Raw genomic sequence first — 72,089 nt, 5'->3', positions numbered from 1 at the left:
TGATCGGAAAATATTAAGTAAAGAATACTAGTACTGAAGTGGCATATACAGATGTTCAATTTGGCTTTAGACAGGGTTTTGGGACTGTAAATTTGACTTTTTGATTGCATCAATCAACCTTATGAAAATAATTTGGTAATAGTTTTCTTACTATGAATGCTGATACATGTAACATTTATTTTTGTCATAACTGCATAAGCCTTGCAACAAAGTAAATGCTTTAAAATTCTTTGCACATGTTCAGCAAAAACGGATTCAATATTTATATACATGTTCAATAAAAAAAACTTAAATAATAACGGTTGATAGAAATGAGGGAAAAAAGAAGAAGCACAACGATACTTGTACTACAAGGGGAGTTATTATTAGTCATTATCAAATCATTATTGGTTTGATATTCATACCAGAGTGCTCTCTCTTGGACAGATATGTGAATCTAATACTAATTTATATACATCCAAAGTATGGGGTTTAAACAAAGAAAATGATAAAGAAAAAGTTCATGATATTGTTTTGTAAAAAAAAAAGTTGTAAAGTAAGCATATTTACTTTGCATAAGACAAACTGTTTTGTCATAAAATTGTGGAGGATAAAAATTTAGAAAAATTGAGCAAAACTAAAAGGTTACTCCACCAACGAAAATTAAACTCTTAATACATGGTATGGAAAAAATTAGTACAGAAAAATATCAATTTAATGGTAAATGTTAAAACGACTGCATTTATTAGTTTTAACTTTTTTTATGCACACATACATGTGCCTATTGAAAATCAAAGTAGTCAGAAGTACAGAGAGCCGGGCTCTTTTGCAGAGTAGAATGAGTTTCTTACTTGAATCACGTTTATATTCTGATGAAAACATCATTTTAAAACTATTAATTTAAAGGATAAGACACTGACAGCGAGTTTTTCAATCCTAATACCACAGTCCGATTTTGTCAGTTAGAATTAATCTGGTACCGCAGCTGAATGTAAACAAACAGGCCAGTCTGGTTCCCTCTCCTGCTTTACATCGTATGTGTAAAGAACTACGATAAACCTGATTATCAAAAATCCTTACGCTATAATGAACTATGTTCTTTGACTTAGGACTGAAGTTTTCAAAGTCATTACTACTAATGTTTATTTATAGAGATAAAACTTCGTTTTATTTTTGTTGCTTTATTTAGCATTTGTATTATCTCAAAAGCGGTTACGAGTAAGAACTATATTTTTGCACGTAACTTTAAAATGGCGACATGGGGTTGACTTCCTGCCTTGAACAGGATGACATAAGCCGGCAATTGCTCTTTGAGCAATAAGCCCGGCTAAAATAATGTGCTTTTAAACAATTTCAAATAAAGCATGAAAATATGTGAATGTATTTTCACATTTAAATTAAAATTGAGAGCAGAAAATGACATACTAGTACATGCTTAAAGCTAAATTGGGCAAAAACTCTTTTAAATACACTTTGTCTTCAATACAATCTCAACAAACCTTTAAATAACTTCAAAATAAAGATGATCTGATAACAACCTCAGTTAAGTTGTATAGAAAGAGCTGCGGATAAGAGATGCCCGGTACCCTTCATTGTTATAGAGAGAATGGCAATGCCAACGTTTTGCTTTTGGAAACCAAAAAAAAAAGTGTCCGATCAAAAAGTAAAATAGGACATCTCAATGGCACTATGCAACAAGGATAACCTCATCATGAAAGTCTCAGTAAATTTAACTCAGTAGTATGAGATTAAATGTTAAAAAAGGATGGGTTCTCCAAACTGTAACCGATGGACGGACGTAAAGGCAGACGGACGGACAATCTAGCCATTTTACTGTATATCCTTCCAGTTTCCATTTATCTTTTATTCAATGTAGTCGCCCGTGTGGCGCAGTGGAAAGAGCGTTTGCTCTACAATCGCGAAATAAGGAGCTGATCCTTACGTCGTGGGCTCGAATCCCACTGTGGGGCGTGAAGACCGGTCGTTATGATGAGACTGTATATGACCGGTCCTTCGGCTGAGACTTGGTATAGGACAGAATTTGTAGCTCTGCACCGGCAAGTGGTGGCGTCTCCATAGTCTCCTTGGTGGGGGTTATAACATGAGCTCTATATTAATTAAAAATCAGTGTTTGATTAAATGAATGTTTGTATTTGCTTTATTAACCACAAGATATAAATCGATGAATGCAAACAAAACTGTTGATAACTCAACTTGTATGTCAATAGCTTGCCTCATTTAAAAAAAAATAGTTCGAAAAGCATTCTCTTGCGTATCGAATCATTTGATTATGGAGAAGCATATCAATAGACGTATTCACAATTAAACTTGATAGTTTTCTTTAATCTGAGGAAAGATGTTTATTAACTGCTTGTTTTAATCTATATAATATGTTTAGTCATAAAAAGCGATTTTACCATGTTTTTGATTCACACTGTTTAATAGAACATGTATAATGTATTATGATTTTTTTTACATTCGATATACAAGAACAGTCAATTTATTAAAATAGGCAGCCATTGAAAAACAGACAGTTGAATGAAGAATATCAACAGTTTCATTAAAAGTCATTATTTTAAGGTCTACATAATAGAAATGTCATAAAATACATCCTATCACATAAAATACAGCCTATCAGTATGTCACTCGTGAACGTTGTAAAATCAAGGATTTTTTGAGAAGTATAATTCAGATAAGCACTCATATAGTGCGACTCAAAATCGCAGGAAAAAATAGGGGGTCAGTGTGCATCTCACTGATCTACGGTACAATTAAGTTGACCTTTTTGCACTTAAATTTAGACTCATTGGTAAATTACTTTAACCTTTATAATATTTTATCAGATGTAATTATGGCAATAAATACAATTTTATTTTACATAAAATAGTATGAATAATATTTATCATTGAACAAAACTTGCAAATTTATGCGCGTAAATAAATTATTGTGTGACCTTTTTGCACCAAAAAAGTAACAGATTTGGGGTATTAAAAAACTAAATAGGCATTATAGCATTTTCTTAAATCAAGCTTTTTACGACTTTAGAGCTGATCAGTCACAAGTATCGAGTACTTTAAAATAACGAAAGAAAAAGTTTGGGTCAGTGGTGTTAACTTTGAAATATTGGTCAAAATATGTGATTTTCAGGCGAAAAATGATTTAAATTTTATCTTGATTTATTTGACATATCTTCATTTTTTGGCAAAGTTTGTTGAAGGAAGGTGTAAAACTTGTTCTACAAATATAAATTAAGACCTATAGTAACCATTCCTAGCAATATCATAACGAAAAATTTTCTCCGAGTAAAAGTACGTGAGGGTTAAGTTCCGAGTAAAAGTACGTGAGGGTTAAGTTCCAGGATATTCAATTTAATGAATGTGCAGATTTGCAGAATTTTCTGCTAAATATCCTTCCACCACAGCAAGAAATAGTCCTTCATAAATATTGCTTCTTTGTAACTTTTTGAGTAGTTTTTTCGTTGAATGTTAAAACATTAACATTGGTGAATTAGAATAATATTATGTTATTAAAATTGCAATTTAACTAATAGTTTTGAAGTAAAGGGTTCTGCGTGAACTTTTCTAAAAAGCTGACGAGTGACATACCTTAAGCCATTTTTCATACTAGTATACTAAATCATCTAAAGATTTTTTCCGCTTTACTCGATCATAAGAGTGCACGGTGAATGTGACTCTCCTCCTCCATGACACCTTATCCCACCTCTAATGTTTTTAATTACCGTGTTTGCTCTTCTCCTGATTTCTATTGTTTAAAATAGACTAAAGTATTCGGTATCTCATATTTCACATAACTTATACAACTGTTTAAAAGTAAAATTGTACAAAAAAAATCCTTGAAAAAACCATAATTATATAATACCAAGATGAATAAGTAAATGCGTTAGCGTATACATTTGGCTAACAAATACATGTACAATTAAACTCTTACAACTTTATTTGTAGAATACATTGAAAACTTTGAGACAATTAAATAAAAATTTCTTTAATCTATTCTGAACAATATGCAATTTTTCTGCTTTTGACAACTCTCAACCAACTACACCTTGCGTACATGGCAGATCTCCAATTTTATGAAACTGGTCCTGATTTGTGTTAAATGTTTTCTGATAATTATCTGGATCCACGTAACTGGCCAGAATCCAATGTGTCTTGATATTACCGTGAGTTGCATAGTATACCCCAGTCCAACTTGCAACGGATCTAGCATTTCGGTATTGGTTTTTGTAAGCAACAGACCATCCTACGATGTATTCTGTGCTATTCACCTGCACGTATCGTCCTATAAGATCGTATTCTTTTTCAGCATTTCCAACGGCGCTGTAATAGTGGCCCGAGAGGGTTCCATTCTGGCATGTAAGTGTCATCTCCGAAAGAAGTTGATTTCTCCAAATACCAGCTATTGCGCATTGATTCTGTGTGTTATGGGAATTGCAAGACGTAGCTCCTATAAGAAATTCTTAATTTTCAGAACTTAGATTGGCATAAACAATATTGCACAGATTGATTAACTTCAAAATTGAAATGTAACATGCTATCTGATTAAAGATCATTGATTACTAAATTAAGGTTTTACCATTTCATTGTCTAGTCAGTTAAAGAATGTGTGTATAATTCCAAACTTACTAGCACTCCTAGGCAAGGGTTCAACGGGGACCGCACCTAAGACCAGAACCAGAATGCAAATTCCTAAATGCATCCTCATTCTGTAATGAAAATCATAGGAATTTAATGGTGATAAAAGAAATACTGTAAAATCACAAATTTTCATTCGTCAAATTTTCGTGATTTGAGGAAAAACTCTTGGTTCGTTGAGCTTTCATTTCGTGGATGAAGAAATGTTGATAGAAAAGTTATGTATGTGACATTTAACATTTTGTGGTGGAAACGTATGCATTGGTCTTCCCATAGGTAGCTCGAAAACACCGAAAATTAAACCTAACGGTTTTGTGATTTCACAATAAATAAAAATCTATGCAAGCATAAATATATAATATTTTATGATGAAATATTTGTAGAAATGAAAATGTTTTTTCATTTGAAGACTACTAGTATTTTGTTCACGATCAGATCATTGAAGATTTTATTAAAGGATTAAATTGCAAACATGACATATTTCGGTAAGTGCTCGTTTTTTGTTTACATTTCCAATATATCAACTAACCTTCAAAAGCTCAGAAAATTCATTTTGAATAACTAAGAATACTTAAATGAAAGTAAATCATGGCGACAACAGTTACTACATAGTCAATGTACAATCGTACATCATTTCAAAAGGATTGAAAAAATTCAGTCACGCGATGAGCTATGAGCTAATAATAAGTAAAATCTCACTTTATCTAGAAGAAGAAAAATATTTTCAAGATGATATCCCTTAGATTTAAAACAAAAAGTTTGTGTCGAATTTACCTTAATTATAAGGTTTCTTCCTTGTTTGAATGTTGCTAAACGCACTGATCTTCAATTTATTTACCCGTGTTTTATGTACAACGATCACGTGAACGAAGAACGAAGAACAAGGTACGATTTCACCGAATTGGAGGTCTTTTAAAAAAAGTAATCTTGAAATAAAATTCATTTGTATAATCATTATTTTTTGCTACATCTAACGGAACGGGGAGCTGAATAGAACAGAAATTTCTTTGAATATAACAATGTAATTCAAAATAAAAAAATATTAACATTTCAAAATACATGACTGTGATTAAATTCAATTGTTTTTAAGACGGTGCACAATGTGGTTCTCTTACAAAATCAGGAATGGATAAAAGAGAAATTACAATGATCTTTTATACTTTAAAAGAACATTTAACAATTTTATCTTAATTATAATTTTTATAGTATGAAAACTGAAAACTCTACTTGTGATATACATTGTACCACTGTTTATTACAGTTTTACGAAGTTTGATGAAATCATACAGAGATGAATCTTGAATTTTTGCAAGAGGAGCGGAATTATTCCCACATGCCACTCCTTTTTTTAACAAATATTGATCCCCAGATGTCAAAAGGCTTGTCTGGAAAATGTATTATTGTGTCGGCAAACACACTTTCTGATTTTGAAATATAAATTTCAATGACTTTTCTTTCTGCCTTAAGGGAGCCGACTATAGTTTCCATTGCGCAATATTTCGAGCATCATAGTAAAATGAAGCGTATTTACCGTTTTAATGCAACTTTTTCCGCCTAATTATTAAAGTTAAACAAAATTAAGACATTTTAGGTATAAAAATGTAATTACAATTTGATATAACTGATTTTTTAACCGATTTTGCAACTGATAGGTAGGGTGACGTCGTTGCAGTGTGTTTTTTGACGTTTGATAATCTGTAGCTCTTAAAGAAAGGGGTAATAAAAATATTACTAAAGAAATGTAATAAACCTACGCTCTTGAAAATTAAAACGTAGAAATTTGAGTATATATCCAATATTTTTATTATGTTCTCATGTGAATCCATTGTGTACGTCATATTTTGTAATACTCTATAAAAATAGTAAAATTTGCTAATTTTTTGCATTTTGAGAGGCCCCCTCTGGTAGCAAGACGGTAGAATTTTGTGTTTCTTACATATATTGTATAATATAGTATTACTCATCAAATATTACAGTTTGAACAAAATGTCTATTGTAGTATTTGTATAATATGCTTTAAAGTGCTAAAAATTGGCATTTTCCTATATAATCCTATAGTAAATGTACCTGTATTTTGAGACGGTCCCTCAAAAATACCTGGACGGTAGATTTCCCCCAAACTTTGCATGTACACTGAAGTTAATGTAAGTTATATATGGTATAAAAAATGAAGAGTTTCGCTATTGTAGTATTCACACAATAAAACTATAGTCGGCCCCCTTAATAGAGAAACACCAACATCTTACGAACGAACGTAACTCGCCCTAACTTCCCGTATCTTGATAGTTTTCTCGGGACCAGTGATTGTACCCATATAAAGTTTAAAATCGGAAGAAATAAGTATATATGTGTAAAATAGGACGGATAGTGTTTTAACCACTTTGTAATTGAAAATTGCTCAAGTCAAATAAATTGTAATCACTTACTATGTTTTAAAAAAGACAAATAGAAGAAAATACACCATAATACCTTAGACGGATTAGGAAACACGATTGTCATGCGTCAGTGATTAAACGTATACAAACTACTCGTAGTGTGCGCCTTGTTCATATGGGGAAAGGCTACTTTTCACAGGTTGAAGAAAAATAAATCCGTGCAATCAAGTAAATAATTAGTGCGCTTTATAAAGTGTCTTGTATTGAGATCTAAAGAGAGAGAGATTCTTTTTTAAATTTATTAAAATACAGGCACGTAGCATCGTTTTTGAAAGTGGGGGGGCCAACCTGAGAAAATTTTTTTTTTTACTTACCTAAAAAAGTTGACAAGCAAAAAAAAAAAATAAAAATAAAAATAAAAAACAACTTGCCCAAACTCGAAAATTCTATTTCGTGGGGGGGGGGGGGGGGGGGTAGTGGCCAACTTTTTCAAAGCCAAATATCACAACCATCCCATCAATGAACATTTACTATAGTAAAGGTTATGTTGGGGAAAAAAGTGGGGGGGCCAGGCCCCCCCTGGCCCCCCCCCGGATGCTACGTCCCTGAAATATCGCTTCAAAGAAATAAACGAGCATTCATGGTAGACAGTATCTTCTTAGATGATTTATTAAATGGCGATAATCACTAAATCATCTTGAGCTGCTTTTATTTGAAATATGTAACAGGCATGAAGCAAGCAATACCAGTTGGGGAGGGGGGGGGGGGGTAGGGCACAACCAAACTTTTTTTAGTTTAGACTCACTACCAAACAATTCCTTGGGAAGCCAAAATGAAAGTTTTTTTTATTGAGGGGGCACAGGTATACAGTAGCTAAATTTTCTATAATATTACATTAATCGTCAAAATATAAAATTAGAAGATACACTTTACACTTTTAACCACACAGACAGAGTTATTTTGACCGAAGGTCCATATTTACACTTAAAAACTATAACCGAAATTATAACTTGCTTCATTTGTAAGGAAAAACATATATTTACCGTCCTGTTGTAACAGAAAAAAATGATTCCAGAATACCGTCAAAAAGAATTTTTTAAAAGTGTGAATAATATGAAAACGTAGTTGCCACTTAGTTGTCATGGCATCCTTCAAAAATATGTGCACACATGTTTATCACAAGTACTTGTAGACCAAACAACTTCCCCACCCAATGCCCAATATACATACCGGGTCGCAAGATATTCATATTTGTCTTCTTTCATAAATTAATCGTCTAATACATATTTAAATTGTATAATGTATTTCATATGAAAAATCCAAAAAGTACATAGAATTCACTTTTTATCTAAAAAAAAATCATACCCGTAGTATCTTAAATCACCTCTGACTTTTTAACTGCAGGTATCAATTTCGTATGTTGTAAATTGTAAATGCTATAAATGAAAGAAAGCCAAAAAATGTCTTTGGACCCGGATTTATATATATTCCAGGGGTTGGGTGAGGGGGTGGGGTGGGCATAGGTCCTATGATGGCATGCTAATATTGAACTAGCTTGCTCTTATATATATCTTAAATTATGTCAAAAACACAATTCACTAAACTTCCATTTTTGTGCCCCCCCCCCCCCCCCCCCCCCCCCCCCCCCCCCCGAAAGTTGGGGATATTAATTTCGGTCTGCTCGTTCGTCTTATAATTCTGTTTAGTTAGTCTGTTACACTTTTGTTTCGAGCAATATCTCGAGAAGCTTTGGGTCTGTGACGTTAAGGGGGGGGGGGGGGGAGGGGGGGTTCCAGTCCACTAGCACCCGTGAGAATTATATGAAGATTTTTAAGATACATGTTTGTAAGAAGAAGCTTTATCAACCGACAAATTACGAACGGGCATCCTGGATTTATGACATGGCTATAATACCTGTGTATTAAAGTCATATTAATCTTATTTTCGCAGCATATAGTATTTTGAACAAGTATTTCTTTTAAGTTTTTGGGTTCTTGCAATTTAATTTTAGACCACTTTAGACTCCTTTTTGTCCCTACCGCCCTTTGTAAAGTACCCCCCCCCTTTCGACCCAAACTAGAGCCGAACATACTATTATTTCTTATATCATGCCACAGAATGACATTTTTAAAATTTTTCTTTCATTTCCCTTCTCGAACCTCTTTGCTCGTTTAGAAATGTCCATTGAAATGTATTGTAGAGTCACGATGGCGACTTATGTTCTAATTCGTTTCACTCAAACGAACATAAATTATTTACAATCAAAACAAGAACACTTGTCTATATAGGAAATGGAAGCGCTTGCTTGCCAATATTTATTAGACGTATACATTTACAAAAACAAGTCTTTAATGGTACCGATTCTCTACCTTCCTTCTACAATATATCAAAATTATTATTAATCACACATAACAGTACAAAATGCATTTTAACACAATGCTTTTATATGTCCTCACTTCACTGATTAAAAACGTAATATAATGTATGTATGAACACAATTATGCTTCCCTCGCCGCCCAGGAAAAACCATAGATAAAAAACAACATCGATTTATGTTGAAAAAACTATGGAAACCTGTAAGTCCGCAGCAATTGCGAGGTAAACAAAATGAATGGCGAACTCATTCTCACAAACTTACGAACGTATCATATATAATAATGTACAATTAATCGACTAGTTTAAGTAAAACCTATGCAAAATGAATGTAAGTTAGAACTATCTGTAAACACATTTCGACTATATGTAGCTAATATGTACCCTTACACAACAATCTTACATTTATATCAAATTTTACATTAAATTATCGAGAGCGACTAAGCAAATTGTTTCCCATCTTTGACAATTAATCTGTTGTGTACAAAACTTTTAATTTTCTTGTAATGAAAACAATTACTTTCTTTATTAAACAAAATACTAGTAAAAGGTTGAAGTAAGTAAGAGGGTGGGTGGGTGGGTGTGAATGTCGCAAAGCAAAGCCTTCGAATGAGTTAAAATCGTGATTAAACTGAATACCTGTTCACCCGTTCTACAGGTATCGACCTTTAAATACTGACCAATAGCTACTGTCGCTATTATTAGCGCACATAATAAACAAAAGCACGTGTTCCTAGTACACATGATAAATTAATTACGACAAGACATGGATTTGAGGTATCTTGAGGGGATTTTTTCTATCGAAATCCCAATAAGATTGAAGAATTCAGTAATCCAACCGTGATTACAATAGACTACAATGACTGATCCCCGTTTTTGGTTACGTTCGTTCGTAAGATGTCGGTGTTTCTCTAATAAGAATCTGTTTTGGTCACTTTTACGCAGAAATTAAAATACACTGATAATTCTAGGGGGATGCGAGGTTAGGGTCACATTTTTGAGTGAAATTGAATAAAATTCTCATTTTCGTTTTCCCCCTCCCTTGCACTCTTAAGGATGGGGCTCAAGGTTTTTTTGTTTTTTTTTTTAAAATACTACCCCTATGTATGAGGCAAAGATAAGGATGATCTAGGCTTCTCCAAAACTTGCTAATATTTTCCCAAGATTGGGATACTTCAAGTTGTAGTGTTCAGATGAGAGATTTGATCCCCTGGCCTGTTTTTTTCCCCGATATTTGTAGTATTGAAGCATTAGGCTCATTGAACAAGATGTTTTATTTGATTTTCATATAGTTGTACATCAAAATTTAGTTGAAAATGTGGTATGTCGTCTTTTCTTTATGAGAGTTTCAGTTGAAAATATGATTGGTTTACTAATTTTGTTTAACGCCGATAACGGTGATATTTCGCTGTTTAGAAGATAAGATTCAGCTTTAATTCTATTTTCTGGTTTCTGTGGTGATCCTCAGTGAGCCTGCTCTTGAACATATAACAGCAGGAATTAAAAATGGAAAAAATATTATGGCAGATTTTTTGGAAGTAAAAGCTTATTCTCAAATCCTAATTTTAGTTTGTTTTTTTTTTTAATGAAAATTCTAGTTCCACTTGTTCTTTAGCAGGAAAACATTTGAGAAATACATTGGGATCAATTTTCAAACGATTTTCAATATTATGTATTGAAATGGTATTGATTCTTAATTCTCTTTCGTTACCTCACTCAAACGTTTGCCATTTAAATCTTGCTAATGCGAATTAGGGGTAAACTGTAAGCATCTAAATCCCATTCATTTTAGTCCTGCCAACTGTACATATTCCATTGAATTTCGAGAGGTTGTATCACTCAGGTGCCTAGGAGGAGTGAACACTTTCTGTCCATCGGTCAAACCCACTGCACGCCCTCTGTATTAAACAGGAAGATGTAACATTCCGTAATCAAATTCGAATACTTTAATATCGACGATCGACGTGAAACAAACCAGCGAAGACACGATCCATTTATTAGTTACATTCAACAAATTAAAAAAAAAAAAAAACTTTTAAAAAAATATTTGAAAAAAAGCAAATAATCAATTCATCTTTGAAAATGCAAAAAAAAGTATAGTTTTGTTATTTAGTTAAATTTATTTTTCTACCATTTTTATTCCTGAACGACATATTCACCTTTGGGGCTAATCATTATTAAGCATGGACTAATTTTTTCACAATAGTGACTATAAAAGAACCCTTTCAAACTGGCAAATACAGTGTAAATTGGCATTTGTAAAACCCTGTTTCCTTTTAAGCTGTATGTAAAGTCTTTCTCTCTATCTAATCCCTTAGTTATCAAAAAATTAAAATGTTTTATTTTATCAACTTCTTTTATGCTAATATCATTTTCTTGCTAAAGAGGTGTTTTGTCTATTTTTCTTTATTTTTTTTCTTTATTTGTGTTGCATTTTATTTGCATCATGCAGCATTCAGGAAGTAATTTCTATTTTGTATCGTGACATAGTTTTGACTGATAAGAGTTTATCTAAAGTCCATTTATTGAATCTTAATTAAACTTGACAAATATTATCTTTTTGGGCTTGGTATCTACGATTAGCTTTTAAAAAAAATATGCAGTTTGAAGAAAGAGTTGATTGATGAAAATGTAAACTAAAGTGCAGTAGAAAAAACCCTGAAAATAAAGTGATTATTTCTTCCTTTTCTTTCATCATATTTGTTTCTATACGAAGATGTCTTGGAATTTATTTACTTTGTGGGAGAAATAGTTTCCAGAGTGATTGCTTCATATAAATTATATTTTTGCATAGTTTAATTGTGAAGCTTATGGATGTTGCAGAGAAGGAAATGTTGGAAATTTCTTTAAGACTAATGTGGGTTAATGACTGTTATTTCGAGAGTTTGCTGAATCACCAGATTTAACTTGCAATGTGCTGACAGAGCAACGTTAGGAAAAAAGGATGGTAGGGAAGATAAATAGATAGATGACTAAATGGGCATTATTTAGAATTGAGTCCAAGACAATGCTAAATTTCTTAACAACTAAATTGAGGTGTCTTAAAAAAGAACAGTTACATTAATAAAAATATAGCACTTTTTATAAAATTGAGATACAAATAAGGATATAGTTATCACCAGTAATGGACAAGGATAAATAATCTTCCCGAAGTTTTATGACGGTTTATACATGATTGTTTAAAGATTGTATTTGAAAATACATAAAATATCAAAGAATCATGGAAAATAAAATTATATCAATTTATAACGAATACTAATGCTGTGATACCTTGAAGAAGAACAATAAAAAACCTAGATGAAAGATTTGAAAATGTTATTGATGATGCTTAAAAACATATTTTGACGACTATTTTATAATCCGGACGCAAACGAACAATTAATAATTTACAAAATCACACAACTATTAAACAACTTGAAATCGGTATACGGTGTTTCGATATTATGCTTCAGTTCCTAATTACTATTATTGAAAAGTAGGTGTGACATTGTGACGTGTATTCTTGTGATAACCACTGACACAAGAAATGTCGCATTTACTATTTTTGTAATCGAGAACTCATCAAATTACAAGATAACGAACAATAATGAAGACAAAAATTTCATTAGAGAAAATTCTTATCTGAAATCTTAAATGTCAAAAACAGGATCAGACGCCATGGAGGAGTAAGCATTCCCCGTAGGCATTTCGAATCTGCGATGTTTTCTTTGTTGTAACGGTCAAAAGTGAAAACACTACAAGCAATTAGAATAGAATTCTAAATTGCTAAATTGTTGATTGAAAAAAAAAAAGGACGTTCTGTAAAAGACCAAAACTACTTCAGTTAAAATGAAGAATTATATGGAAATAACGAACAAGCTCAAAAGACGATACAACATTGGAGCAGAGCAAACATGGACCTCCAAAACATCAGAGGTTGGATCAGACGCCATGGAAGAGCATCCACTGCTGACCGGTCACAACCACCTTGTCTTAAAAACAATATACAACAAACACTCTGAGAGTATTGCATCAGCAATATATGTCCCCTACTAGGATCCCCTATTTTCTTTAGGATATAAGCTCATTGAAATATTAATTTACAGGAGGTACATTAGTTACGAACCCGATCGTTATCTGAATTTTAAAAGATAAAAATACCACAGTTCCGTCAAAATGACGCGGAACGAAAACCAAAATTAATCTGTAACTCATAAAGATATACTCACATACCAAAAATTTGCTCAATATCTGCAAGCGTTAAGAAAAAGTGAGCGGGACAGACTGACAGACATAGGGACAGTATAACTGTAACTCTCTCATGTAATAAAAATATAAAACTTGTAATGCATTCACTTGATCTTGCATAAACATACTGATTATATACTTTTGATTTTTACAGGAAAGTTAAGTCAATATGATAATTCTAGCATTTTTACCTTTAATTTTTTTTATTTCATTTTACAAATCTGTTTCGAAATATGTATTCACTTATATGAACGATATCTTTGAACTCATCTTTTATCTGATCAGGATGGAAGCTAGTTATTTGAATATAGCATGAAACTGAACAAGTTTTGACCAATTTAAAAAGTTCTTTCGATTTTTCAGAAAAGAAATTGTTGATGGAAAATGTCCATAAGATACTCTGGTATTTGACATTTTGTTTTTAAAAAATATCGTACTCGGTATTTAGCTTTGCAATACATCTATTCTTATTCTTTGATAAAAAAAAAAAAAGACATTAGTATTATACATGTATATGAATTTAAATTTTTAGAATGCTATCTGTATTTAAGGGAAGAATTCTAATTTATTTTGAGTTTAGATATCATTGAATGGCATTTGCATGTTTTGGATAAAACATGCTTAATAATACAACTTGTAACTCTTCCTTGGAAGGTTTTTTAAGTTCTCATTGTCTTATGGAACAAATTTTTTATTACTTGAATTTTGAAAAGTGATTAATTTTACGGAATTCTTTGCGAGGGCTAAATTTGACTTAATTAGTCGATTTGGTGTTGCAGCCAGCTAAAATTATTATCAACAAATTTGCACCCTTATTTACAAAAAAAACAAGAACAGTTACTGAGTATTTTCATCAGTCTGTTATTGAACATTATACCCTTTTTAATTCTTGTGAAGATCGGTATTTAAGCTTTTAGAATGTTCATTTAAGGATATATCAGGTAGCTTGGGTACCCAAAACAACCAAATAAGCATGTAAGCAGAACCAACAGTTCCGCCAAAAATTATTGTCATATACCTTTTAACATGCAAAACGTCAAAATTTACACCCGTTAAGGACAGACGATACGTTCACAAATTACATTTTTTTAAAAAAGATTTTATGATTGAAGTAACGCTCCTTTTTCAAGTTAACACAAAAAATTAGAAATTAGGTACCATCCCAGGCATTTGTGCAAGATACGAGAGGATGATGTTGCCTCTATAACCTTTTTGGAAATACCTTAATTTGCCAAAATCAAACATTTTAGCGTTGTTAATTTTTAAAGACAATTAGAAACCAGTTTAGAGATCACAAGGTAATAAAAATTCATCACTGACCGTAAGGAAACCTGTTGCACCGTTTATTTAAGTTACAGATGAGAAGAAAATTTTATTGAGCTAAGCACATTCATGGCAAGTTAGTTTAGATAGGTTTCTGGTAATGATATTCTTGTTCAAGAAAAAGAAATCTCTGTTCGCCCGCCCAAATTACAAATTAAGGTTCATACAGTGAGAAAGCATGAAGTCTTTTTCAGGTGGCTGGCAATTTGAGAATTAAAAGCTGCACTGCATTACTCTATTTTCAGTTTATCTCGGACAAAGAGATTTTAAAATGTAAATACTCATGAACACAACTCCTTTAATCTCTTTTTATGCAAGTACATTAATATAATCTAAATTTAGAAGTATAAATTCAGTTCATGCGAACAAATGGTATAAATACAAAAACATCTATACATGTATATTGTTTTTATAATTTTTATTGCTTAAAACAAACACTTTTATAAAACATTTCGTTTATTTTTTGGATCATTTTAATTATAGGCACACAAGCTTTAAGCAATGTCATTTTTATAATAGATCAGGATGACATTCAGCCAGCAGAATTTGGCAAGCAGGGATCGCTACTTATTCTGCTAAAGGTATCTTGATTTGTGGAAAAGGTTCTCCAATAGTCTTTTGGCTGTACGTATTTGGCGTGGACCCAATGGGTCTTTATATTTCCATGTGCAGCGTAAAATACCCCGCTCCAGCTCTTGACAGACATGTCATCATGGAATTCGTTTTTGAAGGCCACCGACCATCCAGTGATGTATTCTGTGTTGTTCACTGGGATATATTTTCCCACCAGAAGGTAGGTCTGGGTAGGATCTCCGGCGATATCAGTGTATTGACCGGTGATAGTTGCATTTTGACAGAAGATAGTCATTTGTGATTTATACTCATTTCTCCATTTCCCAGCCAAGGAACATTGGTTTCCGTGTGTACCATGGGACTTGCAAGGGTCATTTTCTATATGAAAGCAAAGCATGTACATGTATCTACAGAAAAATCCTTTACATACTAGTACATATCTTCAAGTATTACTTGACCTCTAATTACTAAAAATGCTTTTTAGTATATATATATGGTAACAATGTTTTTATAAGTTTAATCTAAATACCAAATGCAACCTAAAAGGTTAAAGATTTAACATGGTAGTAAAAATGTATTCAGTTACAAATAATATCGACAGTTATGAAAAACATGAGGTTATGTATAATAGAACTTACGAGCAACGCCGTTCGTTGAGTGCACAAGCAGTACCCAACAAATCAAGAAAGTTGTGGAATAACAAATCATCTGCATACTGCAATTGAATGTAAATTTCAGTGAGCATCATAAAAAAAGATTTTTAATCAAAAAATTTAAATGTTTTATATAAAATATTTTTAATGTTTTTTTTAAATTTTGTTTGAAGTTAGCTAAAGGAGATTTGGAAAAATATAAATTTTGATGCAATTAGAAAAAAAATTAACAGAAATAATTGCATAAAAATAAATGGTGAAGATGGAGTGAAAATTCTTTAAAAAAGCAAATGGCAATAAATTGTCTGAAATAAAAAATTTACCGGAAGAGGTACAGAAAGAGACATTTTTAAAAGTTTGGGTGATTGGAAATTCATGTAACACAGAAATTAAAAATGCAACATTAAAAAATAAAAAGATCATTTAGAATTTTAGAAACAAAGCTCAGAATCCTAAGCACATGTATGAAATTTCAACAATGACTGTTTTTAGAAGAGTAATCGCGACTGAACGAAAATAAAAAAAAATCTTCCATTTTGTCATGAAAAGTAAACATTATTAAAATGAAATGATTACAACATCGTTCGAGTAGACATATAACATAACAAATATATTACAAAAGAATCTGTTGCAAACCTGCCGACGAATTACCTGAGAGGTTTTTACTCTTCTAACGTGAGTCAGGTTGATAATGTGCTTCATACACCTGTATTTATAGGAATATTCAATCACGTGCACAAAACACCGGGATGTCGTATTATACACTTGAAAATTAGGAATTTGAATGTTCTCCTTTTTATTCACTCTGAGTATAAATGCATGAATACTGAAATATTTTCGTCCAATACATATCAATAACACAAGAATTAATCTTTTTAATCCTACTTTAAATGATTATTTATACTAATATAAATATAAACAATAAAATGCCTTTCTTTGGTTGTAAGTACGGGAATTAACATTGCAGCTATTGCAGAAAAAAAATCATATCTATGATACACAGCATCTATTTTTACCGGGAGATTGTATGTACTTGAACTACGTATAAAGATAGGGAAATTTTCCTACGCTTTGTGCAAACCAACATGATAGTTGATCTTCACGGATCCGTTGTGCATTTTTTTAAGATTTAAAATATTTTATAGAATTTAACCTTTTTACTCCTTGAATTGTCTAAGGACATCACGACGTAAAGATCCAATTGTTTTGACGATTTTGACAACGACAAATAATTTTAGCTCATTTGAGTTCTTTTGAATATTTCCGATTACCAACAGCGTTGTTTTAATCTATAAATATGTATGTGCTTGAAAATGATGCACATGTACATTGAAAGCCATAGGACTATTGCATACAAAAGATAAAGGACCTCATTTTTAGATATTTACATTCGCTGTGTTTTTCTACAAACCAACAAATTAATTTGAATACCATTTGAGTGTATACTCATTCGTAGAAATGTACACGGAGAAACGTGTGTTAACGTGACGTCACAATGCGGTTGCAGCAACGTTAGTAAAAATTCAACAATATAGGACAGCGAGAAATTCAAATATTGAGTTGTAGGAAATTAGGCTGGGCTGAGGACATCGGCCTGGATAGCTCAGTGGTTAGACCACCTGACAAGAAATACAAGGGTCCTGGGTTCAATTCCCGGCCCAGCCATATGTTTTCAATATATATGTATTTATGAATTTTCAATGTATGTTTACTCATTCCTCCTTTCCATACTACAGATGGTGCCGTGGCCTACCTTGTTAAGGCAATGTATAATTACTAATGTTAAGTCCTGACAAGGTGAACTTGAGTTGTGTCTTCGGGGTCGAAGACTATTTAAGGAAGGGGGAGTTAGGAAATTACAGGCTGGCTGAGTAGAAAAACATAGCGAATGGATAGCTCAGTGGTTAGAGCACCTGACTAGAAATACAGGGGTCCCGGGTTCGATTCCCGGTCCAGCCATATGTTTTCAATATATATGTATTTATGAATTTTCAATGTATGTTTACTCATTCCTCCTTTCCATACTACAGAGTATATTTAAGATGCTTTCAAACATGTGAATCACACAGACATGTCAAGTAGGTATATTTCATGGAGCGCGCTAGCCCAGTTGAATGCAACAAGATACAATATTACAGAATGTCGAAAGTATGGAATAAATGTTTCTAACAATGTATGAAAATGCTTAAAAGCTAGAATTATTATTTAAATTGTCTAGACACAACAAATTTCAGGACGTGTTTTATTGATACATGTTTGCACTTTCAAAAATAGCAAATATTTATATCCTTAATACATATAAAAATATATTTTTGTTGTGTATGTATGAAATATATGCAACGTATAATCCAGAAAATTCAAAGTAGAAATGTCTGAAAGTAAAATTCAATCTTCTTGTCTTCAGTACTATCAGTCCGTGCTCAGTGATGTATGAAAATTATAACATATTGAATACAACCGGGGAAACGTAACCGTTTATAGTAACAGTGTCCAGTCCTGTATACAAACACAGTTTACGTTTCACGGGTGTGTTAAATTTGTTTAACTCTTCACAACACGGATTGTTTAAAATACGGGTGAGGTGATTTTGCTTTTTCACATTTTGTCCTTTTATTTTCTAGATTGTACTTGAATATTTTTCATTAATACACAACCGAATTTCTACTTTTCGGTTTTGATAGGATAAAGTTTACTTTGTGAAGGTGCAAAGATGTATCAATTAAACACGTTCCAAAATTCGTAGTTTCAATAATTTCCAGTTAAGTTTTTATTATATGTGCATGTGAAATGTCATAGAAAAATATTGGTCACAATATTAAACCGAAAATTTGATAAAATATCAACTTCAAATCTAAGTTCAAGCACCTTGAAGTCTAAACTTAACTAACGTTAACAAATATTGTCACTCAGAATAATAAACGGATTTTCCCCGCGCTCATGTCACGGTCGTCAGGGTATATTCTTCATCACTGCCCTGATCACACCTCTGAACTTTTAGGGGTATTTTTTAATGAGCTTGCTTTAAATTGCTTTCATGATAATAACAATCTTTGAAATGATTTTCTAAAATAAAAAATCATGATGACTAACGCAAGAGTTAATTTTTTTTATGTATATATAAAAATAGAATTAGATTCAAATACATGTGCTAGTATAAAAATAAAATTACATTCAAATACATGTGCTAGTCAAAATTGCCAAAGCACCATCAATAAGAACTAATTTTTTTTCATACTTTATAAAATTTGAGCATGAAGCATTTGCTGCATAGTTCAACTGAGACATTTATAAATGCCTTTACCGGTACATAAATACAATATCAAGCATGATATGACGACTTATAAATATATTTTAAACAACTCAACTAAATTGACAATACTCTTTTCAGTCAATTTAAGAATGACTTAAGTTGCCAAACAAACGAACGTTTTAGCTCTATAAACAATTCAGATGTAGAACGTCCGTTATCATTTAGTAAGAAATTATGGCCAATATGATTTTATTTAACTTTTTTTTCTTTGTTATACAACTCACAGGAATTCATTTATTAGGGCAGACTTACAAATGAATATATATATCAACAAGCAACTCCTAATGCATATGATAAGAATTATAGGAAATTGTAATTGTAAGTTTTCTCTACTTTTTTTCTAACATCATCTTAATATTGAACAGATGTATATATCAGACGCTGTACATTTTATATTTTTTTTAGTTTAAGGTAGGATTCTTCTCTGGTTTCTGACTAGATGAAACATTCAAAGTATATTAGCTTATTTGTCTTATATATTGAGGTGTAAGGGATTTAAAAGACCATATTTTTCTTTTCTCATCAAAATTGTACAACTTTAATTAGAAATGGTAAACTGCGTTTGAAAACTAGCAGGGACTATATTTTTGGCGGAATGGTGGCGTATGAAAATATCTTTTTTCTGCCTCTCAAAATTATAATAGAACAATGAATTTTGTTATAATTTTTACACAATTGAAGACTTGGAGAAATTTTTCAAATTTAAGTTAAATAAATAATGAGAGACTAGACTTTTAAAATATATCAAATAAAAATGATTTTTCAAACAAACTAGAACTTTGTTAGCTTTTAAAAGTTTCCTATCAAAGTGCAGATTGGAGCCAAAAATCCATAAAAAGTACTTTTTCTCTCTTAGTAAACGATCAAAACTTTTTGTTTTTGTATCATTTTGTACATTTATAAGACTACTTTATTATATGTGAAAATAAGAAAAAGTTAAATATAGGAAGCATATGAAAATAACTAATATATCCTAAAAGATTAAGATAAACAGAGAAAATTCGGATTAGCCAATATCCAGTTTAGTTTAATTATTTTTGTAAATTTGGTAATATCATGCTATGGACCCGATATATTAATATGTTTTTATGCAAAAAAAAAAGAATATTTAAACTTTTGAAATAGAAGTAGGTATCACATGATTGGCAACAGTATATTTTTATTCTTAATGTCAAGGAAAAGATAATGACCTTGACCTGACCTTGCCTCTAATATAAAACGGTCAAATTTAATTTCATTGATATTATCACTTACTGATATTGCCTTCTTGATTCTGTGAAAATTTCATTAATTTTTAAATATTAGAAATATGAGAAGAATCCTACCTTAAGAGAAATGTTTTGAGTTAACATAAGAAGAATATCAATGAATGATATTAATTGACAAAATTTCGTCCATTAACCTTAATGATGCATGGAAAGAAATAATTTTTTTTACTTTTCATTCAAATTTGAATAAATTCTTCTTCATGCGAATTTAAATGAATTATATTACGTCTAGTAACTGATATTATTTCGTATATTAAGTTTAAGGTTGGTTGAAAAAAAAAAAACTTTTCATTCAGATTTTGCATAAATTCAAAACAAATTTGCTGATTACCTGTTGCAATAACATTCAATGGGAATTCCAACAGGTTGTTTAAAGAAACCTGAGCGCAACTCGCCAAAACTATAATCGAATTTAATTATAACATTCAATAACATTCAATTAAGGGGCCTACGAAGGGGCACCTGTACTGTAGGAATACATTGCTTAAATCTTTTACCTAATTTTGATCTCAAAAAATTCTTATTAATGCATTAAATATTTTGTAAGCTGTAAAATAATTTGTATTTCTTTTAAGGGGCAGGGATGAAATTAAACTGTATGTAATTAAGGAGTAAAATTAGAATAAGTTTATCTTTCCAATCGATAAGTTGAACAATTTAAAAATACATATTATTAATGAGTCAACATTGAAATAACATTTTATTTGCATCCTTACAAATTATTTCTGGCTAAAAATGTTTCTGTGAGCTTCGATTCTGTCAAACGTGTTCAATAGTGTACGAAATAAGGGAGAGAACTGCTCCTCGTTTGGCCAAAGTATTTATATCTTTATGTTGTCGCCATATTTTCAGTCCTATTTTCCGAGCTTTACACTAAACAACCTTGGTGAAGTGTTATAAATCCTTTTTTTTGTTGTATGACCCGAAAACACTGTACTATAAAAGAGTTTTGAAATGTTGCCGCATTATCAGCTATTTAGTAAGCTACTTGTAGGTGAAAACTTTTGACCTCAAAGGTCGTTGATATGTTTAAAAAGAAAGACAAAGAATCTTCTGCAATTTTATTAAATTAAATTATATAATATTTTTGAAAATTGTTATGTTTATGTTCTATGATATATATGCTATGATATTTCTTCGAACGCTTTCCCTTGATAATCAACCAACTACATCTGGTGTACATGGCAGATCTCCGATTTTATGAAACTGGTCCTGATTGGTGTTAAATGTTTTTTGATAATTATCTGGATCCACATAACTCGCCAGAATCCAGTGGGTCTTGATATTACCGTGAGAAGCATAATATACCCCAGTCCAGGTTGTTACGGACCTTGCATCACGAAATTCATTTTTCCAAGCAACAGACCACCCCACGATATATTCCGTGGTATTCACTTGCACGTATCTTCCAATAAGATCATATTCTTTCTCTGCATTTCCTACGGCGCTGTAATAGTGACCTGAAATAGTTCCATTCTGGCATGTAAGTTTCATCTCTTAAAAAAAGTTGATTTCTCCAAATACCAGCTATTGCACATTGATCTCGTGTGTTTGGTGATTTACATGATGAAGATCCTAAAAGAATATTGGATAAGAAATTTTCAGTAATGCTGTGCTTAATTCTTACAAATCGTATTTATTTTCCTTCACTCGCAAAATTGAAATTTACAATGTAATTCAAGTCATAATAAATAAAAAAAGATTAGTTAGAAATTAATATAATTCGAGTCATTTCAGGCAAAAAGCAGCATTCATGAACAAAAACCAGACGCATCCAAACTCACTAGTTATCTTTGCCAAGGATTCAGCAAAGAACAAACCACACATCAGATCCAGAATAGGAACTTCCATCTTCATACTGTCATCAGAATTAATATTACAGCTGCATAAATATTATTTTATGATTAAGATAAGAATCCATTATTGAACTTGCTGGACTTCAGAATTTTTTTTAATATCAAGAAAAAGGGGTCCGATAAATGAATTTGAATCAGACACATCATGGCAGGATTGGCAAATCAAGCATAAGGTAATCGTGAAATATAAATGTAATAGTATATTTCTACATGTGCAAGACATTTTTATTAAAAATTCTTATTTTTTACAATGAAAAGATGGATCTGACAAACTAAACAACGACTGAAAGATAAAACTTAATTTTTTTGCTGCAAAATGGCCCTTTGAATATTTACCTTGGATTTGTGTTTATCTTCCAACAGACGTGATTTCAATTGAACTTAAGTCCATTCACCTGACAGGTATTTATAGGAACATAAAATCACGTGTGCAGAATTCCAAATGCTATATCAGGAGTGAAACAGTTAAAAAATATTAATTCTTTTTCACTAATTCAGAAAATCATTTTTTTTCGAAAAGGCCAATAGGGCATATCGCGCACCTGAGCACATCGGCTAGGAAAAAGCACAAATCAGTTCTGTATTGAGATAGAAATTTTGAGAGGAAGAGATATAAAGATTTTTTTTCAACGTTTTTCTATCTACACCGACTGAAGATGATTCTACTTAAGGAATAACTGTCTTATTTTTCGAATTCATGAAGTGATCAATGGATTGGCTTGTGTGATAATTTGCATAAACGCCGAAGGCGTTTATGCATAAAATTATCACACAAGCCAATCCATTGATCATCTTCATGAATTCGAAAAATAAGACAGTTATTCCTTATATTTACATGCTTTGATTCCGCCAATCCATGGGCTCCAAGTCTGCTTCTCTCTAGGTGTTGTCCCGCCCTGCACGTGATTTTTTTTGGAACCGCGCCAAAACATTCATGAGGAAATCAATTACATTTACAATTAGTAATTTTATCTCGGACAAAGACATTGGAAATGTAAATATGTAAGTTTAAAGCTGAACACGACTCGTAAATAGGCATACAGTATTTTCGATAGCATTATCTACGATACATCAAAACTAGGGTATACTCGTCGCATTCGTTACACTTGACTGCTTTATTGTCACGGTTATCGGCGTGGAATGGCTACCCGTGTTCGTGTTGGTTATCTTGCATTACCTTTGTTTATATTTTATTGCAGTTACGTTTATCTTTGTTGTTTGTATACCATGTATACTGCATTGACTTATACAACTATAATTGTAAATTTATTTGGTATCTTATTTTCCTGCATTAGACGAAGTATTACGTTATTATTCTTCCTACCGAGTTCTTTATAGCATACATCCGTCTACACTGGGTCGACTGATTACACTGAACAGTGACCACTATTTATAGGGGTCTGCAGAGTAGCGAGACTCGGGAACAAAAATGGCGGACAGATTCCTTTTACGAATCGTGTTCAGGTTTAATTTTCCAGCTCAGTGGTTCTAGAGAAGGATATGTTCCTTTTTATTTCTTTCTAAAATATTGATCGGCCATTGTGGCCTTTCCCTTCCTGTGGTTCATGATTAAAACATACCTGAATTTACAATACGTGAGGATAATATCACATGAGTTTTATCTTCCTGGATCAGTGGTTCCTGAAAAGATTTTTTAATAATGCTGTTAATTTTTCATTGATTTGTTATTATTTCCCTTGATAGAGGGCATGGCCCTTCCATTTAACAAACTTGAATCCTTTCACCAAATGATACTCTGTGCCAAGTTTAGTGGATTTTGGCCAAGTAATTGGAAAACATGAAACTGTAAAAAATTTACAACAACGACGTTAACAACGACAAGGACGATGACAGAAAACTAACAAAGGATGTACTGTAGAATCATCATTGTTCGTGTACATGTGGGACCAATGTTCGTGGATTTCGTGGCGGGTCACCCTAACTCACGAATTTACGTTCCCACGAACGTTTATTTTGTTTACATATTTATGAGTAAAACACTAAATTACGTCCCCTTGAATAGGTAAAAATTTGCTTACCCACGAACATTAAAGGTACTTGGACACAGATTTGAAGTCATTTTTTTCTCTATAATATAACGAATTATATATTTTAATAAAATTTCACATAAAAATTAATTAAAAATCTTATTTCATTTAAAAGTTATTAAAACTTCAAATTTTTTGGCGGGTTTGATTGACACATCCTTGCACTTTTACAAATTTTAATTTTACTCTTAATACTTAGGAAAGTGTCAATCTTGTTGTGCATGAATGAAAAATATTAATACTATAATCCAGAAAATTCAGAGTAGACATGTTCGAAAGGAAAATATTCACACAATATATTCCCAGTCCGTGCGTTGTGGTGAGCAGACTTTGACAATTGAACGCGCCCGGTGAAATAAAAACATCAACAAAAACAGAGTTCCTGCCTTGTTTACAAAAACTGTGTACATAACACGAGTGTGATCGATTTGCACACACGACTTAGCTCGGAATGACGATACTTGTGAAGGCGTTTTGCTTTCAAACATTTCTACTCTGAATAATTTTTTTTTCTGGATTAACGTTTTAATATGTCTCATTAAAACACAACAAGATTGCCATTTTTCTGAAGGATTAAGAATAAATTAAAATATGTGAAAGTGCAAGGATGTGTCAATCAAACCCGCCAAAAAATTTACAGTTTTAATAACTTTTAAATGAAATAAGATTTTAAATTAATTTTTGTGTGAAATGCAAATAAAATATATAATTCGTCATATTACTGTGTAGTATACGGAAAATATTAACTTCAAATCTGTGTCCAAGTACCTTTAATATATTGGGTCCAACGAATTAAAAATGATTCCACAGTATTCGTTTTAATAAAAGTTTTGTCGACCAATTGGAGAAAAAAAATTTCCAGAAATTTAAACCTTAAATCAATTATCCTCCAAAGTTCGCGTAGATTTTGGCGTAAAAGTTCTTTAGGGCAGGCATGTCCAAAAATTAAATTATGAAATTTTGACAGTCTTTGATCTTAAGAATTATTTTAAAAAGATTTTTTAGCTGCATAAACATAAATGTTGAAGATTTAGTGTATTTTCTTTTACAAAATCAACTGGTAATAAATTGTCTTAAAATTGTGATTCACTGTAATAAAGAGGCAGACATTTTGAAAGTTTGGGCAATTGAAAATTCATCGAACACAGAAATCAAAAATGCTAATTTAAAAAAAGAAAAAAAGAGATCATTTTGATTTCGAAACAGAGCTCAGAATCTTGAGCACATGTATAAAATTTAAACAAAGACTGTTTTTAGAAACTAATCACGACTGAATAATAAAAAAATGTTCACTTAAATCATGAGAAGTCAACAATATTAAGGGTGCAAGGATACAGATTAACATTTAATATTTTCTGTAAAATATCACGACTTATACATTTTAATAGCAGTTCACACAAAAATATATCAAAAATCTTATTTTATCTAAAAGTTATTAAAACTATTTTAAAAAGATGAGTTTGATTGACACATCCTTGCACTTTCACAAGTTTTAATTTAATTCTTAATACTTAGGAAAAGTGTCAATCTTGTTGTGTTTAAATGAAAAATATTAAAACTATAACAGAGTAGAAATTTTCGAAAGCAAAACATATACACATAGTATATTGTCAGTCCGTGCAGTTGTGCTGAGCATACTTTAACAATTGGGCGCACCCGGTGAATCGTAAACATCGAAAAAGAACAGAGCTCGTGCCCTGTTTACAAAAAACTGTGTACGTTTCACGGGTCTGATCAATTTGCTAAACTCTGTACACAACGTTTAGCGCAGAATGACGAAACTTGTGAAGGGGTTTTGTTTTCTAAAATTTCTATTCTGAATATAATTCTTTTTATGAATTTAATTTTTAATATTTTTAATTAATACACCACTTTTCCTAAGAATAAAAGTCAAATTTATGAGAGTGCAAGGATGTGTTAATCAAACCCATCCTAAAATTAGAAGTTTCAATAACTTTAAGTTGAAATAAAATATTAAGTATGTTTTTGTTTATAATGCTATAAAATATACAAGAGGCCCATGGGCCACATCGCTCACCTGAGAAGCTTTGACCATTCTGTTCTTTACCAGATTTCCTCCTTGTAATACATAATGCATCCCCATTCCCCAACCTACCCCACTGATCATAATTTAGAAAATTTGAAATCTACACTACCCCAGGATCCTTCCATGTGCACATAAGTTTCAGCTTTTCTGGCCCAGTGGTTCTTGAGAAGAAGATTTTCAAAGATTTTTCTATATATTTCTATGTAAAACTTTGATTCCCCATTGTGGCTCCGCCCTACCCCGGGGGTCATGATTTGAAGAATTTAAAATCTACACTACCCAAAAATGCTTCCACATAAGTTTCAGCTTTTCTGGACCAGTGGTTCTTGAGAAGAAGATTCTCAAAGATTTTTCCTATATATTTCTATGTAAAACTTTCATTTCCCATTGTGGTCCTGCCTTACCCCCGGGGGTCATGATTTGAACAATATAGAATCTACACTACCCCAGGATGCTTCCACATAAGTTTCAGCTTTTCTTGCCCAGTGGTTTTTGAGGAAAAGATTTTCAAAGATTTTTCCTATATATTTCTACGTAAAACTTTGATTCCATATTGTGGCCCCGCCCTACCCCCGGGGGTCATGATTTGAACAATTTAGAATCTACACTACCCAAGGATGCTTCCACATAAGTTTCAGCTTTTCTTGCCCAGTGGTTCTTAAGAAGAACATTTTCAAAGATTTTTCCTATATATTTCTATGTAAAACTTTGATTCCCCATTGTGGCCCCACCCTACCCCCGGGGGTCATGATTTGAACAATTTAGAATCTACACTATCCCAGGATGCTTCCACATAAGTTTCAGCTCTTCTGGCCCAGTAGTTTTTGAGAAGAAGATTTTTTAATGACCCCACCCTATTTTTGTCTTTTCTTGATTATCTCCCCTTGTGAGGGGACTTGGCCCTTCATTTTAACAATTTACATTTCACTTCACCCAAGGATGCTTTGTACCAAGTTTGGTCAAAATTGGCCCAGTGGTTCTTGAGAAGAAGTCGAAAATGTGAAAGTTTACAGACGGACAGACGGACGGACGACGGACAAAATGTGATCAGAAAAGCTCACTTGAGCCTTCGGCTCAGGTGAGCTAAAAAGTCATGATATTATACAGAAAATATTAACTTCAAATCTGTGTCCATGCACCTTTAAAGTTTGATGTTTAAAACATTAAGGACAGATGATACAAACCATTTTTTTTTATTTGAAAAAGATTTAATATCATGTCTCAAATTTAGAAAAGTGGATGGTTCTTAGAATTTTTTCTCCTAAGAACTGGAATATAAAAAAGACTTGGAAAATATTAGTAAATATAGACATATAACATTCAGTTAAGGTTTACAGGTGAAAACAAATTTCAGAATATGTTACCATGGTGCTAAAAGTGTAACATAAACTTAAGAAAAATATACCAAGCCAGGTGAATTTTATTAGGAAGAGCTAAATTGTAAAATTCAGCCTAGGTGATATTGCTTATTTTTTGCCATTTTGATCTTCCTCTTAAAATTCAGGCAAAAATGAAAACCCAACGGCATTTATGTACATTTGTAATCCACTGAATGCGCGTCAACCCTTTATGACGTCACTGAGAAATTACGTCGAACATTTATCCATACGCACATCTATGTCCTCTTGAACCCGTACCGGTATTTATACAATTATAGATACGCATTGCTTTCAGTAGTGTTATATAAAGGAAACATTGGCAAATGTAAATATCCAGAAATAAAAGCCGTGCACTATTTCGGCATAGTATGCTTACGCTATACAAACTGACAGGAAGCATAAATATGCCTGATAGTGATCGAGCGCACGTTTCCTTTTGCTGAAACTCAATTAATGACTAAATAATTTTAAGGTATCGACGAAAGGAAAATTGATAATGGACATTTAAACTTTTAGAAACTTGAATTGTTTCCTCTATTTTGGATGTGCTAATTCCGAGAAGGAGAGAAGAACTTCAGCTTTATTATGTAAACATTCTTATTTAATCGTTAATTTGAAATTCAGATGAGGGCAAATAATAAAAGGCAAAATAATACAATGTAATCAAAAAATTTTATTTTTCCTGATTATAAAAAGTATACAATACTGTAGCTTTATTGTACTGTAAAGAAAAAAAAACAATAATATAAATGAACAATACTTATAGGCAATAAAATACAACGGCAAATGAATTCATAAAAACAACAACAAAAAGAAGCCCATGGGCGACATCGCTCACCTGAGTTACTTGGGTGATGCAGTTCTTTGCCAGATTTCCCCTCTCCTTATATCTATTGTGGCCCCTAACACCCCCTCCCACGGTCTTGATTTTAATAAAATATTAATTTAGAATCTACACTACCCTAGGTTGCTTCCACATAAATTTCACCTTTTATGAAGATTTTTATAGATTTTTCCTATATATTCCTATGTAACACTTGGATTCCCTATTGTGGCCCCGTCTTATCCCCGGGGTTTATGATTTTAACAACTTAGAATCTACACTACCTCAGGATGCTTTTCTGGCCCAGTGGTTTTTGAGAAGAGGATTTTTAATGACCCCACCCTATTTTTTTTTTATTATCTCCCCTTGAAGAGGTACTTGGCACTTCATTTTAACAATTTAAACTTCCCATCACCCAAGGATGCTTTGTACCAAGTTGAAAATATGAAAAGTTTACAGACGGACAGACAACGGACAAAAGGCAATCAGAAAAAGCTCATCTGAGTATGAGAAAAGCTCATACAAAAGGTTTGTAAAGTTCTGTCATTGATGGCACTGGAATTGATTACAACATACTTTTCAATGACGATTCCGATGTACATAATTAATATTAAGGATCAACGTTACAATTACAATATAATTTTTTGGACTTCATTTGAAATAAGAATATTCCAAAAATTTAGGTGAAGACTGTACAGGTATTACCGCAGTATAATAAAGGAAGCTATCGGCGTTCTGCTGTTGGGAAACATTTGTCTATGAGGTATAATAAAGGAAACTGTCGGCGTTTTATTGTTCGGTAGCATTTGTCTGTGAGGTAATAAAATAAAGGAATATATCGGCGTTCTATTGTTTTGTATCATTTGTCTGTGGCGGTAGGAATGGCTGTTGTGTGCTGTATCCTGCAGGATACTGTGTTGGGTAATTTCCGGTTGGGTATAATGTTGTAGTGTTCGATTGTTGTGGAGAATAGGTAGCATAAGGAATGCCTGGTTGATTTGTTGTTTGACCTTTAAAAACAAGCAAAAAAGAAATAATTTATGTAAAAACAAGAGGCCCATGGGCCTTATAGGTCACCTGAGCATTATGCAACAACTTTCTAGTGATTAAATTTAATTCATCATAACAATACACTTAGCAGTTGCTTAGTTTGTTTACTCAATACCCATACACAAGGTAGGGGAACACAAAATTATTTCAACTAATCAGCCATATTCAGCAATAATCAGTAGTGCCCCTACTACACATGAACCCCTGACCCTAAGGCCTTGATATTTGATTAATACCAAGGAGCAGATTTCAAACCATTCATTCATTTTCAGTATATAAGTACACCCCCCCCCATATTACCCCTGACCATGGGACCTTGAAATTCACAATTCTGGAAGATTAGGGCCCTTGTAGATAATAACTATATAGGTAGTTCATCTGCTTAATACCCTAGAGCAGAGAAGAAATTTTTTTTAAAGATTTAATGAATTTTCACTATATAATCTAAAGCCCTGCACTAACACCAAAACCCCTGACCCTGGGGCAAAAAATTCATAATTTTGGTAGAGGCACTCTTTCATCATAACTAGGCAAAGTTTATTTAATACCCAGGAGCAATGAAGAAGATTTTCAAAAAAATCCTGTATTTTCATATATAATCAATAAGCCCCACCCTAACACCAGAACCCCTGACACTGGGGCCATAAAATTCACAATTTTGGTTGAGACACTCTTGTTCATCATAACTATGCACTTAGTTAGTTTATTTAATACCCAGGAGCACAGAAGAAGATTTTGAAAGAACTCATGTATTTTAACTACATAATCTAGTTAGTAGCGCTAGAACCCCTGACCCTTGGGCCATAAAATTCACAATTTTGGTAGAGCCACTCTTGCTCATCATAACTATGTACTTAGTTTAATTAATACCCAGGAGCAGAGAAGATTTTCAAAGAATTCATGTATTTTCACTATATATCAATAGAGCCCCCCCCCTAAATACCAAACTCCTAATCCTGGGGCCATAAAAATCACAATATTGGTAAAGGCATTTGCTCACCATAACTAGGCACTTATTAGTCAATTAATACCCAGGAGCAGAGAAGAAGATTTTCAAAGAATTCATGTATTTTCACTATATAATCAATAGAGCCCCACCCTAACACCAGAACCCCTGACCCTGGGGCCAAAAAAATTCACAATTTTTGTAGAGGCACTCTTGCTCATCATAATTATATACTTTGTTAGTTTATTTAATACCCAGGAGCAGAGAAGAAGATTTTCAAAGAATTCATGTATTTTCACTATATAATCAATAGAGCCCCACCCTAACACCAGAACCCCTGACCCTGGGGCCATAAAATTCACAATTTTGGTAGAGGCACTCTTGCTCAACATAACTATGTACTTAGTTAGTTTATTTAATACCCAGAAGCAGAGAAGAAGATTATCAAAGAAATAATGCATTTTCACTACCTACTTATTTAGCCCCGCCCTAGCACTAGAACCCCTGACCCCAGGGCCATGAATTTCACAATTTTGGTAGTGGACTCATTGCTGATGACATTCATGCAAACAGTTTGACTGCTTGATGCCCAGGAGTAAAGAAGAAGATTTTTAAAGATTGCATTCATTTTAGTGGTTTTGGCCCCACCCCTCAGGCCCCTGGGGGGCAGTTGGATCATGAAATTCACAATTTTTGTTCCCCTTCACCCATAGATGCTTTGTGCCAAATTTGGTTGAAATTGGTTCAGTGGTTGCAGAGAAGAAGCTGAAAATGTTCAAATGTTAACGCACAACGCACGACGCACAACGCACGACGCACGACGACAGACGAAAACGGATAGCAATAGGTCACCTGAGTTTACTCAGGTGACCTAATAAACAGGATTATATTTCTCCTAAGAATGCACTTCAATATTTTTGAAAGTGGTACCTTTAATATATTAAGTTAGTAAAAATTTAATGAAATAGTTCACTATACAGTTAGAAAATCAAATAATATACACACTTAAGATATAATAAAACCTTAATTCAATGTTAAGGCTAGTTTAGATATAAATAATTAAACTTAAAAAAGTATACCTGAGGTATTCTGAGCCGGTCTTAGTACTTGACCCTGGGTAGGTTTCCGCCTACACACACAATAAATTATTATTCCTGCTACTATTGTTATTAAAACTATGCCACTGATCACTCCTCCCACGATGGCTCCAACAAAAGTTCCATCTGTATTTTGTCAAAATGAATAAATTAATAAAAAAACAAATTATTGGTATAAACTGTCAGTCATTTTTTGAGAAAACAAACAGTATCATGTTATCAAGATTAAAATTCTATGGAAACTTTAAAAATGGGAAACAAAGGAAACACTGATTGACCTCTAAATCATCAGAGGTGGGATCAGGTGCTATGGAAGATTAAACACCCCTGCCGAACGGTCACGCATACTATGTGCTCAAACTTGTGTATAACGATGAATACTGTTGATTCATTATATAATTTGTATATTTTGGCCATCAAGATTATAATGGGGTACTGGGTGTGGGATGGGGCAAATAAGAGAAAAGTTTCTGTAGACCGTACTTAATAAAGATGATTAAAGCTAATGTTAAATTCTTTTATAGTGGGGGAAAAAAACTTACAATCAAAAGATTTCTCAGCGCTGATAAGTAGCTTAAAACTAGCATTTGATGTATCTTTATCGTCTCGTGCTTTGAAATGGATATAAAGAAAGTCATCACTTGACCCACAAAATTTGGTGTTGTAATTTTCTGTACAGGTTACTCTCTGAAGTCAAATCAATTCAAAATTGAATTAACATTTAAATATTTATTAACCAGACAGATAAAAGAAGTCTTTCATCGAAGAAAGTCTTTTTTTCATTTAATGAATGAATTTAATAACCATCCATTTTATACATTGCTGTTATTAGAAACTGGACTGGAGCAGTTTACGCTCCATAAACCGCGAATCGGTTTATAAAAAAGCATATACTCTTCCATCCCAGTTTACACCGTTTTAAATGGGTGGCTATTGAATTTATTTCTTATAATTTAATTTTCATTCATTTGGTGTAAGAAAAAAGGATATTATTTAAAAAACAAGAGGCCCAAGGGCCTTGAATCGCTCTTCTGATAAATTGTACAATCTATCACTTCTATTTGAAGCCTCTAACCTTAAGTATCGTAAGATCCAAGTTGTTGCATCAACTGACAAATTTTGATGATTCTTAGCCAATTAGGACTGAAAATATTTTTAATAATAAAGCTATAAAAAACCATAAGTACATCACAGTGACCTATATTAAGATTGAAGTTTTCTGAGGACTCAATAATGCAAAGATGCATTAATAAACAAAGATTGAAGATTCTAAGCCAATAAGTATTTGAGATATTTAAAAGTAGGTCACTGTGACCTACTTCTTTGTCTACATTCTTTGAAAACCCAAGATACATCAACTGACAATGTTTGATGATTCTAAGCCAAAAAGTACCTGAGATATTCAAAAGTAGGTCACCATGACCTACTTTTTGATCGACATTCTCTAAAAACCAAAGATGCATCAACAAACAAAGTTTAGTGATTCTAAACCAGTTAGTACCATAGATACTTAAATAAAGCCATAAAATGTCAAAAATTAGGTCACCGTGACCTACTTTTTGGACATAATTCTCCGAAAACCCAAGATGCATCAACTTACAAAGTTTGATGATTCTAAGCCAATAAGTACCGTAGATACTTAAATAAAGCCATAAAATGTCAAAAGTAGGTCACTGTGACCTACTTTTGGTCGTCACTCTCCAAAAAACCTACAACACATCAACTCACAAAGTTTGATGATTCTAAGCCAATAAATAAAAAAGATACTAAAATAAAGCCATAATGTCGAAAGTAGGTCACAGTGACCTACTTTTTGGACATCTTTCTCCGAAAACCCAAGATGCATCAACTTACAAAGTTTGATGATTATCTAAGCCAATAAGTACCGTAGATACTTAAATAAAGCCATGAAATATCAAAAGTAGATCACCGTGACCTACTTTTTGTTCATCACTCTCCAAAAACTCAAGACGCATCAACTCACAAAGTTTGATGATGCAAAGCCAATAAATAAATAAGAGATACTAAAATATAGCCATAAAATGTCGAAAGTAGGTCACAGTGATTTACATTTTGGACCTCATTCTCCGATAACCCAAGATGCATCAACTTACAAAGTTTGATGATTCTAAGCCAATAAGTACCGTAGATACTTAAATAAAGCCATAAAATGTCAAAAGTAGGTCACCGTGACCTACTTTTTGGTCGTCACTCTCCAAAAACCCAAGATGCATCAACTCACAAAGTTTGATGATTCTAAGCAAATAAATACCTAAGATACTAAAATATAGCCATAAAATGTTTAAACTAGGTCATCGTGACCTATATTTTGATCGAAAATTTTCAAAGTCACAAGATGCATCTGTTGACCAAGTTTGATGATCCTAGGTCTGAAGGTAATCTAAATATGCGTTTTAAACAATTCGAAAACAAATACCTGCGAAATTCAAAAAGTAGGTCACAGTGACCTACTTTTCCATAAATATGTTTTAAGGTCCCAAGATGCATCAATTTACAAGATTTGATGATTCTAAACCTCTCAGTGTATGAAATAATTGGATTAAATGTTTTAAGGAGAATAAGTCATAAAGTTCAAAAAGTAGGTCACGGTGACCTACTTTTAAGCTGCCGTTGTTCAAGGACCCAAGATGCACTAACTGACAAAGTTTGATGATCATAGGCCTTAAAGTGCCTGAAATATGCCTTCAAATCAATTTGAAAACAAATGCTCACAAAATTTAAAAAGTAGGTCATCGTGACCTACTTTTGAGTTAACATGATGTGAAGTCCTGAGATGCATCAAATTACAAGATTTGATGATCCTAGTCCTAATAGTAAGCAAACTATAAACATTTTTATTATTTGTAAATTTAGGTCAACTTTGAAGTGACCTTGAGACCACGCCCTTTGCCCGAGGGTCATTCCTCGAACAATTTTTAATCTTCAACATATCCTGATCCTTGTATGTAAGTTTGGTAAAAATCTGCCCGGTGGTTCTGGAGAAGAAGATTTTTTAGCAACCAGTACTTTTGGTTTTGTTTTCCTGATTATCTCCCCCTGTTTATGGGTCCTAACCCTTATTTTAGTATAAAAGGTAGCCCTTGGGCCAAGGATACCCTGTGACAAATTTGGTACTGATTGGCCAAGGGGTTCTTGAGTTATGGCCCATATTCTAAAAAGTAAAACGCACACCGCACAAATGGCCATAGCATTAGCTCTTTGAGCCTTTGGCTCAGAAGAGCTAAAAATGACTCCAATTTGCACAAAATTTGAATGTAACGTCAGTTACAGATTGATACGTTTTTGACGCAAGTCATTGTGACGTAGGGGATAGGCAACCCCTTTTATATGATTAAAAGTTTATAGTAAATTTTTAATCCAATCAAATCAGTGTTACATCAAGAATTAAATTATATGAATATTCATGAATTTCAAGAATGGAAGTTTTGCCTGTTAGTAATTGAATAAACCTGTCCTGTATTCACGTTTAACCTTTGCTTTTTACAATTATATTAGTAATATATATATAATTGCGTTTATTCCACTAAAACTTCCTCAAATATTCACAAGGTAGCAAAGACATATCTATTTATAAATGAAACTGAAAACACAAAACATAAACACGGTTACAGCTTTTGTATGAATGGCGTGTATATAAAACAAACCTGTATTGCTGGGCCAAAAATGGACGAAGTATACTTTAACTCTACAGCACAATCAGGATCGTCGAAATATTGAGGTGTAACACAAATCTTATACTCATCCATGATTTCATCTCCTCTTCCCTCAAATGAGTAGTCATCGCACAATAAACCCACAGTCTTGCCATGGTATTCAACATAAAAGGCACGATTTTCGTCCAATTCCTTTAGGAAAACAGAACAAGTGTCTCCAAATTCATCTGTAAATTATTAAAACGAAGCCAAAGTTATTATTTAAGTACATGTAACTGTTGTAGTTATTTTCTCGTTTTAAGGTCAGACGACACGTTCCTAAAACGTGTTTTGTATCTCTTGGTATTATATAAAAATAATTCAAATTTATCAACTTAAGGTCATATTCAATGTAGTTTGAATTTTTTGTCTTTTTCCATATAGTTGAAGAGTTCCAAACCTTGAAGTAACTGTGCGTTATATTTTAACTTCTATATACATGTATGGTGTTGTACACTTCTTCTATTACAATTTTGGATAAAAGAAATATCTAGAATATATGTTTAGTATTTTTTATATATTTTTCTTTGAATCATCCAAAAAATTTCAAAAACCCCTGGTTAGGCATGCTGAGTTTTTGTCTATGAACATCTTATGACACTATAATATTAGATTAAGACTATCTTTAAAAATTATCAGCAGGTAAGGTACGTTGCGTATGTCCTTAATACCTAATAAAAGAGAAAAAAATTTAATAAAGGCGTTTTCAATATGTAGTAATATATGAGCTCCCACCCCACCCCCAAACACCAATCCCCTTACCCAGGGGCCTTGAAATTCAAAAGAAAATGGCTTTTTACAGAATTTGTGTGCATGGAGATCTTCAATACAAACTGAATTATATTTAGCAGAGTTCAGCCTTAGCATTAGATCCTCTTTCCCTGGGTCTATGAATTGCACAATTAATGTATAGTGCTCAATGCTACAATTATGCCAACTGTTTGACTGCTTGATGTCCGGTAGTAAAGAAGATTTTAAAGATTGCACTAATTTTGATAGCTTTGGCCTCATCCCTCATCCCTCAGGCCCCAGTGAAGCAGGGTCGTGATTTTCATGAAGATTGCTTTATCCATTAATGCTATATTGAATTCACAAACTGGTTAATATTTCTCCAGTAGTTCCAGAGAAGAAGCTGAAAATGTTAAGATTTTATTTAAAGCACAATGCCCGATGCAGGAAGACGGACAAAAACCGATAGCACCAATAGGTCATCTGAGTGTAAGGTCACCTGAATACATTTTTAACAAGAGGCCCATGGGCCACATCGCTCACCTGAGCACTAAGGGTAGGAAAAAGTAGAAAATGGCTTTTTAATGTAAAGTTTAAATCCAAAAGTAGTCCCATGACCAATCATGGATTTGCTATTTTTTAGAAAATGATTTTTATATAAAGAATTTTCCTATTATATCTTTAAAAACTTTGGGTGGCCATTTTGGCCCCGCCCTACCCCTGGGGGTCATGATTTGAACAAATTTGAATCTACATACTTGAACATGCTTCTATATAAATATGATGAATTATGGCTTTGTCATTCTTGAGAAGAAGATTTTTAAAGAATTTTCCTATATATTTCTATGTAAAACTTAGGTCGGCCATTTTGGCCCCGCCCTATCCCCGGGGGGTAATCTACACTACCTGAGGATGTTTCCCCAAGGGTCATGATTTGAACAAACTTGAATCTACACTACCTGAGCATGCTTCCATATAAATGTGATGAATTATGGCTTTGTCATTCTTGAGAAGATTTTTAAAGAATTTTCCTATATATTTCTATGTAAAACTTTGGTCGGCCATTTTGGCCCTACCCTGCTCCAGGGGGTCATGATTTGAACAAACTTGAATCTACTCTACCTGAGCATGCTTCCATATAAATATGATGAATTATGGCTTTGTCATTCTTGAGAAGAAGATTTTTAAAGAATTTTCCTATATATTTCTATATAAAACTTAGGTCGGCCATTTTGGCCCCACCCTATCCCCGGGGGTAATGATTTGAACAAACTTGAATCTACACTACCTGAGGATGTTTCCCCATTAGTTTCATCTTTCCTGGCACAGTGGTTCTTGAGAAGAAGATTTTTAAAATATGCCACCAAATTTTCATTAATTCCCAATTATCCCCCCTTGAATGAGGGCGTGGCCCTTCATTTGAACAAACTTGAATCCCCTTCACCCAAGGATACTTTGTGGCAAAGTTTGGTTGAAATTGGCCCAGTTGTTCTTGAGAAGAAGTCGAAAATGTGAAAAGTTTACAGACAGACAGACGGACGCCGGACAAAATGTCAACAGAAAAGCTCACTTGAGCTTTCAGCTCAGGTGAGCTAAAAATCAAAACTTACTATAACACGACTAAAGTTAGCTATCTCAGCTGTTCACTTCAACGCACTTATATGATAAAGGGACAAATGTATGAATTAATAAGAAGTAAAAAAAAACTTACAAGAAATAATTTCCGTTGCAATAACGGTCGGAAAAAATAAAACAGCAATAAGATCACAGCATTTTGGTGTTCTTTTTAACTTCATCCTGTCCAACCTATTCAAATAAAAAGTATTTGTTAACCATTGGTTAACAGCTTTACTATTTTTTTCCGATGGTAAATACTTTAATTTAGCATTATCATTACTTTTAAGACAGAAATATAAAATGTCATCGTCATGTTTTCGTATGAATAATTCTATAAATCATAGTACATGTACTTATAAGAAGTTGCCTTATAGGACCTATATATAGCTGTGTCATGCATCCGTTTTCTTTGGAATTTAGGATTGCGCATTTTAGGAGGAAAACATTTGAGTTCCGCTTCGTCTTATTGATGTTTATCAGTTATGTAAAAAAATAACCTCTCTAAACACTGCAGTTTTTATCGATACGTGTATTTTCTTTTGTTCTTGTACATTTTACTTCAAACTTGTTTATAAATATAGCGATTACTGCGCAGAAAAATGGCGTTCCATAATATTATAAACATCAACAAATGGTTATCGACTATCGTATAGGCTCCTACATATAGATTTTAATGTGTAAATTATAAAATAGAACCTTCTAAACTGTGCACATCCCTTTTGAAAGATAAGCAGGATAATTACAGAATTATAAATATGATAATAATTCATAAAACTATATCTTCATGTACCTGTATATGCTGCTCCCCGATCAGAAGGAATGTATGGTTGCCTGCAGTTGTCAGAAGTTATATTTAAGCTGACTACATGTTGACTACAATGTATATAATGAATACACTTTCCAATATCATATTTAGCATCCATATAATAAGCTTGTCTGGCTAGTCACGAAACTGCCATATTATTGAGATTAAAAAAATGTCAATTTAATATAAATTTTAAAAATTTAATGAGTATTAAAAAAAAATCCGCACATCACATATAGGTACGCCTAGAGCTAATTTTAAGTTGAAAGAATCGTTTTTTTAGTACAAATGTATCTGAATCTCATCTTCAATACACTTAAATTACAAAGAGTGCATATACATGTTTATTATACCTCTGTGAATTTGTTCAATATAAAAACATGACGAATAAACATGCTATCTTTTTCAAACAGCCCTACTGTGAAATAGTTTTTGTGCTATCTGCCCATGGTGAAATAGTCATCAAACTATTCCCCGGCAGCATTCTGTTTCCCTCGCTTTTCATCTCGGAAAACTTTTAGTTTTATACGGATTGTGACGCGTATATATATTATGACGTAACAAAAGTTAAGTCAGCATCGGTATAATATACACCTATTTACTGACTATGAGGACAATAGCAAGTTTATCGTTCCCCAAGACAGCAAACTATTTCCCGAGGAATTTTTTCCCCATTTATAATTAAAATTTTTATATTCATAATATACATGTAATATGTATATTCATAAAATATATCCAATCTATAACAGTTAAATTGTGAGGATAGAATTAAAACTAACGGAAAAGGGAAGAAAATTGATATATACGATCAATGTTTTTACCGGAACTTTTAATGATTTATTACATTTATAGATCCCCTTACAACTTGACCTGAACTTGCACCCAGAATGAGAATCGATATCATATGACTAAGAAAATATCTTTGCCAAATAAAAAAAGAAAATTAAAACAGTAGATCACTGATAAGATTTTTATATGTAGGTACATGTACAAAAATAACTGATGAACTTGCTATTTCACTATGTGCGATGATCCACAACCCGGAGAAATAAACATTCTGTATTCATGACTGACCAGGCATACTGTAAAACCTGACTTGGCCTTATTAAGCTTCTGATCCCGCGGTCTGGTCTCAAAAAATTTACTTTGAATTTTGACAAAATCTTTAGCCTGGTTACAACCTTAGTCAATCTTTTTTTCCCGACACTTTTATGATGTTATACTTATAAATCAAAGGGAAATTTATTGTCTAATTCTACTGAAAGCAAGAGCCTAAAGAAGATGGGCGCATTTGGCGTGTTATCTGCAGGAATCATTTGTACGAAACATTTATGGTTTAAATGTCCATGATTTGGTTGGCTGAACATAGCTGGTCAGATTTTACAAACACGTCCAAAGGTTTTTTTTTTTTATAATTTAGTTTGAAAGTGTGAGATTGTAACATTTTTGTCCGTTTTTCCTAGGGGATACTGTAACATAGACTAGTAATTTTTCACAAAAAATAAACACCTAAAATATTTAATGCATATAGATGCACGATACGTGTACATGTACATTATATAGAATAGAAGATTAGAATTGATTTCGCTTGAGAACCAAACTGAACCAAAATTTATCTAATTCAAAATTTTAATACATCAGTACATAAAAAGAAACTGACAAAATAAATGGTTGTTTGCATGAAAAAAAAAAATAACGCCCCATGCCAGGCTCGAACCAAAGACTTTTCTATTCCAGTGCAGTGAACAGGTATCCCAACTTACTGAGCTATCACCGCTACACATACACAAACGATTTTAAAAGGAAAAAGAAGCACCACATTCACACATTTGGATTTTTTAGGGAAAAGTTCGTTTTTCGTGGTCTCTGGGTCTTCTCTCCATTTTTTAAAAAAGTGTATTAGTTTCTTTGAATTAAAATACACACAAATAACATTTCAAAATCATGGAGAGAAAACCCAGAGATAGAATTTTTTTTTTAGAAAAACGTGTTTAAAAATGTACCATTTTGTACCAAATGTCTGATTTGGCCAATTTTCAAGTTATTTTTTAGCAAATCAAAGCTCAATTTTGGGAAGATATTTTCCTTTCCTATTGCACAGGAACCCGATAAATAAAAAAAAATGTTAAATTTTAAGTGACATGACGGTAAAACTTTCATTTTTCAATTACGCCCAGATTCCTGCCGAATGCCAATCAAAAGCGTCCTCGTTCTTTAGGCTTAAACTTGAACTTGAAAGGTGAGGTACTTAAATGTACAACAACTAAACTATTTATTTTTACCTGGTATATACCTATGTGTAGCATAGCAGAATTACATGTATATATATGTATATATAACTTTAAAATTGTGATTTTATTTTTATGCGTTTATTATGAAATATATAGGTAGATTAATAAAAGTTTTACAAATATATAAAATTACAAAGTTATTAAAAGTGTCTGTGTTGATTTATTTGACAATTTTGTTGAATTAATTATTTTCCCGCCAAAACTCTATTGAGCGATTGGTGTGGACATATCTCATAACTAGTGACCAGAGACAGGTTTTTAATTTATTTGGGGTGTTGGTCACACTTATCCAGTGCTGTGGTACCAGCAGGTTGTGTCTATAATTTCAATGTACTTTCGTGGACTTAGGATTTTCAGTCATGGTATGTTTGACTTTTTGTTTGGTTTTTATCTTTGAAGTTTGAGCATTGTTTCAGGACGAGATTTCTATATTTCCAGTAGTTCAAAACTTGCATGTTTAATTCTTTTAGAACAGCACAGCACTTAGATAAATTTCCTATATTTTTGGAGAGCCTTAATTCCATAATTTTGGTAAGTCGTTTGTTAAATATTATTTGTAAATGTAAGTGTAAATAATTGTTTTATTTTAACACTAAACTTTCCTAGTTACATGTAAATAGGTTCAGTGGAGATCACTTTATAAATTAAATTTATAAGTGTTTAAACTATAACTATATTGAGTAAATGCGTTCAGATACGTATTAATCAGCGAGAGAATATATATATTCTATGAATAATGTTTTCTATTATAATATGAACACTTGATTGTTGTATACATTGCCGAGGTTTTGTACTTTATTTTACAGGGCCATATCTTTATTACCAGGATTTTTTTATTTATCATGTATGAGATGAGATGGAATTAACGTAATACATAACCTGCTGAACTTTCAAACCAGTGTTGTCTTATTTTATTACGCAACCAAGGTTTTCATTTAGACTATATGTATATATGATTAAATGGAATTTAAAAATGAAAGGTTTCTAAATTCATTTAATAGTTGCGAATATGAAAGTAAAACTGCTCATTTTTATCATTCAATCAATCTTATACAGAGAAACGTCTAGCTAGGATAATTTTTTTTAAAATTTATTTTCAATTAATTCAGTTGAACCCCAAAACTTAGGAGTCCAAAATATTAAATGTTTAAAATGGAAACTTGGGATCACGTCACCCAAATGAAGGCAATCAGACTATGAACATACACAATGTACATAATTATGTAAGTCTTTTTAAAGTCATTAAACATTGTATTTGATAGAAATACACTTAAATGTACAAAAATTATCAGCACTGTGTCGCTCAGCCTCCACTTACACTGTCCGTTGAAGGAATATTCATGTTGTTTTTAAATTAACATTTTGTTACTTTTTCATCATTTCTGTCAAAATATAATTTTTATAAACGCAAATACAATGAGAGTGACTGTTTTGTATATATGAACTGTCAGGTTATAATTCCTAAATTCTTCAAAGAAGTTTGTATACTAGTAAATTAACAAAATAAACACACTCGAGATGAAAAAAAGAACAAGCATTTTGAGAGTGTTGCATTAACATTACTAGCCCCCTACTGGCAAGTGATGCCTAGATCCCTTAAAAATTGAAAACCCTAAGAATCCATCAAAAATCAATGAATCGAAACAAATATCGCAAACTTCATCTATAACTCATCAAGTTCAATTATTAAGTTTAATGAAAACTGTAGTCGATGATCTATCTTTTTCACGAGAACTATAAAAATATGTTATCATGATATCACACAAATATTCAAATACGCAAGTCCTTTGGATAAGGCCATATGAAATCCAGAACCCGTATCGCTTTACGTGTTGGGACGAAAACGTTCTCTCCCTGTTCACTGGCCTTGAGTACAGAGTATAGGTGTCATATTTTAAATATTAAATTAACAGGATAGGAGTAAATACAAAATTTAGAGTTCTAAATTTTGCATTTACTTCCACCCGGTAAATTCAAAATTTAGAACATGATATAGGTATCAATTCGCTGCTCTCCAACGTTAAGTTTTGGTTTTTCCAAAAGAGTAGATAAAAGATATCGAGATAAATAAAAGATAAAATAAATGTTATCTGCGAATAAGAATGCAGTTTGCTTTTTTGTAATTTTTTTTTTCAATTCCTATTTACAGAAAATCACTGATATCTGATAATTACCTTATTAAAAGAAAATGAAAATTCTGCGAAACGTTAATCACGCGACGCATATCCATATATAAGATAGACACCCTTATGAAGTTCACTGGGACCTTTTCAATTGTGATAAAAGAGAGGTAAGTATTTAACTTTATTATTTAAAATTATTCGAATTCTTTTATCAATGATACAAAAGTTGAAATATCTTTTTCTTACAGCAAGGAAAGTCTTTTAAATATTGTCATTCAACAATATGTTAAATTTTACTTGATTGTTGGTGGTAAACCAAATTCACTGACAATTTAATTTCATATATTCATACAAATTATAAACACACATGTGTATTGTAAATGTTTATTTAACAAAAATCATTAATATTTGTTTGATCTGTTCGGAAAACGTGAATATCTGCGCTTTGTTTTATGGCATAATAAATAAAATACGCTGATACATTGGAATAAGAGCAATTTGATACCTCTTACATTCCAACCTAATGTGTTAAGTCGTTTTATAGCCTTTTCTTTGGAAATCCCACCAAAGAAAATTTTCTTACTTTGACAAACATTTATTAATTTAGATTGAGTTCACGTTATTCAGCTATGGGGATTAATTTATATCTCGGTAGTATTTATATAATGAAAAAAAAAACGACACAGATTTATAATTGGCCATTTTAATTTCAATGGGGAAAAATTTATTTTTGGCTACATTAAATTGTAAAAAGATATTTTATAATTCCTTTCTATAACTACATGTTAACTCTAAATTTAAAAGGCAACTGGTAGCGAAATCATTAAGAAAACAAAACAACTAAAATACCTATATTAAGCAATAATAAATAAATAAAGCAGTAATATCAGTTTTTTTTTATTGATTCTCCGTGTTAAATGTAAATTATCTGAGACCATACATACTGAGGTCCCGAGTCGCAGTAGGTGCTGGGACGAACAGATCCCTCTTTGCCCAATGGACCTGTGTTCCAATTTAAACTCTCCAACGTTAAGTTCTGGCCTCTCTATATAAGTGATATTCATCTATCCTTTACCCAAATGCATTTTCACTGTATTCTGGCCATGGATTTGAAATCAAAACCATTAGACGAATATTGTTTTTACCTTTTAAAAGAAAAGTCCCACATGAACAGCAGATTTCATACATGTAGTTTGGCACAAAATATCTTTTCAAGTGGAGTATTATCTTACCTATTATATAAACAAATTATATATGAGACTAAACATACACACATCTGTAAGATAATGAGATTCTCTAACAAAAACACCACACTTACACAATATTACCCTCCTCTTAATTGCTTTCGTCAGTTGAGGTATTGTTTAGACACCACATTTATCTATTTTTAATAAATCAACTATGTATAAAAAATAATTCAATCGGTGAGCAGACGTCAAAATTCGATTTTATTTGGTATACTACATATTCCTTGCTATAATGCATTTTTGAAAATATAAAATATAAAATAATTGCACCAAGCAATAAAATTAAATAGAACATCGTAATCAATTAGTTTTCGAAAGACATGAATAGAATTCACATTACATTTGTATACCAAGGATAATCCATGAAAGCCAATGGCTTATTCCAATATTGTGTTATGAAACATATTGTGTTACATGTTTCTAAATTCAGATATTTTTTGTTTGTTTCAGATTTAGAGCACCCAAACCACAAAAGAAACCTCATCACAAAAGATTTTAATTTGCATTAAAAAGTATGCAAACTCACTACATCAGAAAATTTTTTTAAATAATCAAGTCAATAACCAAAAGATTAAAATTCAAGATTTCTAGATTTTTAGGTTCTTTTTCGTCTATTAATTGTTCTTAAATCCTCCATACTTATTGTAAGACTCGATCATATTAGAGTTGGCAAAAAATGAGAAAAATATTAATTTAGTTTGTATTTTCCCCCCCACAGAACTAGATGCGCAAGATGTTGATGTATTGTTTACATTGTAAAGCCTGGACAGAATGCGTGGTTGATTCCACAATTCCTCCCAGCAGTAACCCAAAAAGGTCAGAAACAAAAATATTTTAGGAACATGCACAAAATGTGGATCAAAGACGTCCGAAATTGTTGGCTGATGATATTTGATTGAAATATTGAACATTGCGCTTATGACTCCTAGAGGACAGATTCCTTTCACTGGCAATATCAACGAGCAACAAGAAATCAGAGGGGAATCTCAATTTCATTTCAGTAAATGACAAGCACTTCACCTCAGAACGGCAAATATTATACAAAATGCAGGATTCTAAAATCAAAAGTATTGATTTGAATTCCATCTTTTTTCAAATATTAGAATATCTCACAATATCAACTTCTTCAAAATACATAACCATTACTGCATTACTGAAAAGAAATCTCTACGTATTAACCCACACTCTTTGCGTTTAACGTACTAATCACGTAAGGTAAAGAGAGAAGGATGGCAGAAATCAATATCGAGTCTAACCAGATTGAAAGAAGTCAAAGCATTGACATTGACATGGATGTAGCCGTAGGATCCTTGAAGCTGAAAATTAAAATTTCAACGTTTGAAGCGAAAATTCTGCTCGCCTTATGTTTGTGTGTGTACATTACTATGTGTACTTATTTTTGGACAGGAATGAAATAACATCCAATGAGGCCTAAGCTAGTTAACGAGCATAACTGCTAAGCAGCGAAGATGAGACTTTGTAGAAATGATGTTTAGAGAATAAATTATTCATCTTAATACAAGTGTTTGTATTTTTGTTATGTAAATGTTTTTTTCTTCATCTCTCCTTGTATCTATTTACAAAGTCTCTGCATCTAATATCCAAAAGTTACATGCACAGCGTTGTACAATACTTTACAAGTGGAGACATTATACATCACTGGGAGTTGTTATGCTTACCTGCAGCATCACTGGATATTTTTGTATGTTTGCTAAACGTCCCTTCTAGAATTTTCATTTAAATTTAATCGCAGCCATTTGCTGTTGGTCTGGGGAACAGTAACGTTACATTTGTACTCGATACTTATGGCCTTTAAGCAGTGAGGAATCTTTCTCGTGTTAGCTTCCAAAGTGTTATGGACCAATGATTTATTTGGTCTGAATGCAAGGACCGGTCGCTACATCTGGGGTTGGAAAGGAAGGAATCTTGCCTTACTCCTAGACATTTGAGCACTGCGCCACGCAAAAAGCGCCCGATGCTGATGTCGACCGATCCTGGTTTTTTCATTCGACGATACGTAAAGAAATGTTGCCGTCTGAACATTGGCTTGAATGTGATTCAGGTGTTGACAAACAATCCACACCTTACATATGGACATAAACAGGCTTTTGACTATGTTCTGGTTTATTACGTTTCGGTTGTCCTCCAAAATAGAGTTTGTAACTCTAGAAGTTGCTAGACATTGAAAGGAGAAAAAAGGTTTCAGAAGAAAATGAAATGTGATGGAATTTTTTTTCCTTGAAGTTACTTTTGATGCTCTCCATTTCATCATTTAAGACTTTTTGTGTTCGTTTATAATGATGAAGATGAGGAATGGGAAATGAGAGTTCTGCGTTACCCCATTCCTCACCCACGAATATATAAACCAACCATATATTTCATCCCTCACAATGAATTATATAGTAGCGTTTATCTTTTGACTAACATCAAACATTTACATCAACCTACCATGCACAGTTCACTGTACGCTGATGACTCCTAGAGGATAGATTCCTTTCACTGGCATTTCAACGAGTAACAAAAAATCAGAGGGGGGAGATCTCAATATTATTTAAGAAAATGACAAGCATTTCACCTCAGAACTGTAAATATAACACAAATGCAGGATTCTAAAATCAAAAGTATTAATTTGAATTCCATCTTTTTCCAAATATTAGAATATCTCACAATATCAACTTCTTCAAAATACATAACCATTACTACATTACTGAAAAGAAATCTCTACGTATTAAACCCACACTCGTTGAGTTTAACGTACTAATCACTTAAGGTAAAGAGAGAAGGATGGCAGAAATCAATATCGAGTCTAACCTGATTAAAATATGTCAAAGCATTGTCATTGACGTGGATGTAGCCGTAGGATCCTTGAAGCTGAAAATGAAAGTTTCAAAGTTTGGAGCGAAGTTTCTGCTCGCCTTATGTTTGTGTGTGTGCATTACTATGTGTGCTTATTTTTGGACAGGAATGAAATAATAACATCCAATGAGACCTAAACTAGCTAACGAGCATAACTGCTAAGCAGCGAAAATGAGACTTTATAGAAATGATGTTTAGAGAATAAAGTATTCATCTTAATACAAATGTTTGTATTTTTGTTATATAAATAGTTTTTTTTCCTTCATCTTTCCTTGTATCTATTCACAAATTCTCTGCATCTAATAACCAAAACTTACATGTACAGCCTTGTACAATACTTTACAAGTAAAGACAAGATACATCACAGGGAGTTATTATGGTTACCCACAGCGTCACTGGATATTTGTGTATGTATGCTTATCGTCCCTTCTAGAATTTTCATTTAAATTTAATCGGAGCCATTTGCTGTTGGTCTGGGGAACAGTAACGTTACATTTGTACTCGATACTTATGGCCTTTAAGCAGTGAGGAATCTTTCTCGTGTTAGCTTCCAAAGTGTTATGGACGAGTGATTTATTTGGTCTCAATCCAAGGACCGGTCGCTACATCTGGGGTTGGAAAGGGAACTACCAGCAAAAGTAATCTCGCCTTACTCCACGACACTTGAGCACCTGATTTTTCAGTCGACGATACGTAAAGAAATGTTGCCGTCTGAACATTGGCTTGAATGTGATTCAGGTGTTGACAAACAATCCATACCTTACATGTGGACATAAACAGGCTTTTGACTATGTTCTGGTTTATTACGTTTCGGTTGTCCTCCAAAATAGAGTTTGTAAATCTAGAAGTTGCTAGACATTGAAGCGGAAAAAAGGTTTCAGAAGAAAATGTAATGTGATGGAATTTTTTTCCATAAAGTTACTTTTGATGTTCTCCATGTCATCATTTTAGACTTTTTGTGTTCGTTTATAATGATGATGATGAGGAATGGGAAATGAGAGTTCTGCACCACCCCATCCCTCACCCAGGAATATATAAACCATCCCTATATTTCATCCCTCACAAAGCATTATATAGTAGCGTTTATCTTTTGACTAACGTCAAACATTGACATCAAACTACCATCCACAGATCACTGTGTGCTAATGACTCCTACAGGACAGATTCCTTTCACTGGCATATCAACGAGCAACAAGAAATCAGAGGGGAATTAATTTCATTTAAGTAAATGACAAGCACTTCACCTCAGAACTGTAATTATCATAAAAAATGCAGGATTCTAAAATCAAAAGTATTGATTTGAATTCCATCTTTTTTCAAATATTAGAATATCTCACAATATCAACTTCTTCAAAATACATAACCATTACTGCATTACTGAAAAGAAATCTCTACGTATTGGACCCACACTCTTTGCGTTTAACGTACTAATCACGTAAGGTAAAGAGAGAAGGATGGCAGAAATCAATATCGAGTCTAACCAGATTGAAAGAAGTCAAAGCATTGACATTGACATGGATGTAGCCGTAGGATCCTTGAAGCTGAAAATTAAAATTTCAACGTTTGAAGCGAAAATTCTGCTCGCCTTATGTTTGTGTGTGTACATTACTATGTGTACTTATTTTTGGACAGGAATGAAATAACATCCAATGAGGCCTAAGCTAGTTAACGAGCATAACTGCTAAGCAGCGAAGATGAGACTTTGTAGAAATGATGTTTAGAGAATAAATTATTCATCTTAATACAAGTGTTTGTATTTTTGTTATGTAAATGTTTTTTTCTTCATCTCTCCTTGTATCTATTTACAAAGTCTCTGCATCTAATATCCAAAAGTTACATGCACAGCGTTGTACAATACTTTACAAGTGGAGACATTATACATCACTGGGAGTTGTTATGCTTACCTGCAGCATCACTGGATATTTTTGTATGTTTGCTAAACGTCCCTTCTAGAATTTTCATTTAAATTTAATCGCAGCCATTTGCTGTTGGTCTGGGGAACAGTAACGTTACATTTGTACTCGATACTTATGGCCTTTAAGCAGTGAGGAATCTTTCTCGTGTTAGCTTCCAAAGTGTTATGGACCAATGATTTATTTGGTCTGAATGCAAGGACCGGTCGCTACATCTGGGGTTGGAAAGGAAGGAATCTTGCCTTACTCCTAGACATTTGAGCACTGCGCCACGCAAAAAGCGCCCGATGCTGATGTCGACCGATCCTGGTTTTTTCATTCGACGATACGTAAAGAAATGTTGCCGTCTGAACATTGGCTTGAATGTGATTCAGGTGTTGACAAACAATCCACACCTTACATATGGACATAAACAGGCTTTTGACTATGTTCTGGTTTATTACGTTTCGGTTGTCCTCCAAAATAGAGTTTGTAACTCTAGAAGTTGCTAGACATTGAAAGGAGAAAAAAGGTTTCAGAAGAAAATGAAATGTGATGGAATTTTTTTTCCTTGAAGTTACTTTTGATGCTCTCCATTTCATCATTTAAGACTTTTTGTGTTCGTTTATAATGATGAAGATGAGGAATGGGAAATGAGAGTTCTGCGTTACCCCATTCCTCACCCACGAATATATAAACCAACCATATATTTCATCCCTCACAATGAATTATATAGTAGCGTTTATCTTTTGACTAACATCAAACATTTACATCAACCTACCATGCACAGTTCACTGTACGCTGATGACTCCTAGAGGATAGATTCCTTTCACTGGCATTTCAACGAGTAACAAAAAATCAGAGGGGGAGATCTCAATATTATTTAAGAAAATGACAAGCATTTCACCTCAGAACTGTAAATATAACACAAATGCAGGATTCTAAAATCAAAAGTATTAATTTAAATTCCATCTTTTTTTCAAATATTAGAATATCTCACAATATCAACTTCTTCAAAATACATAACCATTACTACATTACTGAAAAGAAATCTTTACGTATTAAACCCACACTCGTTGAGTTTAACGTACTAATCACTTAAGGTAAAGAGAGAAGGATGGCAGAAATCAATATCGAGTCTAACCTGATTAAAATATGTCAAAGCATTGTCATTGACGTGGATGTAGCCGTAGGATCCTTGAAGCTGAAAATGAAAGTTTCAAAGTTTGGAGCGAAGTTTCTGCTCGCCTTATGTTTGTGTGTGTGCATTACTATGTGTGCTTATTTTTGGACAGGAATGAAATAATAACATCCAATGAGACCTAAACTAGCTAACGAGCATAACTGCTAAGCAGCGAAAATGAGACTTTATAGAAATGATGTTTAGAGAATAAAGTATTCATCTTAATACAAATGTTTGTATTTTTGTTATATAAATAGTTTTTTTTCCTTCATCTTTCCTTGTATCTATTCACAAATTCTCTGCATCTAATAACCAAAACTTACATGTACAGCCTTGTACAATACTTTACAAGTAAAGACAAGATACATCACAGGGAGTTATTATGGTTACCCACAGCGTCACTGGATATTTGTGTATGTATGCTTATCGTCCCTTCTAGAATTTTCATTTAAATTTAATCGGAGCCATTTGCTGTTGGTCTGGGGAACAGTAACGTTACATTTGTACTCGATACTTATGGCCTTTAAGCAGTGAGGAATCTTTCTCGTGTTAGCTTCCAAAGTGTTATGGACGAGTGATTTATTTGGTCTCAATCCAAGGACCGGTCGCTACATCTGGGGTTGGAAAGGGAACTACCAGCAAAAGTAATCTCGCCTTACTCCACGACACTTGAGCACCTGATTTTTCAGTCGACGATACGTAAAGAAATGTTGCCGTCTGAACATTGGCTTGAATGTGATTCAGGTGTTGACAAACAATCCATACCTTACATGTGGACATAAACAGGCTTTTGACTATGTTCTGGTTTATTACGTTTCGGTTGTCCTCCAAAATAGAGTTTGTAACGCTAGACATTGAAAGGAGAAAAAAGGTTTCAGAAGAAAATGAAATGTGATGGAATTTTTTTCCATAAAGTTACTTTTGTTGTTCTCCATGTCATCATTTTAGACTTTTTGTGTTCGTTTATAATGATGAAGATGAGGAATGGGAAATGAGAGTTCTGCACCACCCCATCCCTCACCCAGGAATATATAAACCATCCCTATATTTCATCCCTCACAATGAATTATATAGTAGCGTTTATCTTTTGACTAACGTCAAACATTGACATCAAACTACCATCCACAGATCACTGTGTGCTTATGACTCCTAGAGGACAGATTCCTTTCACTGGCATATCAACGAGCAACAAGAAATCAGAGGGGAATCTCAATTTCATTTCAGTAAATGACAAGCACTTCACCTCAGAACTGTAACAATTATACAAAATGCAGGATTCTAAAATCAAAAGTATTAATTTGAATTCCATCTTTTTTCAAATATTGGAATATCTCACAATATCAACTTCTTCAAAATACATAACCATTACTGCATTACTGAAAAGAAATCTCTACGTATTGGACCCACACTCTTGGAGTTTAACGTACTAATCACTTAAGGTAAAGAGAGAAGGATGGCAGAAATCAATATCGAGTCTAACCAGATTGAAAGAAGTCAAAGCATTGACATTGACATGGAAGTAGCCGTAGGATCCTTGAAGCTGAAAATGAAAGTTTCAAAGTTTGGAGCGAAGATTCTGCTCGCCTTATGTTTGTGTGTGTGCATTACTATGTGTACTTATTTTTGGACAGGAATGAAATAACATCCAATATGGCCTAAGCTAGTTAACGAGCATAACTGCTAAGCAGCGAAGATGAGACTTTGTAGAAAAGATGTTTAGAGAATAAATTATTCATCTTAATACAAGTGTTTGTATTTTTGTTTTGTAAATGTTTTTTTCTTCATCTCTCCTTGTATCTATTCACAAAGTCTCTGCATCTAATATCCAAAAGTTACATGCACAGCCTTGTACAATACTTTACAAGTCGAGACATTATACATCAATGGGAGTTATTATGGTTACCCGCAGCATCACTGGATACTTTTGTATGTTTGCTTATCATCCCCTCTTGAATTTTCATTTAAGGACAGATGATACAAACAATTTTTTTCTTTGAAAAAGATTAAATATCATGTCACAAGTTTAGAAGAGTGGATGGTTCTTAGAATTTTTTCTCCGAAGAACTGGAATATGTAAAAGACTTGGAAAATATTAGTAATATTTCAATGAAAAAACAAATATAAACAAATCACATTCAGTAAAGGTTTACAGGTGAAAATAAATTTCATAATATGTTATCCTGACGCTACAAGTGTAATTTAAACCTTAGAAAAATATACCAAGCCAGGTGAATTTTAAGAAGAAGATCAAAATGACAAAAAATTGGCAATATCACATAGGCTGATTTTTGCCATTTAGCTTTTCCTAATAAAATTCACCTGGCTCGGTATATTTTTCTTCAGTTTATGTTACACTTTTAGCGCCAAGATAACATGTTCTGAAATTTATTTTCAACTATAAACCTTTACTGAATGTGATTTGTCTATATCTGTTTTTTTCATTGAAATATTACTAATATTTCCAAGTCTTTTACATATTCAAGTTCTTCGGAGAAAATTTTTTTAGAACCATCCACTTTTCTAAACCTGTGACATGATATTTAATCTTTTTCCAAGAAAAAAATTGTTTGTATCATCTTTCCTTAAATTTAATTGCAGCCATTTGCTGTTGGTCTGGGGAACAGTAACGTTACATTTGTACCCGATACTTATGGCCTTTAAGCAGTGAGGAATCTTTCTCGTGTTAGCTCCAAGTGTTATGGACGAGTGATTTATTTGGTCTGAATCCAAGGATCCGTCGCTACATCTGGGGTTGGAAAGGGAATCAGTGGCGTAAGGAATCTTGCCTTACTCCTCGACATTTGAGCACTGCGTTACGTGAAAAGCGCCCGATGCTGGTGTCGACCCATCCTGGTTTTTCAGTCGACTATACGTAAAGAAATGTTGCCGTCTGAACATTGGCTTGAATGTGATTCAGGTGTTGACAAACAATCCATACCTTACATGTGAACATAAAAAAGCTTTTGACTATGTTCTGGTGTATTACGTTTCGGTTGTCCCCCAAAATAGAGTTTGTAAATCTAGAAGTTGCTGGACATTGAAAGGGAAAAAGGTTTCAGAAGAAAATGTAATGTGATGGAATTTTTTTCCATAAAGTTACTTTTGATGTTCTCCATGTCATCATTTTAGACTTTTTGTGTTCGTTTATAATGATGAAGATGAGGAATGGGAAATGAGAGTTCTGCACCACCCATCTTTCACCCAGGAATATATTAACCATCCCTATATTTCATCCCTCACAATGAATTATATAGTAGCGTTTATCTTTTGACTAACGTCAAACATTGACATCAAACTACCATCCACATATCACTGTGTGCTTATGACTCCTACAGGACAGATTCCTTTCACTGGCATATCAACGAGCAACGAGAAATCAGAGGGGAATCTCAGTTTCAATTTCATTTCAGTAAATGACAAGCACTTCACCTCAGAACTGTAAATATTATACAAAATGCAGGATTCTAAAATCAAAAGTATTAATTTGAATTCCATCTTTTTTCAAATATTAGAATATCTCACAATATCAACTTCTTTAAAATTCATAACCATTACTGCATTACTGCATTAACCGGTCACGGTAGCCTAGTGGTAGAGCGTTCGCTTCGTGATCGGGAGGCCCGGTTTCGATTCTCGATCGCGGCGCCGCGTCATACCTAAGACGTAAACAAAGGTAGTGACTGTTCCTTCGCCAAGCGCTCGGCACTAGAAGTGAAAGTCACGGGTCTTTCGGATATGACCTTAAAAACGTAGGTCCCGTGTCGCGGTAGGCGTTGGCACGATAAAGAACCCTCACTGCTCAATGGCCCTGAGTGCCGAGTATAGGTCTAAATTTGAAGCCCTTCACCGGCATCGGTGACGTCTCCATATGAGTGAAAAATTCTCAAGAGGGACGTTAAACAATATACAATCAATCAATCAATCATTACTGCATTACTGAAAAGAAATCTCTACGTATCGGACCCACGCTCTTTGAGTTTAACGTACTAATCACGTAAGGTGTTTAGAGAATAAATTTTTCATCTAAATACAAGTGTTTGTATTTTTTACACTTACGAGTCACAGAGAAAAATTGTATTTTTGAAAGTAGTATTGGTTTTTTACATTTTTTTTCTAATAATACCAATACATTACGGAGAAAAAATTGATTATTAAAAGGGCTTATGATTTTTTATCACTACTGAGAAAAGCAGGTTTTCTTTATATTGAACTGCACTCCGAGAGTTTTTACATATACCATTCACAGAGAAAATTATACTTTTGAAAGTAGAATTAGTTTGTTACAATTTTCTCTAATAATACCAATACATTACGGAGAAAAACTTGATTTTAAAAAGGCATCTGATTTGTGATCACTACTGAAACAAGCAGGTATTCTGTATATTGGACCACACTCCTTGAGGTTTTCCTCATACGAGTCACAGAGAAGAATGGAAGAAATGAATTCAGAGAATAAACTGGTTGCAAACAATCAGAACCATGCAATTGAACTTGACTTCGACGGAAAATCTTTAAAGCTAACATTGAGAGCCACAAAATTTGGAGCAAGCGTAGTGCTTGTCCTTTGTTTATGCATAACTATTTGCATTTATTTCTTGGTATTTCGAATAAAAGATCAGTAATGTTGAGCTCATATTAGGTATCTGTGCCAGAAAGGGTACTTTTACACTACTATTACTTGTTTGTTACAATTTTATGTAATTATGCCAAAACATAACGAAGAAAAATTGAATTATTCAAAAGTCATCTGATTTGTTTTCACTACTGGAAAAAGAAGATATTCCACATATTGGACCAAACTCCTTGAGGTTTTTCACATACGAGTCACAGAGAAGGATGGAAGAAATGAATTCAGAGAATAAACTGGTTCCAAACAATCAGAACCAAGCAATTGAACTTGACGTCGACGGCAAAGCTAACATTGAAAGCCACAAATTTTGGAGCGAGCGTATTGCTTGCCATTTTATTACGCATAAATATGTTCGTTTATCTCTTGCTATTTCGTAAAAAAAATAAGGTTTATTTTCAAATAAAGGGATTTATGTTAAAAATTTCATGTATGTATTTTTATGGATGTCAATGTGTTTATCTTTTTGTAATTTTACAAAACCTTAAATTTGTAAACCCGGTTCTTCCAGTGACCCAGTTTTACCGCGTCCATAAATTTTGTCAAGGCCTTAGCTGTTTTCAGCCAATCAGATTGCCGCATAAGGCTTCTTATTTATATACTTCTTGTTTACTCGGAGTACTGCCGCGTAATTGTTGTGAACAAAAGAGCAACCACCACCTCCACTCCATCCACCACATTTGTTTAATTAACCACATAATTTTATTTGTGTGTCCTGCGGCGCTTTTTATGCACCACTTTTGTTTCCAATAAAGTTTGTTGTTGTATTTTACCGCATTATCACATATGTATGTTGTAACAATATTGTGGCTGGGAGACCACTGTTTTGTAATCATTTATTGAATTGCATTTCTGGTCAAGCTTTCCATGATTCTGTTATGTCTCCCAGCCAAATTCTTTGGTAATTGTTTTTATAAATGGATTTCATTTGTCGTCATTTAAATAAATGACAAGATTTTTACACTTAATATGTCTTCTATTATGTATTTTGGAAACAAACAGAGCTGCTATGTTGCCTTGGTCTGCCAGTAAAGTTTTAACATAAATAGTAATGTGGAGCTGATACTACTTATTAATGTCACAGAGGATACTTTGATTCTACTTATATTAGTTTGTTACAATTTCCTCTAATGATGCCAATACATTACAGAGAAAAATTGGATTATTAAAATGGCATCTGATTTGTTTTCCCTACTGAAAAAACAGTTATTTTTTATATTTGACTGCACTCCTAGAGTTTTTACACATACCATACACAGAGACATATTGGATAATTGAAAGTAGTATTAGTTTGTTTCAATTTTCTGTAATGATACCAATACATTACGGAGAAAAACTTGATTTTCAAAAAGGCATCTGATTTGTGATCACTACTGAAAAAAGCAGGTATTCTGTATGTTGGAAAGCATTCCTTGAGGTTTTCCACATACGAATCACAGAGAAGGATAGAAGAAATGAATTCAGAGAATAAACTGGTTGCAAACAATCAGAACCATGCAATTGAACTTGACTTCTACATAAAATTTTTAAAGCTAACATTGAGAGCCACAGAATTTGGAGCAAGCGTAGTGCTTGCCCTTTGTTTATGCATAACTATTTGCATTTATCTCTTGGTATTTGGAAATAAAAGAACAGTAATGTGGAGCTCATATTAGGTATCTGTGCCAGAAAGGGTACTTTTACACTACTTGTACTTGTTTGTTACAATTTTATGTAATTATGCCAAAACATAACGAAGAAAAATTGAATTATTCAAAAATCATCTGATTTGTTTTCGGGGACTGTCTGGCGGGTCTGTGCCACAAGGCTTTCGATAAGATGAAGGCTCTGTTGCAACATGCGGACGAATAGACGGTGAGCGACGGGAGGATCCGACGAGTGGTTCCAACTAGTCGTCGTAGTGAAGCTAGTTTTACCGCTCTAGTCAACGAAGGATACGATCTATCTTACAAGGACCTGATGCACCACATCGAGCTGGAAAAATTGGAAGAGGAGTATGCGGAAGTCGAGCGTCGATTACGAGTGCAGGCCCTGAAAGAAGACGCGCACAAGTACATGGTCAGATTCTGTATGAAAGCGGCTAGTCTCGAAGGTGTAGCAGGAGATGTTGAGTTCTTGACTAAACTGTTGAAACCGAAGCGTTCACAGTTTATGAGCACGAAGATGCTCTGCGACGAATTGCTGATCTCGTACGAACAGTTCCGGGACATGGACGATATGGTGTTGGACTATGGCAATCATTATACCGGTAATTGGTGGGATGTAGTTGGTGAAGAGGAGGATGACCATCTTAGGATACCTCTAGCTTATTATTACGTTCGTTATCACGATTGGATAGAATACGAGTACCTGAGAGTGAAGGAATTGTCCAGTCAGACTAAAAGAGAGGCTTTGAAGAAAGGGATCCTGGCATCTGTCGGTTCAGAAAACAAGGACGAAGCCATAAAGAGACTGGCTGCACATTTGTTGGTGTAAAGAGAATCAGGATTGTAGATGTACAGTATAGAAGATTAGATCAAACTGGACTGCTGGATGCACTGGATCTGAAAAAAAACCATGCCATACTCTATATAGACCTATATTATATTATACTGATGTGTATGTGGTTTAGTCATAGGTTACTACAGACAGGATGGCTGCTTGGTTTTTATATAAAAAGGAGACGACACAGGTATATACTATAAAGGATGGTTTATTTTATGCAACATGGATTTCTCCTCTCTACTAAACAATGGAGTTCACCCTCTATTCCAACCACGGATTTGTCTCCTCTGCTGCAACCCGAAGCTCCAACCCAGCATGGATCTCTCCTCTATACTAAATTGTGTGTCAGCGTTCCATGATGTACAGATTCCTCCTCTTACTGCAACACGGATCTATCCTCTTCTGCCGCTCTAAACTAAACCTCTCTGTCTATATACGTGAACAATACGAACAATAACACAATATGAACAATATGAACAATAACACAATATAAACAATAACACAATACGAACAATATGAACAATAAGACAATAAATCCTGATTTATTATCTCTTGATATCATATATACACTGACTCTTGATTTCTACGTCATTTAAGGCAGTAACTCGGGAGACGACGGATGTGTATAATGTGTCGATGATGATATGGTTTAGCAGCAGCGCAATGGATGGTTCTGGTTTGGTGTCTGCAGTCCATGATGTACAGATTTCACCTCATTTGCTGCAACCCAGGATCCAACCCAACTATGCAACTCTCTGTATAGTATAGGATTATTCTAGATGGTTCTGCTGCTGTCCTCTGCTCCGGAAACAAACCCTCTGTACTATATAGTATTATATATTATAGGATGGTACTGGTTGTGTCTGCATCTCCATGAAAGCTGAAGCAACTCACCTCTACTGCAACCTAAGCTACAACCCAGGATTTAACCTCTGCTGCAGCTCAGGATCCAAACCCAGCTCTGTACCTCTCTATATAATATAGGTTTATTCTAGATATCGGACTGCGTCTCGATGAAAGCCGAAGCAACTCACCTCTTCTGCTGCAATCCAAGGATCCAAACCCATCTCACTATATATATAGGATTGTTACTGGTTCAGTATCTGCAGTCCATGATGTACAGATTTCACCTCTGCTGCAACCCAGGATCCAAACCCATCTACTATACCTTATTATATATACAAGATGGTTCTGGTTGGTGGTGGTCTGCGTCTACTCATCTACTGATCTAACCCAGGCTTTCACCTCTGCTGCATCTCCTCTGCTCCAACCCATCTACTATACCTTATTATATATACAGGATTGGTTTCTGGTTTGTGTGGTCTACATCTACTCCATCTACTGCTGCAACCCAGGACCCAACCCATCTATGTACACTGTACCTCTCTATATATAAAGGATTTATTCTGGTGGATTGGTTCTGGTTTGTGTGTCTACTGCTCCAACCTCATCTACGCTTCCTACTGCACCAACCTATCTACTCATCTACTGATCTAACCCAAGCACCAACCTATCTACTCATCTACTGATCTAACCCAAGCACCAACCCATCTACTATATATATTATATATCTAGGATTGTGGTTCTGGTATGTGACTGCAACCATTCTTCTTACTGATCCAACCTATCTACTCATTTTACTGTACCAACCTATCATCTCCATCTACTGCACCAACCTCTGCTCCAACCTATATACTATCTTATTATATATATTACTCTATTTACAGGTTTATCTTCCCGCTCCCGCCCTTCTCTTTTTTACAGATTTGTCTTCCCGTGCCGCCCGGGCCAGCCCTTAAACTTTTTTTGATTTTCTCCTCAGGGAACACAGATGCTGCAGCAAGGTAAAAGAGGCAGCAGATCAAACAGAGGTTGTATCAATTAAAAGAAGCAGAGCAGGTTGTATCAAGTAGCATTAGAGAGGTGCAGGTTACATCAAAGTAGCATTAGAGAGGTGCAGGTTACATCAAAGTAGCATTAGAGAGGTGCAGGTTACATCATGTACATTTAGATCAGATAATCCTCATTGGTTCATTAGATGTTCATTTAGAGAGGTTTCATCAAGTACATTAGATCAGCTCAACCCTATTGGTTCATTTAGATGGTTCAGTAGATTGTTCATTAGATGTTCATTTAGATTGGTGCAACCCTGCAATATAATCAGCTTTATCAGTTATATGGTTTAATTTAGATGATCCAACCCAATTACTCTCCTCCTCATCAAACCCAACTCCTCTCATCCTCATCAAACCCATCTTCTCATCCTCATCAAACCTCATCAGGGTTCTCCATGAGCTGTTTTACTGTGTTGCTCCCGACACTGTAAAATTTTCTCCGACACAATAACGATTCAAATTTTATGCATGCAACACAGTAAAAATTTTGCCGACACAGTAAGATCTGTGATAATAAGAAAATCTAAACAACAAATTCTCTCTAACGGGGACCTCAATTAAACAATTATATCGTCTTTCAATTATAAAAGTTAGAGCATTTAAACACTAGGGCTTCACCTTGCATAATCAATTATCTCCTAGACCCTCACTGGACTTTACGCACGACGGAACAAAGATAAATAATTTGTTTTCACACTTCCATGTAAGGGTTAATTGGTAGTTGCAATAAGAAACATTGTATTATTTAAAAAAAAAAATATTTAAATATGTCTTTTCTATAGAGTCACGGCTCTAGAAGTATTTTAGCACTGTAAGTCAGACATAACATCATATCGAAGTCATTTAATTTGATGTAAATAAATTGCTTTAAATTTTGAACATGTTCAAGGAACTCTTAAAATATTTTACTGTTCTGAAGTTTCTTTTTTTAAGTGTAATGTGAAAAATCGATCAAGGAAAACTGATAAATATTCACGGCAAATTTACTTTCTAAAATATCCAGTAGTACGACTGTATCGGTCAGAATTTCCTCTGCTTTTCAGAACGTGTTTTTACTTTTATCAATATGTGTGACCATGCCATTTGTGTAAGTAATTAGCGATTTTTAAAAAAGTGTGTGCAAATGATTTATTTTGCGAATTTGATCGCGAAAATACCGCGAAATTTTAGTAATTTGCGTTAACTCTGCAACACAGTAACATTTCAAATGATGGAGAACACTGCTCATCTCATCATCAAAAAATAAGGGGGGATCATTTTGAGAAAGGGGGGGGGGGCGGTCATTTTCATGGAACAGAAATCACCCCCTTTTATCCTTACCTTACCTCTCCTGGATGGGCTTTTATTTTCATTCTACCTCGACTCATCTCCCTGCAGACCACGACTCATCGACCTTTTTCACCGGACCTTTTGCTGGGAGGAGGTGTGGGGAGGGAGGCCGACTCAAATTATTTTTACAGATTTTTCCTCCCTAGACAACTAAAAACCAATACAGGGCGACTCAAATTATTTTTACAGAATTTTCCTCCTCTAACATAAACAATAAGACAATATCTCTAACATGAACAATAAGACAATATGAACAATACGAACAATAAGACAATAAATGAGTCACGGGAATTTGCGTTTGATATATATGCATGTTTCTGCTTTTTATTTCTTATCATTTCAGATAGAGAGAGAGACACTTTTAAAGAGACGATGGAGGCCGTACATAGAGATGCCCTGAGAACGAAACACAGTAAACTGATCGAGAAGATGACTGATGTCCCGGTGGTCGTGGCTTAACTCTACAGTGAGAATATCTTGACACAGTACATGCAGGAATCGGCGCTGGCTCAACTGACGAGAATGGACCAAGTGAGAAAGATTCTGGAGTATATCCCTAAACAAGGACCTAAAGCATTCAAGGCATTCTGTCGAGCACTGGATGAAACGGGACAATTGGAACTGACGCAGATGCTAGTCGATGCTACTGCTCTAGTAGTAGAAGAGAAGGCACGCAGGACAGTTAAGGTGCGCAATGGAAATATCGACTAAATTTTGTATTTAAAAATGTACTCGTAATCGGGATGGCGATTATTTTGAGTACATTATTTATATCGGATAATTGTAATTATGATTAATAACTACATATCGAGGACAATTATATTTTATATTAAGAGTAGTCACGTGATGCGGCAGTCACGCGATTTAGCACATTGACTTGAAGTATTGATGTTACATAAAAATATCACTAGTGCAAGGGCATAACCAATTTCAATTTCCAAGTTTAGTATATAAATATTTTCAACACACACTGTAGTTTCTAAAAAGTGCTGCGATCCTGTCTAAATTCTGAAATTTCATTGTTAAAATTATATTTGTATGACCGAATGCTATATTTTTTGCTGGTCAGCGGCATGAAATATTGATATAATTAAATTGTTTTTAAGATTTCATCAGGATCGCAGCACTTTTCAGATACCTTAATAGTTCTATAGTTGAAATTTAAAAGCTTACTTTGATCCATAGAGCGTATGCCCTTGCACTAGATCGATTTATTAAGACCACCCACATTACCCTCCGATGTACTTGCATACAAATATACGACAGTGTCAATTAAATACGTAATGTACAAAAAATATATTAATAAAATAGTGATGAAGACATTAAATTCAAGTTATTGGCCCATAGAATATCTGTAAATAATATTTTATTTAATTAGAGAATACATATTTTGTTGATAAAATATTACTTGATCTGTCTCTCACTGCATACAAACTACGTCACGTTGTAAGAAATGACGTCATATTGACAAGTGTATTGCGATCAGTGACTTGCTTATAACTTGTTATGTGGGATTTAACTAACGACAAAACAACACGCTGTAGTAAGTTTTTATGTAGTTTGATGATTTCTTACTGGTTAAATTAGCAGATAAAATCATTTTGTGGTATTTTAAAGAAATGTTGTATGACGTATATTGTGTATGATGTCATAGTCAAGTTTTCCCGTACAAATTAGGCTCCGCCTCCTTTTTGTAACCTTAACTGTGCTGCGCAGAGAAGATGGTGAAACCTCCTGTTACAGTGGCCGGAACGTTATTGTTGACAAACCAATCGTGTAGAATCGTTCGTGTATCGTGAGTGATCGTTCGTGTAACGTGCAAGATCGTTCGTGCATCAGACTCAATCGTGTGCGTTTTTAATCGTGCGAGATCGTGCGTTTAGAATCGTGTAAATTTCGTTTTGTAAGGTTTTATCGGAATGTTATTTGTAATATAAGCATTTCCCTTGTTTGTTTTTCTTAATTTATTAATTAAAATACAAATAAAATGAAAGAGCGCAATTTACATAATAGAATGCAGAACGAACTAATTATCGCCCGTAAACAAGCAATATAGTAAGTCGTACAATATTAAGTCCCCGTCAAATAGCGCGATCAATATTGTGATAAACCGTACTTAGATCTTTCACGCCTTTTTGAAAAATCTGATTTTAATTATTATTTACTTTTATTATGGTCAAGATAATCTTGAAATCAATTCATTGAAAGTAAATATATATATTTTTTACAAAGAAATAAACACTTCTCAATGCTTACATAACTAGTTAGTCGACAAATATACATGGACACGGCATGATTTTCGGGAGTTTTGATTATCTGTGTTCATCACTTGAGCCTATTTGTAATTAATTAATTTTAAATTTCTGCAAATAAGAAAGTTGAATAATTGGCAAGTTTATCACACATTGAATCATTGGAAACATTAGGATAAAATTTGCAATTATAATTTAAGTCATTCCATGCTGTCATTTTTGTTCAATCGTATCCCCCTTTCTGTATATCATGATATCCAATTCAATCAAATTATACGACCCATATACATGTACATCGTCTAATAGAACGGACAAAATCCGTTTTTTTAATCGGAGAATTACCTTAGATATAACTATTTTCAATCTAAAATATTAAGTCTTGCATATATTTAGTTACAGAAATATCATTTTCCGTTTTTTTCTTCAAAGTCTATGAAATAATATGGATAATTCTTTGAAATCTTAAATAAGCATTAAGCCGTTTTTCGTTTTGAAATATCAGATTCCTAAATATTTTGAACTATTTTGAGTGAAGAATCGTGCGTTTGCGTTAACAATCGTGCAAGATCGTGTAACGTGTAGAATCGTGAACGTGAAAGATCGTTCGTGTAACAGGTTTAATCGTGCGTTAATCGTGCGGGATCGTTCGTGTAACGTGATCGTTCGTGTAAGTTGTCAACAATAACGTTCCAGCCACTGTACTACTCCTGTTACTACTCCTGTTACTGTTACTCCTGGTATCGTGGCTCGTCCAGTAAGTTGTTGCTGTTATATCAAAGAAACTGACGAGGAGGTGTTGACTCCACTAGAGATAGAGAAGATCATATGTTCAACAGCAGAAGTAGACGAAGGACCTGACGGTGGTGACGGACCCGATTGTGGTTGCAGCAGATGCGATTGTCCTCCTGAAGCGAAGAGAAGAAAGACTGAATGACTAGACTAGACTAGTAGTGATGTGATGCTGTGTTTTGTGTGATGTGTGTGATACATTCCATCTAATCATCTCTCTGTTTTGTTGTGATGTGTGTTTTTACTTTCATGTTCATGTAATAAATGTATATATACCTTACTAAAGAGTCATTTTTTATATATATGAGGATGAAGCAGGGTTTTGGTTTATATATGATGATGAAGTAGGGTGATGCATGGGTTTGTCCTACCTAAAGAACCCTTTTTTATATATGATGATGCAGCAGGGTTTGGTTTACATAAAGAATCCCTTTTATATATAATGATGATGCAGGATGGAGCAGGGTTTTGCACCATGCTCCTCTCCTCCTAGTAAACCATGATGTAACCTATATAAGCTATATTGGTTAAGGTGAAAGAAAGGAAAGGTAGAATAGGAACAACAAACCCAATATTTTAAGAAATGGGGTAGAGTCGAGGTAAATAAACGATCAAGCAAAGCCAAGGTCTCATATATATATTTTATATAAAGTGGTTGAGGTGTGGTGTGTGCTGTGTCTTATATACACAAAAACTATGGATGTAACCACAGTAACACCAGCTACAACAGATAGTGATGATGCATCATCATCCTCCTATAATCTAGAACTGGACCTTATTATCTGGAGTATTGTGATTGGTCTCTTACTGATCCTCTTGGTGATACTGGTTGTGTTTTTATCTTGGTATCGTAAACCATCACCCATCTCAATCTATCGTCGTCATGGAAAAAAGGAAGAGGAGGTGGAGGTGGACAGCCAGATGTGGACGAAGACGACGACCATCCATTTGTTGTTGTATAGGATCAGTATCTGTGTCTGTGTATGTGTGTCTCTGAACAATAACACAATACGAATAATATAAACAATAACACAATATGAACAATATCTCTAACATAAACAATAAAACAATACGAACAATAAAATCATCTTTCAAGTGGAGGGAAGGATTAAAGATATATATAAAATCTGGGGGAAGAAAAACATTGACGTCAAACAAAAGCCAAGCCATCATGGGAGACGGACGTATGTTGAGGGTGTCCGTATTATTATTATTCGCGGTGGCACTCTACTGCTGTTGCGGGATGTCTGCTGCACAGCAACAGCTTGAATGTTTTTCGAATCAGCATACGCGACGTGGTACTAATCCTAAATGTATACTCCTGTCGAGAAGATGCGACGAACATTCAGATTGCGATGACGGATCAGACGAAGGTCCTGGTTACTGTCAACTTCCATTTGGATGTCAATCCATCAATCAGTATCAGTGCGGTGGGACTAAACGTGAATGTATAGACTCGTCGAAGAGATGTGACGGAACTGTAGATTGCGAGAACGGATCCGACGAGAAAAGTAATGTATGTCCTACATGTGCACCGGAACTCGAACATATGTGCAGTGGTGTTAATCCTGGATGTATACCCTCTAACAAGAGATGTGACGGAACCACAGATTGCGATAATGGATGAGACGAAAGTATGTGTCCTACTGTTGTCGTCTGTACGGAAGACGAACATCGGTGCGGTAGTGTTAATCCTAAATGTATACCCAAGTCGAAACTATGTGATAATACGACAGATTGTGAGGATGGATCAGACGAAAGTACAGATTTATGTCCTATCTGTTCACTGGATAGCGAACATCGGTGTGGTAGCCTTGAACCTAAATGTATACCCACGTCGGATCTATGTGACGGAACGATGGATTGTTATGATGGAACAGACGAAAGTATATATATATATATGTCCTATCTGTACGGTAAACGAACATCGGTGTGGTGGCCTTGATCCTAAATGTATACCATCGAATAAGAGATGCGACGGAACGTCAGATTGCGATGACGGATCAGACGAAAGTACAGATTTATGTCCTATCTGTACGGAAAACGAACATCGGTGCAATGGTACTAATCCTAAATGTATACCCGTGCCGAATCTATGTGACAATACGACGGATTATGATGATGGATCAGACGAAAGCGCCAAGTTCTGTCTTAACTGTACGAAGCATCAGCATCGGGGCGGTGGCGATGAACCTAAATGTATAGAATTGACGAAGAGATGCGACAAGGTGAGAGATTGTGATGACGGATCCGACGAAGACGATGCTAACTGTCCAAAAGAATGTACACTGGGCGTTCATCATCAATGCGGTGGCACTGGTCTTAAATGTATAGACGTATCGCTTAGATGTGACACAATACCCGATTGCGATGACCAATCCGACGAAAAATGGTATGGTGCCTGTACGGCGCATTGGTGTTTAGGCCTTAAACGTCAATGTATACCCTTCGCGAAGAGATGAGACGGAAAGAAAGATTGCGATGACGGATCCGACGAAGCTGGAAATCTATGTATTCTTCCTACTTACTGTCCGTGGCCTCAACATCGGTGTGGTGGCCTTAATCCTACCTGTATAAACGCTTCCAGTGTATGTAACAGTCATGTCGATTGTGATGACGGATCGGACGAAAATGCTGAGACATGTCTCATCTGTTCGGAGAATGAACATAAATGTAATGTGGCCCTTTTCCTAACTGTATAGACAAAAAATTGGTATGCGACGGAGTAGAACAGTGCGATGACGGATCGGACGAACCCATGCTCCAATGTTATCCTCCACCTCCTGGACCTCCTCCTGGTCTTCGAGGAGACGATCTGGCAAATGTGGTGAGGAATAGCAGCAGCACTGCAGTGAAAGATTTGGTGAGTGCGATAGAGAAGAAGAGGGAAGAGGAGTTGAGGGAGGACATGTTGATCCTGCTCAATTCCAACGGCAGCAACACATATACTGTAAACCAACTTTTATTCGCGACCACTTTATTTCGCGATTTACCGAGAGTAAACTAGTTCGCGACGACTTATTTTCGCGATCAAGTCTTTTTGGAACTGTTTTAGTAGAAAAAGACACTTTAAAGACGCGTTCGCGGCGAGAAATATTCGCGATGACGAGGCTATCGCGAACATCGCGAAAATTTCTCGCACGCGAATAAAAGTTGGTTTACAGTATTGAAGGTAGTGGTGATGATAGCGTGGAGAGACAGATACGAGAACTCACGACCCAGATAATGCCTCTTGCGTAGTTACAGAGACTTTTATCATCACGAAGCAGATACCTGTTATAATCTACGGAGACGGGAGCAGATGAAGGTGATCACCGATATGGAAGAGGCTTATTACATGAAGATTAAAACTTGCAGGAGACCCCACGTTCATATGGTCGAGAAATGTCCACAAGATCCTCCGTCCTGGTTTCAAGCCGTCCGACGAAGGAAATGCTACGATCTACACTGTACGGGACAGAACGGTCGACCCGTCCTCTTTGAGTATCGCTGCTTGGCCAATACGTACCTGGACAAGTTTTACGAGACGTATGTCGCCATCGACGAATGCATCATGTACGACGATCGTAATCAATCCATCAGCTTTAGGGCCTGCAATAGGAATGGTAATAGTAACGGTCATTTCTTACCTCGCGTCCCTGTACATCAAGCTAGTCTACTGACTAAAACGATGCATGATCAGCATATAAAGAACTATCATCCTGATCATAAGCATGAGATGGGGGAACAGCAGATGAGTCCTACTCCTAAACCTAAGAACATGCACGAAGAACATATCACTCAGTACGTTCTCAGTGCCGTGTCTATAGCCGGTATCCTCATCGTCATCATCACCATCGTCGTGCTCATCAACTGTTTTGGTTACAATTCCTTATGATTCTCGAAGCGGCTCGGTTTGGACAATGGTATAGGAGACGATCCTATTCTCTATCTCATAATAACGACCCTGTTCCTATAGTCAGAAACAACCGACGTTTTGAAAATGGATGCAAGATCGGCATCAGGAGTGACTATGAATTAACCAAGGTTACTTCTGGTGCTGCTGCTCCGCTTAAAGAAAGCCGTACAATTTTATAAAAAGTGTCTCTGTGATATATATATGTGTGCCAATATATGTGTATCTAATCTTGCCATATATAAGAAATCCTAGTCTGTGTGTATGTGCATGTGCCAATGTATATCTTGCCATATAGAATATGAAATCCTAGTCTCAGTGAATATGTATGTGCCATAGAAAAAGAAGAAGAAGATGATGAACAATATATAAAACTTTCTGTGATATAAAAACTGTCTCTCTACAAATTACTTGTCTCTACTTGATTTGTGCACAATATGCACAATATCACAATTTTTATTGTTCGTATTGTTCATATTGTGTTATTGTTCGTATTGTTTGTGATATTGAATGATGATGATTATATATATATAAAATATATGAAAACAAGTCATAGTTCTCTTGTCTTTACTGGTGTGATGATGTGTGTTGGTGATGGTGGTTGGTTTTGGTTTGGGTTTAGATGTATTTGTTACTACACTATACATAAAGGATAGATTATTATGGCTGAAACACAACTACCAGGTGGTGGTCCTTCTACCTAGAAAACACAAACACTTGTTACTGCTGCTGCTATTAGTCAGAAAAAGAACAGCCATGGAAAAGGAGGTGGTTACCCTCTCGAGATTCTGGTCTATCCAATAGACACGTTAACCGATGCAGCAGCAGATGAGTTAAAGGAGAAATACATGTGTCCTCAATGTAATCTCTTGTTACGAAACCCTGTACAAAGAAACTCTTGTGGACACAGGTGTTGTCAAGACTGTTGCGGTATATCTACTATTATGTGTAAAGCTTGTATAGTAGACGAAGAGGGTACTGCTACTACTGATACTACTCAGCAGCAGATACAGCAGATCTTTTATCATCACGATACAGCCATGGGAAAAGAAATGGAAGAGGTGTTTGTTAAAGTCCAATGCGAAAACCATTGCGTTTGGCAAGATCCGCTCAAAGATTACGACAGACACGTCTCTCTAGAATGCGATTATAGAGTCATCGAATGTGAATGTCAAGCTAAAATATGGGCCTGTCGATTAGAGAGTCACTTGGAAGACGAGTGCGATAGGAGACGGGTCTCTTGTCAATATTGTACGGAGGAATCCCCACAGTACTTACTCAGAGACCATACTACTCGTGTCTGCGGTAAATATCCCATCCAATGGGTAGCCTGTCATAAAAAGGTGAGACGAGAAGAGATGTCTCGTCATTTAGAAGAAGGAATAGGTTCGTGTCCTAAAGCGAGAGTCCTCTGTTTTGCCACCGAATGTAACGACGACGGCGGTATACCTAGAGACGTCTTTAGCTCGCACCTAGATAAGAAACCGGGACTTCATCTTACGGCCTTGCATCAGCAACTCAAAAGACAAGAGACGAGGCTAGAACGGATGCACGAAAAGTGCGACGAACTGGATACGAAAACGACTCAATCGGAAGGCATCGCTTCGGCTCTATACGGAGAAGTCGACAGATGCATCACTGGGTTAGACGAGCAGAAGAGACTCTACGCCGAGACCATAGACGGACTACGCCAGACAAATAGGAACCTCACGCACGACGTCCATAGGAACAAAGAGGAATTTGATAGACACACTTTAAGTATCGAGCAGAGAGTCCAGCACCTCGAAGTCTCCAACAGGGAACTCAAACAGAAGATTGCTCGAGACGTCACCCAGATTTAAAAGATGACGACGGAATTGAACCAAAAAAGAAGACGCCATTTCTACTCTGAGACAAAAGATCAACGAGCTGGAAGTTAGACTCGCAAACGAAGAACTCAACTCTCACAACGACGGGAACTTCTTATGGAGAATACCGGATTGGAGTCGGAAGCTTCGAGAGGCTAAGATTGATGATGGTACGTCTTGCTATCACTCGTCTCCCTTCTATACTAGTAAAAATGGTTACAAGATGTGTGCCCGCATCTACCCTAATGGGGTCGGCGAAGAAGAGACGAAAGGCAAACACGTTTCCCTCTTCATCATGCTCATGAAAGGCGAGTACGATTCTCTCTTGACGTGGCCCATGCAAAAAATACGGGTCACCTTCACGCTACTCAAGAATAAGAATAGTTCTAGCAGTGCCAGCAGTACTATCGTCGACAATATAGAGCATAGTTTCAGAGGAGGTAGATCCATTGAAGAATTCTACCAACGACCCGTGGATGCAAGAAACCCAGCTACTGGTATTCCTCAATTTGTGAAGCACGAGGATTTAGAACATTATATCAAAGATTACGATACCATGTTTATCAAAATCAAAGTGAAATGTTTGTAATGTAGTCAATAAAGGTATAAACACAATTTTTATTGTTTTGTGTCATAAACCCTGTCTCTCTGCTATACTGTAGAAGTGGAAAACATTACGGTGTTTTTAATTTCACTATGTTCACGATTTAAGAATTTTCCGCGAACTTTAAACCATCGTGATTATTATTTCACCTCATTTCTACCTATACACAGTCATAGTATTTGAATATTTACAAACCATTCTCCGTGAAATATAAACCACCGTGAAAGGTAACTTTCTAACAAACCGTGAAATTAAAGACGTCTACAGTATATAAAGAAAGAGGCACAAAGATACATTACACACTATACATTACACAGATACAGGAAACAAACCATGTCGTCTAGTAAAGTCGAAATGATTATGGGTGGAGATCTTTTAACCTATAGAGGAGACAATGCTGCTATAGTTCACGTCGTGATTTGCTGTCGTGCTACTGCCCACGGCTTGTCTAAAGGGATTGCAGGGACCTATCCTTGGGCCGACATCTATTCTCTTACACGAGAGAAGACCAAGCATGGTGGATCGTGTGCCACCGTCGGTACGAGAGGTATCCCAGGTACCATCAACGCATGTGAGTTAAGGCTACATATGGAAATTTCTATACAAAATATCTAATTAAATTCCATAATTTCTCTACCTACCGCACAGAAAATACTAAGACTTGTTTTCTAATACATTCTTGGTACCCACGACATGCAATAGCCAGTACACATTATGACGTCATATTATGACGTCATCGACCTGTACTACACAAGTTTATAAGAAACATCAACAAAATCGCTTCGGCGCAAGGGCATACCTTACTTTGTTTTACAGAAACAATGTATCAAAAGACGCAGGATATTCCAAGGATTTAAGATATTGCTGCACAAATGTCGGCAGTGCAATTGGTTACTTACTATTCGTGCAGTTTTAAGTTTTAACAGGGTAAAAATTCACTGTCCAGGGTAAGTTTCCTAAAATTTTTATCAATTGAGAAAGTGCATAGGATTTGTGCAGCAATTTTAATAATTTTAAGAATATTCACCTTAATATTATACATTGTTTATTTTAAATTAGATAGGATAGGCCCTTGCGCCGACGTGATTTTGTTTATATGATTTAATACCTTGAATGGGAGAGAACAATGACGTCATAATATGACGTCATGATGTGCACTTGCATTAATAAACTGTGGGTACTGAGTATGTATCAGAAAATCAATTTGAACCTTATCTGTACATAAAATATACAAATTATGAATTTTCATTAGCTTATTTGCATAAAAATATCCATATTTAGCCTTAACTCACTTGCGAAGATATTTAGACGTAGACCTGATGATGAAGACGATGAGAATGAGCAACCACCACCAGCCGTCGTCTGTCTGTTGGCTCAATGGGACTACGGGAAAGCGAGCGACCTGGATACGAGGCGGAAATGTAAAGGCTACGAGGATACCAAAGAGGAAAGAACCAGGTGGTTCGAACAGTGTCTAGACCAACGGGCTAAAGAAGCAGACGATCTAGAGACCATCGCCTTTCCTTATATGATAGGATGTGGACTAGGCGGTCAAGACTGGGACGTGTACTCTCGGCTCATTGACGAGTTTGCCGAAAAGAGCGGCAAGAAGGTGCTGCTGTTGAATAATGGAGGAAATGTTTCTTATTTTTGATGATGGAACAATATAAACAATAACACAATATAAACAATATGAACAATAAAACAATAAATCTATTTATAAAACATATCATTTTATATTATATTATGCATATTCCATAATCCCCCATATTGCATCATAGCATCATGGACGTAATACCACAATCCCCGTATGAACGCATGAAACCTCTTAGAGACAGCTTTGAGAAAAGATTATGTACATTCAACCATCCGTGTTGGTATGCATCGGAGGCATCTCGATTCATTTCGGTTAAGAATCTAGCCGATGATGGGT

The 72,089-nt window shown here is 34.3% G+C and overlaps 3 protein-coding genes and 2 long non-coding RNA genes across 5 annotated transcripts; 2 read left to right on the top strand and 3 right to left on the bottom strand.

Annotated features, from left to right (window-relative positions):
* Nucleotides 1–4,027: 4,027 nt before the first annotated feature.
* LOC134264200 (streptavidin-V2-like) lies at nt 4,028–5,507 on the bottom strand. The gene is made up of 3 exons (XM_062746495.1): nt 5,406–5,507; nt 4,623–4,702; nt 4,028–4,443 (listed from the first exon to the last, which is right to left on the bottom strand). Exons 2-3 carry the CDS (start codon nt 4,699–4,701, stop codon nt 4,028–4,030), a joined length of 495 nt encoding a protein of 164 aa, XP_062602479.1. The 5' UTR covers nt 4,702; nt 5,406–5,507.
* Nucleotides 5,508–15,379: 9,872 nt separating this feature from the next.
* LOC134264199 (uncharacterized) lies at nt 15,380–16,862 on the bottom strand. Its single transcript, XR_009991474.1, has 3 exons — nt 16,806–16,862; nt 16,140–16,216; nt 15,380–15,879 (listed from the first exon to the last, which is right to left on the bottom strand). It is a non-coding gene; the product is annotated as an uncharacterized LOC134264199 (long non-coding RNA).
* Nucleotides 16,863–28,728: 11,866 nt separating this feature from the next.
* On the bottom strand, nt 28,729–38,803 carry LOC134264216 (uncharacterized). Its single transcript, XM_062746513.1, has 6 exons — nt 38,756–38,803; nt 38,132–38,228; nt 35,644–35,879; nt 32,521–32,665; nt 31,961–32,104; nt 28,729–29,895 (listed from the first exon to the last, which is right to left on the bottom strand). Exons 2-6 carry the CDS (start codon nt 38,214–38,216, stop codon nt 29,732–29,734), a joined length of 774 nt encoding a protein of 257 aa, XP_062602497.1. The 5' UTR covers nt 38,217–38,228; nt 38,756–38,803; the 3' UTR covers nt 28,729–29,731.
* Nucleotides 38,804–43,323: 4,520 nt separating this feature from the next.
* On the top strand, nt 43,324–45,401 carry LOC134264198 (uncharacterized). Its single transcript, XR_009991473.1, has 3 exons — nt 43,324–43,423; nt 44,954–45,015; nt 45,222–45,401. It is a non-coding gene; the product is annotated as an uncharacterized LOC134264198 (long non-coding RNA).
* A 22,282-nt stretch (nt 45,402–67,683) lies between these two features.
* On the top strand, nt 67,684–70,141 carry LOC134264205 (TNF receptor-associated factor 2-like). The gene is made up of 3 exons (XM_062746501.1): nt 67,684–67,836; nt 68,410–69,463; nt 69,576–70,141. The coding sequence occupies exons 1-3, from the start codon at nt 67,684–67,686 to the stop codon at nt 70,139–70,141; spliced, it is 1,773 nt and encodes a 590-aa protein (XP_062602485.1).
* Nucleotides 70,142–72,089: the final 1,948 nt, after the last annotated feature.

The sequence above is a fragment of the Saccostrea cucullata genome, unplaced genomic scaffold (genome assembly GCF_032062105.1).
Source record: "Saccostrea cucullata isolate Sc308-1 unplaced genomic scaffold, CSIRO_AGI_Scuc_v1 ctg565, whole genome shotgun sequence".
Taxonomy (NCBI): domain Eukaryota; kingdom Metazoa; phylum Mollusca; class Bivalvia; order Ostreida; family Ostreidae; genus Saccostrea; species Saccostrea cuccullata.
The sequence above is the reverse complement of the archived record's forward strand: the minus strand, read 5'-3'. Positions and strand labels throughout refer to the sequence as shown.

Coding starts and splice junctions, on each gene's coding strand:
- LOC134264200 (XM_062746495.1), bottom strand. CDS start 4,701: ATGAGGATGCATTTAGGAATTTGCATTCTGGTTCTGGTCTTAGGTGCG. Junction 4,444..4,622: donor ACCCTTGCCTAGGAGTGCTA/GTAAGTTTGGAA, acceptor AATTTCTTATAG/GAGCTACGTCTTGCAATTCC.
- LOC134264216 (XM_062746513.1), bottom strand. CDS start 38,216: ATGAAGTTAAAAAGAACACCAAAATGCTGTGATCTTATTGCTGTTTTA. Junction 32,105..32,520: donor CGCTGAGAAATCTTTTGATT/GTAAGTTTTTTT, acceptor GACAAAATACAG/ATGGAACTTTTGTTGGAGCC. Junction 29,896..31,960: donor ACCGGCTCAGAATACCTCAG/GTATACTTTTTT, acceptor TTGTTTTTAAAG/GTCAAACAACAAATCAACCA.
- LOC134264205 (XM_062746501.1), top strand. CDS start 67,684: ATGATTCTCGAAGCGGCTCGGTTTGGACAATGGTATAGGAGACGATCC. Junction 67,837..68,409: donor GTGACTATGAATTAACCAAG/GTTACTTCTGGT, acceptor CCTTCTACCTAG/AAAACACAAACACTTGTTAC. Junction 69,464..69,575: donor ATTTGATAGACACACTTTAA/GTATCGAGCAGA, acceptor GAACCAAAAAAG/AAGACGCCATTTCTACTCTG.